Here is a 52,749-nt window from a genome sequence, read left to right as displayed (position 1 = left end):
AAGGTCCTTCTTGAAAAGGAGAAAAAAGACACAAAGAAACTGGAGATGGAGGAGAAAAAGCTCGAGTAAATAAAGAATCAAATGGAGGAGGAGAAAAAAGGACTACAGGAGAAGAATAAAGAACTGGAGCTAGAAAAGAACCAAATGGAGGAGGAGAATAAAGGACTCCAAGAGAAGAACAAAGAACTGGAGCTAGAAAAGAACCAAATGGAGTTGAGCAATGAGAACCTCCAGCATAAGAACAAAGAGCTGAAGCAGCAGAAAGTAGTTTGTGCTGGCCAAATTTCAGGTGTGTACAACGTTACCCCTAGGAGGAGATGGCCAAAAATGAGGGAAAATCGCAAAATTCTGACCGTGTTTTTTTCAAAATAGCGGACTTCCTGTTGGTTTTACTGCTTGGAGCTGATTGACTTTTTTGTGTGTCCTGACCTGCTACATATGCCCAGCGAATTGTGTAGCTGTAGGTGAAACGTCCTTCTGACGGGACTCACTTGAATGCCAGAAACACAGCGAAAATGTGCAAAATGGCCATTCATTGAAATCGCACGCTATTTCTACGCCGTCAGACTATTGCAGAGCATTTTTATAACTTCTAATTAATACATCCTGTACTTTGTGCTGACCAAATTTCAGGTGTGTATGATGTACCCCCTGGGAGGAGATCGATTTTGAAAAGGTCCAAAAGTAGCTGATTTTCGGCCATTTTCCGCCATTTTTTTCAAAATGGCCAACTTCCTGTTGAGATTCAGGTATGTGTTCTGGAGCCCTTTTTGTGCGTCTGGGCATGTTACGTGTGTGCTGAATTTCGTGGCTCTATGTGAAAGTGTGTTCGGGGGCCCTTTTTTCATAATTTCTAGGTGGCGCTGAGCCATTTTTCTACTGAGGTGTGTATTTCCCCCCAATTATAAAATTTTTCGCAGGGTCTGATGTGTGTGCCAAGTGTTGTGTGTGTGGGAGTTCCTCAAGGGCCTCAAAAACGAGTGTCTTTGTTATGAATGATAACAAATAAAAAAACCCCAGCAATTCCCATAGTCTTCACACTCTTGGGTGCTCGGACCCTAATAAACCCAACGGCTACTAAAGGGTCCTTGCAGTGTTAGTGCTCGGACCCCCATAATTGATTGCAGGCACGCCCTCAGCTGGCTGGTCCATGACGTAGGCACAGCGTATGCTGTCAAAAGGGAAAAGATGGCGTCGGTATCAGAAATGTACGATGTGGGATGGGAAGGTAAGACGGAAGATAAAATAATTTCTCCTCAAGTGTCACGAAGGCATGTGTTCATACGTTTTGAAGGCATTCGGCATGTTCCTATGTAAAAGCATGTTGCTGAGTCGTCGCTGTCGCAGACTGAAAACATGGTTTAACAAGTCAGCGTGTGAAGTGGTTAGCTAATGCTAGTTAGCACGGCGTGCTAACTTGTCGGTGTTTCGCATACAGTTGTTAAAACCAACTTAATTGCTCTTAGGCTCGTTTTAGCTGATGATGATGTAAAAGCAGCGGAGGATGTAGAGTAGAAAGTGATGTCTGCTTAAAGACCCGACGTCTGTTAGCATGTTATCCTGTTCTTGTAGCGTTACCCAGGAATGGCTACGGCTAACGACAGATGCTATTGCTGACCTAACGTAGGTATGTGATCCTTTAAAAGATCTCTAACGCTGCAATAATGCAGCCGTACATAATGCAATGCAATGTTAGCGATATCTTTTGCTTTCCTCCGCTTGAGTGCACTTGTGACTATTCTGTTCCTTAGTGGTAACATGCATATTCATATCTTAACTGTAAAATCTAATGAAGCGAAATGCATTCATATGGTCTTACTTTACATGTATGTGATTAGCTTCAGTAGCTCACCTCCCTTCATCTATTGGCTCAAATGTTGGACAAATGGAAAATCATATTGCATATTGGAGTGTAGCTGCACTCTGTCACGACAGTAAAAGTTTTGAAAGTGTTGATTACAAAAGATTACAGTTGTCCTCATGGTTGTGATGTCTTTACCCACAGAGATGAGAGACAAGCTACGCAAATGGAGAGAAGATAACTGCAGAAACAGTGAACAGATAGTGGATGTTGGTGAAGAACTCATCAGTGAGCATGCATCAAAACTGGGAGACGACAGTAAGTGTGACTAGACTGTATGATGCATTGTTTTACATCACTCCAGGGAATATTTTCACAAGTAACAAACCCTGAGGACTTGGCACAAGATCTGGAGCTACATTGTTTCTTATAGAAATGAGACTGGAGGTGAGAAAACCGCTTTATACAGTAGTCTTCAGTTTGTCAACAAATGACTAAAGTAGAAGAGGAAATTGTAATCTTAATATTACTTTGAGTACAGAAAATACAGCTGTTTTGGTAAATGTCATCTTTCACTTGTGGCAAATCTCAGGTTACATTATCAAAGTAAGAGATAAGTGTTGCTTCCACTTAGGTTCACAATTTAAAAGGATTCTTGAAAAAGAAGTTATCTTTTTTGCTCTAGAACAAAAAAAGCCTCTAGATAGTCCTTGGTAAAGGGAATCTGGTTAAAGTTATTGACTTTGGGATCATGTATGCAGCTGTGTGAAATTTGATGGATCTAAGTGGGTGATGTTCTACTAGCTATTTCTTTCCCCTCCTGTCTTCTGTGGTATATATTTTTCTTTTGGATAGATTGCTGAACAGGATCTAGGGTTCCCTCTGATGTGGGGAAAACTCAGACAGACACAGTCATTGCTGAAAAGACAAATCCGTAATGACGGAAGGCTTACATTAAAGAAATACAAGGTGGACATACAGCAAAATACTTGATTAGGGAAAGACAGAATTTGAAGAGGTAAACATTTTATTTATTTTTTTGGTTAGTTGAGTAGACAACATCACAACAAATACATAGGTAGATTAGCAGTAAAAGCAGAAAATAATTAAAGACACTCAGCACTAGACAGTAGCTTTAATGTTTTAAAAGGTGCAATAGTAGGTGTACTCTGTTGACCAGTACAGTGTACAGTATACTGTTGATTTCTTCAGATTTTTTTTTTGAGGTAACAGTTTTACCTACTATTAAAATATCAAAGGTCATGGTTTCCTGTGTAACTTAACTGTCCTGCTGCATTACCCCATAAAACTCTCCTTTTTCCCCCAAGTCATTATGATTCATACAGTCCTTAAAGGAGGCGGGTAAACACTTAACATGCCATGCTTTTATTGAAACCAGCTCTTAAATTGGCTGTGAAACGAGATGGCAATTATCAAAACAAGAGTTGGAATCATTAAAGTCAAGAAAAACTTGGAGCATTTGTTTGTTTTGGCATAACCTGCCAGTTTTTGGGTGGAGCTGTATTTGTTATTCTTTTCAATTAAGAAGGGTGTTCATTTGGCTGAACATGCCCAGTTTGCTTGTCAAAGCTGTCTAACATGTTGTATTGATTCCATTAATTGGCTTCTGTATCCAGGTTATTAGTCAGTTTGTTATAATGTTACAGTTCACTGAAAGAAAAAAAAACATTTTAATAAACATTTCATCATTTTATTGCAAACCACAGAGAGGAATGGCTGTGCTTGTTATGCGCAACAGGCTTTGCTCTGCAAGGATATAAATATCACAGTGCTGACAGTTCCTTGCAGACTTACTTATTTGATATTGATTTTCTTTGTCTAAAACAGACACATTTGGCAATACTAATGTATTCATAAAGTCTCCACATAAAAGGAATCTCAAATAGCAAATTGAAGTTGAAATTGGAAAGAGGTGTCCAATAACCAGCTTTACAACTTTAAAGAATCACTCTATAATGTAGACCTTCATAAATACTTTTATTGGTGGTGAAAAGTGTCAGGATATTTCAAGTGTTTATGAAAGTACATTGCTCCTGCCTTAATTTCACTCACTGATCAAATTAATTTAATATTATGTTTCTGCTGAAACTGATATACACATTTTTAGTTTTAGTGAAAACAGACACATTATGTTGTTAACACAACCATATTTAGCTGTCAAACTTGGTTTGGCATGAGAACTACAGTAACTGTTAACATAGTCGCACTACCCTAAGCAAAAGATTACAAACATCTGAGCATGGCATTCAGAGAAAAAAAATTCAGTGACTGTCATTTTACAAAGCATCAGCAGTGTTTTCAACAATGTTAGCAGTGTTTTATGCTCAGAAAGTAGTTCCACTCTCGTTAAACCACCCACATTGTGACAATTCTCTTCCTTTCCTCTGGTGCCTTATAAAAGATCATCTTTTCCACATTTCATTCATACTAGTAAAGAGTGTGTGTGTGTGTGTGACATCAAATCATGAGGAAAACAAATTGTGGGCAGAGGTTGAGGGCAATTTTCAGATAGTCCAGCTTTAGTCTGAAATTGGGAGGGATTGGAACTTTTTTATGCTTAATAATGGATCATTTATGTTCCTTAAGTGTAACCTGATTACTGAAATTGAATTAGTTTTATTACAAGCTCACTACTGGCAAATCAATAGCATGACTGCCAAACCTTCAACAAGGGTGTTGCGTGTTCCACAAAGTTTTTGTGTTTGTGATTATTATTAATAGTGCAATGCTGTCCAAGTTTCAAATGAATGCATGTTTTTTTTTTTTAAAACTAACAACTTCAATGTATGCCGTACAGAAAATAGTAAATGTAGCATTATGTGCTAAATGGAATGGAACAGTTCTTTGAAAGGACTCTTAAGCTGTTGATTCACATCATGGAAGCTTGTTCATGTGAGTTAAAAACATCATATGCAGCTGTTAGGGACAGACTCTTAAGTGTGTACGTCAAGTGTACAGTTCAATATATCATTTTTTCATGTTACACCACACAGTGGAATGGAAAGGGCGTTAACACTGTCTTCTTTGTCTGTGTGTCTTCTTCCCAGTATGGATTATTTATGAGCAGGTGATGATCGCAGCGCTGGACTGCAGTCGGGATGACTTGGCTCTGGTAAGTTTTTACCGCGCTTCCTCACACACCCAAGAGCTTCAAAAGCAATCGTTCACTTTCCCGCAGCCATTCCTACTTTGCGGCACCCGCACTGCCAAATGTGAAAATCTGATTTTTATTTGGCCAAGTGGTATTGCTCTGTCTGTACTTTGGAAAAACAATTTACTGAGAGTTGGAATTAGAGGGTGTAGCAAATGAGTGGAGAAGCATGTTTCAAGTATTAGCTGAACTTGGCCATCACACATGAAGTTCTTTTTTCTTTCCTGAGGATTTATTTGATGTTGTAAAGCTTCACGTGATGTTTCTGAGTTTGTGTTTAGAAATATTCAAAGCTCTGAAAACGGTGCACAAGACAGAAAAAGACAAAAGATCACAGTAATTGAAATGGTTCTCCTCCAATCAGTATGGATGTGATGACTCCCTTGGCAAAATGAATGAGTCATTGAGTAAAGAGAAGGCAGAACTCAGTCATTAGAATTAGTTGTCTGTTGGCTATCCTTCCAGCCCTGCTGCCAGACTTTTTTTTTTTTTTGTAAAAAGCAGAAGGACCAGACTTGAGCTGATGCATAGTGCAAATGATCCAGGTCACACTGCAGACTTTTCCATCTCATTCTGGATAATGCTGAATGTGATTGTAATTATTCCTCACCCCTTTCTCTACTATGTGATCAAACAAATCCAATCTCTTTGTAGAGAAGAAAGAAAGAAAAAAAGGCAATCTTAACTGTCCTTTATTTTAGTAGTATGCTTGGTTGTCCAAAAGAGTAACAGAGAAGCAGCAGATTGTTTAGGACAGCGAGTCTTTGATAGTCTGTTGTTGTATCAGTAATGTATTTGTTTCGCTGAGACATTGAACAAGTCTGACATTTTCAAGAAAGGTGGTTTATATCACTGAACCAGGGGTATTTGTGTGAGAGCACGAGTGTAACATAAAGTTTAAATACCGCCGTCTATAATTGGTCTCTCTCCTCTGCCCACATCCTTGCAGACCTGTCTACAGGAACTGAGGAAGCAGTTTCCAGATAGCCACAGAGTGAAGCGATTAACGGGCATGAGGCTGGAAGCTTTGGAAAGGTAAGCATCGGGTACCGAAAGCTCTCAGAGAGAGAAGAGGCAAAAAAAAAAAAAAAGCTCAGCCTTACTGTTATGTATGTTACTTTGGGAGGTGTGGGGGCGAGAAAGTTAGCAGATCCTAAGTGGTACACTGGTCTGGGTGTGTGCAAGTACAGTATGTACGTGGGGTATGGTGTGTTTATATTGGATCACCCAGCATTCCTTTTGGAGAAGAGGGGAATGGAGAGAGTAAAGGTTCAGTCCTGGGTAGTCCTGTGGCCCTTTAGCTTGAGTCAGGGATTCCCGGGAAGGAAGTGGTTGGATCCCAGTGTTATTCTGGGGGTCCCTCAGTAGTCTCTGGTTTCTATTCCACTGTTGTTTCCTTATTTTGTTATTCCTAAGCTCTCTCTGTTTTTGTCTCCATTTCCATACTTTACTGTCTTGTTTTGGTCTCTATACTGCAAGTATGTCTTGGCCCTGTAAATATTGTCATGTCACCACAATCAGAATTGCAAGCTTATGGGAGAAAGATAAACAGGGGGGTATTTTAGTCTGCACTGAGCTGAAATAAGGGTAATTCAATCTGTTTACTACCTCGCTCACATTCCCCACCCAGATCACCATTGCTGGTTTATCGGTTATGTCAGAGTTTATGTGATAATTGAGAGTGATTGCTTCGGCACTGTCAGATTAAATAAACGGCACACTGGGATCTAATTGGCAGCAGACAGAGCTACACTTGAATGACACAGCTTCAAACAGTAAGGCCTTTCCTCTCCACACACACACACACACACACACACACACACGCACGCACGGTTCCTAAATAAATAAAGCAAATCAAAGTGGCTCGTGAGTGGTTGCCTGGTGCCATCTGAAATCTCCCGAAGTGTGGCTGAGTAATAAAGTGAATGTGAGGGAAGCATCAGCGCTGGAAGTGGGGCTGCTCATTGCTAATGGGAACCAGAGTTGCTTCTGTCTATTGCAGGCTGTGGGCGGGACAGTTTCTGATCACAGAACCATGCCTTTGGCTGCTAAAATGTTAGCGTTGCAGATTGCCTCTAATAGAAAAAAGTTTAATAGTCATCCTTAAGTGCCTGATCTGACATAACAAGTGAAGTGCACATGCCTCTTAGTGCAAGATTTCTTAACCGAATGATTTCATATTTACAGCTCATAAATTTCTGTCTTAAACAGAGTCCTGTGGGCTCTGCCCAACAGTTTGTGGCACACTGCGTTGGATATCATTGCTTGTCAGGTTTTTATGTGTGTGCCAGTATATAGTATTGGGCCAAGAGACAGATAACTGAACCAACAACTTAGCTGCAAATCTGGACAGATGTAAAAGCAGCAAATTAATTTTGTTTAAAGGTGAATCAAGCTGGATACAATTAATTGAAAACACAATCTTCAAAACAGTATGCTTTGCCTGTATTGATTTCATGAGTCATTGTGCTGTGATATAAGCTGCTCACAATGTCGACTGTGTGACCAGCAACCTAAAGTTAAACAAATGCTTATTCCTTTCTTTAGATCACCACTGATTTTTGTACAGTCTCACTGTAATCGTAGAAACCTGTCATTCTGTGTACAGAAACTCGATTACCTTGAACCCAGTTTGAGTTCCCCACCATCTAATTTCCCTCAACTGGGACTGGGATTGGTTAAACAAAACAAATCTTTTCTCTTTCTGTCTCTGAAGGTACGACGAGGCCAACAAGCACTATGATGCCATTCTTCAAGACGACCCCACCAATACGGTAAGACTGAGAAGCAAGGAAATAAAGGGAAAAGTCCCTCTGCTTAGCGTTCTACTTTGCTTCACTTTGTGGTCTCAGCTTTTTGGAGGGCTTTAAATCTGTCGAGGCACTTTGGTGTTAGCGGTGGGAGTTAGCTAAGTTAAACTCCCCTTGGCCTCTCTGGCCTCAACCACAGTGCTGATCAGCCTATCACCCACACAACTGAAAAGTGTTTCAGGGAGGGGGCTGGGTGCTTGGGGTGTGATTCATGGTCTTAGTCAGTGGCAGACATGTTTGGTGGAAGTAAAGCGTAAATAAGGCTCTGGTCTTTGAAGATGTTGATTTACTGGACCTTTTTAGACCCCCACTCTGACTTAACAGGGCTAAGCTCCTGTCTCAACTACTCCTTTGTTATCTACTGGCTTCAGGTGCAAAGTCTGCAGGGTGCTTAGCTGGTAACGCAGACAAGTTTGGAATAATCTTTACTTCTCTGCTTGCTATCTTCTCTTCTTAATGTCCTATTCATCACTGTGAAATGATTCACAGAAGCAAGTCTAACTCGTATTCTCCCAAAGCTGCATCACCGTCCTCAAACATAATGTACCTGCTGTTAATTGTTTCCATAAGGACATGTGGCCATGCAAGAAAATAAATCTTTTAAAGGGGTTTCAAAAGAAACCATGACCTTATTTATTTTGGCTGTACCCCTCCCCCTCTCCCCCCAAAGATGTTCAACAAGTTTCCTGTGCCATGGTGACATATGGATTGCTTTACATGTATTAAACGTTTTCTCCCAGCTGGCAGTGTGTGAGAGACACATCATAGACATTTGTACTTGGGATGCCATGCGAGGAGTCTTCACATCGTCAGCTACGTGCTTTAAACAAATAGAGGCCTTACTGAAAAAACTAACAATCTTTACTTAGCTCTGTTGCACCCCACCCCGTTTGCTCTTGCTGTTAGATGGAGAAATAGCCTCCCCATCTTTATCTTGCCCTGTGGATAGCCACAGCTGCTGCCTCCCACCATGCTCTGTCTCACTCCCACCTTCACTTTGTCAAGACGATCTCTGTTTACTTTACGCTTTTGTTACTGTTGGAAGTTTGCAAAGTCGGGTTGGCAAGTCGGCATATAAAACAAGGTATAAGACTGTTTTCATAGGCAGGTCCATGTAGTTATATTTCAGTTTAAAAGGGTGTTTGGGTCACAGAGTATGCTCTCTTATAATGCAAGGGAGTAGATAAATGTAACTCACAATGAATTGTGAAAACATTTGTGCTTAACATAAGATCTAAGACGGATGAAGATTGAATCATATTTTGTTATTTAAATTACTCTAAAAAGTCAGAGGTTTCATTTATGCTGTTGCTGCCAAGATCAGATGCTCAGTTTTGGGTTTCAATAGCATTTTAATGACTCCAAATCAAAATTACATTGAAGTTTTTTTCTTTAACCTCCATATGTTAAGCTCTCATTAGTTGCAAGGCCAGCAACTAAAACTATAAGTAACAATGACTCAAAATATTTAGTTTCCATCTGTATGTTGTTGGTGAAAAGTCAGAAATGTTAGTTTTTCTCTGTGGTAGCTACTGAACAAATCATCAAAGCAAGACTTAAACTAACATGTAATTTTCACAGCTTGTAGCTTCAGCCTGAAAATGAGGAGTAGCAGATAGAGAACATGAAATGTTGGTTGTTGTGAAACACTGAAATAACAGCAGAGACATATAGACGTGTATTTAACAAACCAAATGATTCAAATAATAGAGGTCTAACTAAGAGGCTGTTTAGTTCAAAAATGAGTTTGATATATATAAGAAGTTTGATTACACAAGACTATCTGCAGTGATTTAAAAGAGAAGCTAATTATGCCCAATATGTTTGTAGCATTAGTCTTGGCACTACAAACACATACTATGAATTCTGATAATAATAATGAAGAATTTTTAGCATGTGAGCTTAAATAAAGCAGGTGTTCTATCAACCAGGAGCTAGGTCTGCTTTGGACCTGAATATTGGAACTGTGACCCTAAAAAGGCCAGTGAAAAAAAACATCTATCATTTTAATTTCAATCTCATGACGCACAATGGCAGCAATCAATAACATTTTTCTCACAGTCTGCTTTTCTAAATTGCTCTTTAGGCCTGCTACATGCCATGTCCAACAAGGAAATAACATTTGGATAGTCGCAGTGATTATTCTTTGTCCCACTTATCCTGTCCAAGACAAGATTTAAGCTAAAGCCACAAATCATGTTATTTTTCTTGTACCACTGTCATTTTCATATACAAAATGAATACCGTTGCAGCAAATATATGTTTTCCTATTGGCATAATCTGCAGCAAATTGCTTTGCATTCATTTACTCTTCTGACAATGGGAGTTGAAACTTTGCTGAATCCCAGGGCACTCCCCGACATGGCACAGATTTTATGAAGATTGCAGGGACATCCTCGGAAAGGGAATGGTCGGTTTCCTGGTCTCTGCATGGTGGATATTGCCACCCTTGCGAGCATGGGCTGTCAGTCAGACTTACGACTGGGAATGGAACAAGACAGACAAACATGTCCCTAGGATGTTAACCTTAAACCTTTTTCCCACAAGCCTTGTGCTCAGTGGGTGTAGTGATGGAGAGTGGAGCAAAGATATGACATCACCTAGGTCACCTGTCTTGTACTGAAGACAGTCTCCTCCCTACATGTTCTCCAGCATGCTTTTAAGAATTGGGCAAGGGATGGGCCTGAGAAATGGCGGAAAATTGGCGACCACAAGGAAGACTTGCGAGGCATCCCAGCATGCGAAGCAGAGATTGGAAACTGAGCTGTTGTAATTACAGGCTGTGGAATAGATGTGGTACCCATTAACCAAAATTGTTGAATCAACAAAAATTGCTCAAGGTTTTTTTTTTTTTTTTTTTTTTTTTGCCATGCTGCTGTCCAAAAAATGTTTCAAACTCTTAGCCCTTCCATTGCTTGCTATGTTCCAATACCTACAGCAATGAGCTGGCAAAATTCTTGTCTGCGTGCGTAAATGCAATTTTTCCACCTTTTTGTTTCTTCTTTTGACTATTCTAGATTCTGTGGTGCCCACAACATTTGCATACAAGGATGTACCAGTTTAGTATTTGTTTAACATTAAGTGGACTCAATTATTATGTTAATATTACATTCCAGTGCTCTCATTTCCCCCTAATAGTTCAATTTAAAAGGGTAGTATTTCATTAACAAGCCATTGAGGTCACAAGGGGGACTCCTGAGGTTGACCCACAATCATATGCAATTACAGACTCATTGTAGCACAAGTGCATGTTTGTGTGGGACAAGTGATCTGAAATGTAAAAACCTCAATTCAGAATTCATTGACCACATAAATGTCAAGTACATTCTGAAAAATAATAGACTTTGACTTACAGATTAAAAAAAAATAAATCCATGATTCTGTATACAGGCGTAAACAAATCTACAACACCAATCAAAAATTATATCTATCTTTATGTGTTTTCTCTTTTTCTAACCCCTACTTCTTTTCCTGAGTCTGATTTCAAGTTTGTGCAGTGTAGAAGGTGCACCACCCTTGTTGTGATGGTTCTTATTATAAAGGGAGGTTGCTGTAGGTCATAACATATAGCCAGGAGTGATGTAAATAACCCAGTCCTCATTGCTAGAGTGTCCTCAGAGCGCTAATTAAAAAAGAATCACTATAACACAGGGATCAAACCCACTGCCAGTTTTTTCTGGATCATTAGTTAGAGAAAGGAGGAGAGAGAGGAGTGGTTTGGAATTGCTTCTCATTTAATAAAGTGTTGTGTGACTCTTTTGGGCTACCAACTTCCATATGTTCCTTTGAGCTCCAAGTGGTTCTTTATCTGGGGAAGAAAAAAAAAAAGAAGCTGAAGGAGAAGACAAGTGGGTGTGGTGGTGGCACGAGCACACAAGTGCAAAAATCCACATTCAGCACCACTGTAGTGTTTGTTTGATTTTTTTAAATTTTATTTATTTATTATTTTTTGCTTTGTCTTTTTAGTATTGAACAAGGAAAGATCCCACATGCTTATAATTCAGTCTGAAGTGAGTAGAAATTCCTGATTGTCACATAACATCAAATTCTGATGAAAAGGCACTGGAAGTGAAATGGTATGATCTTTGTTTTATAGTAACTAAAGATGAAATAGCTGATTGCCCTTTCACTGTTTCTTGGTGCTTGATAACCTCATATTTTCATAATTTTCTCTCAAGTTGCCTTTTAGAAGACACTTCAAATCTACAGTTACAAATGTGCATAGTGTGTTTGGAAATAAGATGGATTGTGTTATGGGTGGAAACCCTTACAGGTGATGTTAAAATGAAGATGTTGTTCTGTTGCCTGTGTGCTTGCTTCTCTCAGAGGCTAAAATATTGTCAGTTTAGGTTGCAGTGTCCCAGCAGGTCTCTGTCACAGCTTGATGGATAAGTGGATTTCTTGTGATGGCAATGTCAGAGGAGGCCCAAATTTACAGCCCCCTAGACATGACTCATACACAGCCCTCAATGGCTTTGGTTATGAGTAGAAGAGAGGAAGCCCCACTCAATCAAGTGCCAGTCCATAAATAAAATAGGCTGTGGCAGGGCAGTGCACTCTTAATGGAGCAGCAGCCTCACGTTAAGGTTTTTACTTACTATCAAAAGAAGGAGAAGGAGGTGGGCTGGTGGGAGTCGAACATTTGGAAAAGTCAGAGCAGCAGGAGTAATACTTTCTAATTCAGATTGATGAGAATCTAATCCACCTTAAGGTCAGTTCAACATCAAAACGAAGCGGAAAGCAATTTTCAGCTGATGTAAGTCAGGCTGGTGCAGCGTTAGATGCGTGCCGTGCCGGCAGGAAGACAGTCGTTGGGGTTTGGGGAAGTGTGCCATTTTCCCCACTTGGTTAGTGGATGACTCACCACTTTATCTCAGCCACTGAGCTCATTCCAACTCCAAGCATTAACTCATAATGTGTGTCCATCTCCTGTTGGACATGGGCACTAACTATCTCCAATTATGTGATTATAGCCTTATATTAATTCGAGTCCCACAGTGAGAATATAAACAAACTTGACAAAGTTAATTGTATTGTTTAAAATGTATTTTGTCTTTGTCCTTTTTTTTTTTTCTTTTCTTTTTTAAATCTCCATGGCTATTGCAATTCACCAAAGATTTCTCTTACAGGAAATTATTCAGTGTTGTCGTGGAAGTTTTAAAAGGATTGTGGTGCACTGAAAGACACTTCGTCACAACTGTTACACTCAGTCATTTTCTGCACCCCCCTTGGACAAACACTGAGCTGAGTCCCTAATCCTGTTTACTCTCTGCTCTGCAGGCAGCGAGAAAGCGCAAGATCTCCATACTGAAGGCCCAGGGGAAGACCACTGAAGCCATTCGGGAGCTCAATGAGTATCTGGAGCAGTGAGTGTTTCTACAAGAGGAGGAGAGGGTCAGGGACCCCCTCCTCTCCATCCCCCTGGCTTTTATTTTAATTAAAAATGAGTCTGCCTTCAATGGAGCTGGCACAACTTGAGCATTAAATGCCAACAAACTCTTTCCCCTGTCTTGATAGTTATAAGACTGTCATTATTGTTATTGCAATAGGCAATGGCATGCTTACATATTTTACTTTGCTACAAATGCATTACCTGTTTCACTGTGTTTTCAGGAAGACAATTTAATGTCTTCTTGTTTTTACAGATTTGTTGGGGATCAAGAAGCGTGGCACGAGTTATCAGAGCTCTACATCAACGAACATGAGTAAATACATTTTGTAATTTAAGCAACAGTATGATTTTAATGCTTAATTAATTCAGGAACTTCAACATATTTTCAAATCATTGTTGTGCACTTTTACTTTCCTGATGGTGTGGAACACAGTAATTATGAATTTGGCCAGAAAAATCATTCACTACCATGAACAAAAGTAATGAGTTTTTAAGTTGTATTAAAAATGCTGTTAACCAAGCTTTGAATACGTACATTTTGGGGAAAAAAAAAAAGGTTGTCACTTTTTGAATCCATGCCTTCATTTGGGTTTTCTGGTAAATGTTAGAGTAGGGCCAAATTTCCTCCATTATGTACTTTTCTCTCTGTCTATTCAATATACAATTTTGAATAGCTTGCATTCTTTGTGGTTATACTGTGACCCACCTTTTACAATTACAACCCATTTATGCCATCACACAGTTCAAGCAAGACATTATTACCAGCTGTAATGGGTAAAATGAAGCCTCACTTTACATAGTTGCAGCATAAAAGAAGCTCTTTCTCTTATTAGAAGAACTAAAAAGTATCTGGCAGTATTGATTTCAAAACAGAAACTGAGAACAAGCAAAACAAGACATGGTGCCACCATGAGCATCATAGTTTAATAACAGATGAACAGGGGTAAGGCCCAGTGTCCTGTTCAGACATTCTGCGGATAACATTTGATGTATATGCTAATTGTTAAACGTAAACTGTTCCTTCAGTATTCCTTCAATATTTGTCATGAAAAATGCTATATCCATCAGTTTCTCAGAGCTTCACATCAGACTGATGGCTTGATCTCAAGAGGGCCGTTGGATGGCCACAATGGAAGGCGTTGAGATGCCTAACTCAGCCAGGGATCTGAATGGAGCCCTGTCCATGTTTGTCACATAAGAGTAGTTTAATAGGATTTCAGTCTTAAGCCCCCTCTCCTACATATGAGAGCAGAAAGACTCCCTGGCCTCCTACTGATATCTCAGTTGCCAAGGAGAATTGCCAGACAGACAAGAGCATCGTAAGAAAAAAAAAGAAAAATTTGTTTGTGTCACCTTTTATCCGTCCTTAATTGTCTGTGGCTCAGAAGTTAGTGAAGCGGTGTCTGCAGTCGAGCTCTGGTCGTCGTACGTGTATGCGTGTGTGTGGACACGCTTGGCTCTGCGGTTGCGTGGTTGCTCCGGTAGGAAGGCAGTGGCAGAAGGAATGCGTAGCACGGTGAGAAGGCTACTTATTGGATATTTCATGCTTTTGTCTGGGAGGCTTTATTGCTGTAGTAGCCAGAGGAAATCCAAGGGTGAGCGGATTATCTCCCAGCTTATCCCAACACTTCTAATATCACACCATTCACTCCCACAGCCCCTTATCTACAGGCGTGTCAATTTCTTTTCTTTGTTTTCTTTTTTTCTTTTCTTTTTTTTTGGTTCCAAACTCCTGTTTCCCCTCCTCCTCTTCCGGATAGCTGGGCATTATCACCACTCTTTTCCAGAGGAATAGAGCTCAAGACAGAGAGAAAGAACACTTGCTGTGAAATTCCCAGGAGAAGGTGGTGGCACCTTTCCCCCCACCCCAAGCCAGAGAAAACAGAGGTTGATGGAGAAGTGAGCAAGACAAATAAACTCTCCTCCCCTCACTGTGCAACACTCTGGAAGCCAAAAATAAACAAAGCATTGTGTCTCTGCCCTGCTGTAGTTAGGGTTGTAGTAGGCACCGTCATTAACACATTAAGAGCATAATTGATTGCCTTTGAGTTGACGCTATTGTGCCAGTGATGTTTAGACGGCAGATTTTGTCTGTTTGCAAGTATTGCATGGAGCCACTGTTGGAATTTCTTGTTGGCTCTCATTCTGACCCAAATTATGAGACTGTTCAACAAAATTGGACTGGTCATCCAAAATTGCAGGATAAATAGTAATAATTTTTTCAAACATACTTTGCACAGTCTGAATCCATTTTTGTCTTTATACATAGTCAGAATGTGGTATTGCAATGGGGGGAAGCCACTGCTGATGGTTTTACTGACCTCCAAAAGAAACAAATATGATTCTTACAGTCTCGCACATGACGGTGACTACAACCTTGCTCAAGCGTTGTTGGAAAGAGAGAGCTTAGGAGCTGTTATAGAGAGCAGCTTGGTGATGGTGGGGTTGGAGGAAGAGTAGAAGAGGTAAGGTTCTGGCTCTGGTACAAGATTCTGGTTGATGGCTGATGGAGCGGGCTCTGTTGCAGGCCACGGCCACTGCACGAGCACATCTGAAAGTCTTTATGGAGAGGAAGTGGTAATTGTAAGCAGCCCCCAACCTTCCAAGCCCTCTGATCTCCCCCTCTACTCAACCCCTTCCCACTGTTTATTTCTTTCTTTCTGTGTCCCCACCTTCCTTTCCCTCTGATGCTGTTAATCTTTCAGCTAGTTACAATGGCAGACTTCAAGTAGACTGATGAGTTCTTTATGTTGTTGCAGGCAATATTTTGTTTCCTGCAAAAACTCTGCATCTTCGCAGATTCCCTAATTTCTCACAAGTGCTTATAAAAGTCTATAGGGTTGATGCCATCTGGGGCTTTTTAGTTTTTGCTTTGACTGATAATGTTTGTTCAAAAACATGTCAAATCTTACAAAGTATTTTTTGAAATGGGGATATTGCTAGAAAAATTCAAGGTTGGCTACAGAAAACCACTAAGTTATTTGAATGCATGCACAGATGGCCAATGTGGCCCATTTTCTGGTGGTGGGTCTGCTTCTGCCTGGGTTTGCTTGTGCTTGCTGGTATTTTGTTAGGTGTACAGACATTTTATGGATTTGTGCTCAATGATATACTGTATCTTAGCCTGTCTTGGCCTAGTCTTGTGAAGGAAAACTGTGTATTAGAAGTGGAGTGGCAGCAGATTAGTGTGAGGTCAACAGCTCAGCAGTCTGCTGCTGAGAAGTGATCTCATCTGAGTATAGGCACAGTGTGCCAGCTTTTACTGTAGTGCTGACCTCAGGAAGGTAGTTAACTACACATTAAAGGCAGAAAAAACACACAGACTGACAAGATTGATCCTCAGTGTCCCCAAAGGAGGGAGAATCAGCACACTAGATAGACTTTTACCTTTGCCAGCTGTCTGGTCTGAGTACCCTTTACTGTAAGCCTGTAAATAAACTCTATGTCATCTAGTGGATCTTTACACACCTCTGGAATAAGTCTGTCACTGGTAAACTGACCTGTACCCCCATGTAGTTCAATTCAGATTTATACCTGTAAATTTATTGGGCATGGATGTTGTGCTTCACAGTTGAGCAAGCTAAAGGTTGACACATCCACAGCTGTATCAATCGGCTTACTGTTTTCCTTGTCATTTCCACAGCTATGGAAAAGCTGCGTTTTGTCTGGAGGAGCTGATGATGACCAATCCTCACAATCACTTGTACTGTGAGCAGTACGCTGAGGTAGGTACCGGCCTTGACATCAGTCATCAAGCATGAGGACACACTGTAGAATACATGTTAGCCCTCTGTGAATGATGCCTCTTTCTGACACTGAGAGACACTGGCATGCACTTCACGTCATTGGGAATATAGGCTCATGAAAGAAGATGTGTTTTCCCAGGGTAGTCATGTGTTGCTTATTCAGATGTCATGCTGTCATTGCTTGAGCTGCCCTTTAACAGAGCTTATTGGTCATGTTTAATGCCTCCTCACACAGGTGAAGTACACGCAGGGGGGGCTGGAAAACCTGGAGCTGTCCAGAAAGTATTTTGCCCAGGCGCTGAGGCTGAACAACCGAAACATGAGGGCATTGTTTGGTCTGTACATGGTGAGTACTGCTTTGCATGAAGAGAAAGTGGGATAGAAAGTGAAGGAGAAAGAAGAAAGCAAAAACAGTATAACCTTTTTTGTAACCCTGTGGTTTGTCAAGGTTGAGGCTGGCCACAGAGTATGTCAAGTAAGACTGTACTGTGTGTGCATAAGTGTGTTTTTGGGGGAGCGAAGAAGGGGCTCTCAGACAGGTCAGCTCACTGCTGACTCAGACGGTGAACTCCAGCATTGGAAAAGTCTGCCCCTCTGGAGCTCTTCATTTTAGTAATAATACCCCTTTGGTGAGACTTTTTATGTTTAGGACTTAAGTAAATAAAGTAGTCATAGATTAAAAAAAGAGAAAAGTACAAGACAGAACAGTACAACTGCCACAAGGAGTTTGTCACTGGCAAATTATTCAACCAGGTTGTAGTCTCGGCCGAAAAGGCCTTTCAACTGCATATTTGTTTGACCAGGATGTTGTCTGCTGGTGCCTCATATGTAAAGGAGACCTGACATAAAAACACAAACGAAGCGGCGCAGGGAATAAAAGGTGGAGAGGGGAAGCAGGTCTTCCACAGAGCGCCCCAGTGTTTTCCTGTGTTCTGCACTGGGATTCTTTAGGTAGTCCAAACACCTCATAGCCCTCTGAAACCTGCTGCATGTACACGAGGAGCAGGGCAGGGTCAAACCCAAGACATTTGCTCCTGTTAACTCTCAAGTTCGTCTGGAGACAGAGCAGGCCAGATTTTCTGACAAGTCATCTGCTGACACTTGAGTCTTTAATGGATACTTCAGGTGGGAGTTTATTCTTTATCAGTCACAGATCTGTCTTAAGAGTGTGTTTTGCAGATTGTCAACCTAGTCTCGGTGGTCTAAACCTTGACAGGTGCAAAAAGTTCAGTGAAAGGGCAGAAAACTTTCACCATCTCACACAGTCTGAGTCAGTCTGACTGAAGACCTGGTAGCACTGACCACAGTTGGGTTGTGGGTTAGTTACTGACAACACTTGCGTGGGGATTCCCCTCCATAATGGTGCACACTGTTATTCGGGGATAGCCTGTCTGGGTTGACATCATCTAAATTGAGGTTTCTCTCGAGTTGAAAAAATAGAAATAAAGAAAATGCTTACTAAAAAAATACAGAAGCCTAACCATTTCATAGAAAAACAGGTCCAGGTTGATTGGTGTGTAGTTAAAGTTTCAGCGCACTGGTAGGCAGGGCTTTGAAGTGCAGGCAGGGTAAGCCCTCTGGGGTTTGCTGTGTGGAGATGATGGCAGGAACATGGGAAAGACATGGGATTTGTGGTTCGGAGGGGAGCTGTCGGGGCAGGCAGAGACCGTGATTCACACGGCGCTCCTCTCACTGCACGACGGGCTTTTTTTTTAGAAACATACAAGGTCCTTTCATCGCCGGGAATCGATGGTGTTGGAGAAATTAGGCCCCGTTAAGTGACAATTTACGTATGAAGCATTAAAACACTCACTTTTTCCTCCCCATAAATGATTTCCCCTGTGTCATCAGGCCAAGGTCTGTTTTTTCTCTTCATTCTGCCACAATGACTAGTGGAGTGGTAGATGGTAAGAGTGGTTGCACATTCATCTCAATTACGCTTTTATTGCTGTTTCACCAAGTTTTGATATAAGAACACCCCTTCCCCTGTTCTCTCCTTTGCTTCTTCCTCCTGTTTTCTATTTTTCCTCTAGTCTGCAAGTCACATCGCTGCCAGTCCTAAAGTGAGTGCCAAGGTGAAGAAGGACAATATGAAGTATGCTGCTTGGGCTGCCACTCAAATAAATAGAGCCTATAAGGTGAGTCACAAATAGAGTTTAATTAGACTTGATGTAAGTGCACCTCGTTTTACTACATTTTCCTTCCTTTTGGTGTCTCTCTTCCACTGAAAAACCTCTTTTACTTTTTCCCACATTACTCTTCATTCCAGCAGACACTGAAAACCACCAATCATACTCTTCTGTTGTGTTTGAACTTTCTTGGGATATCCAGACCTCCTGAAATCCCCCTCATTTGTTTAGAATGTGAAAAGTATTCACCACCAAGTGACCTCTGAATGCACAGCAGTCCTGAAGGATGCCTTTGACTTACAGTGTTGTAATACCAACCCTAGTGTCTTTCAGTGTATCTGGGTACATTTACTCTTAATGTGTTGACTTAAGGCCACAACGTCTGCTAAGAGTTTATCCCACAAGCCGGCTTCACAGATGAGCTTGTTGCAGAGCCACAAGTTGATTCTCAGGGGACAACAATCACGCTACACTTTAACAGGAACTTGTCTCCTTCAGTCTTCTTACAATGGGATGTTGGGACCCATAGGTGGATTTGAAAAGAGTGTAGGAGGTACCCAACAAATTCTTGACCCTAATTATACATTTTAGTCTCATTTCTTCAGTTGTAGTGTGTTGTGGGTAGCTATTCTTTTAATATTAAATCAACAAGTGTGATCTTCGCAGAGAGGCATCCCTGGAATTGTATGTTTTTGCTGTGGGAGAATAAAACTATTTGTGTCTAGTAGAAGAGAGAAACCCTTCAATTATATATTTTGACTTTAAGCTATTACCATAGAGAATAGTCGGTCAGACGGAGAGAGAAAATGAGCAAACAAGGGAACTCAAGGATGGATGTGTACGTGTACGCATGTGTGTTCGCCTATTAGTTTCCACACGTATGCACATAAAGCAAGAAGGGGAAAAAGTGAGGAGCGAGTCAGATGGTATCACTAATATGGTTTATGCCGTTGCCATGGCAGCTAACGTATTAAAGCATATTTAAAAGAAATCTTTTCTTTTTGCCATACTTGCCATATGTGTTGCTTATTTGGCCATCAACAATTAAACATGTAATAAGTGGTTCCCTGCTCAGCATGTGTGGCTCCTGTTGAGAGAGAGGCTCCCCGCTGAGCCTCTAAAGACCTCGTCTCACCACACTGCACTCTCCTTTCCTTATAGACACATTTCACACAAGTCTTGATGGCTTGGTTGGAAAAAGTGTGCATGTAACATCACAGCGAACGCCCCGGGGCTCTTGCAGAGTTTTTATTCAAGAGCTCTAAGCTTTTACATGTTTCTTCAGATTTCAGCTGAAATGTTGTCAACTGTCATCACTAAAGGGGTGCAGCTCGTTTGGCTTATTTTAGAACTTTTGGCGATACCGATCTTCTTGATAAATAGAAAAATGTGAGGTGGTGTGGTCAACAAAATTAGTCAAATATCTTCACTGTTGTCAAGTTCACACCACTCATCACTTTGATCAGTACGCTTGCTGGAATTACCTCGCTGTCTTAGAAAAGCTTTGATCCCAGCCAAGATGAATATCTCAAAAGTGCTACATTTTAATCATAACTCAGAGGAGAAACCTTGTGTAAAAAAATAAATCATATTTGGAGAAATCTTTGCAGTCTCAACCTCCAATGTCCAAGTTCCTGAATAAAAAGATCACTATGGGATTTCATCTGAAAGTTGTTACAGGAGTCAGACAGTAGTAAAACCAGTAGTGTAGCACGTTTTTGTTTCTTATCTGTTTTATTTATTGCACATTTGGTGTAGGAGAGGATTTACTCGTAGACAGGAAGCACATCTTTAGCGATGTTGGATGTCATGAATCAAGTAGACAGTTATTTGATACTAAACACTGTCTTAAATATGTCTTAAGCTTTTTGATATGCTGTACTTCATCAGTTGAATGGCCACCACTTTCAGTCAAAAATTTTATAAAAAGTAATTGTGACACAAAAGTTCTGATTATGTTAGTCATGTACTAATTAATTCTAAATAATTATTTCTCAGTGAAAGTTAGTTTTTTTTTTCCTACAGCTTTACATACCTTAACAAGATTCAACAGCCAATTGGAAAAAGCAGCCCCTTCGACAGTGAGAGTAATACAGACTCTTTTGACACGTTATGGCATATGAATCATTTGATTGTTTTCTTTTTTTTCTTTTTCTTTTTTTTGCTAAATGCTAAATTTCTTTGGTTTGGAGCATCAGAAACTTCTCAGATTCCTCCTAGGTTCTCTGTAGCCATGTCCGCTACAGCTCTGACAAAGCCATCTTTGCTGTTTAATGTTACATGCATCACCACCAGTGAGCCAGTCTTGAAATGTAGCCACAGAAACCACATCCACATTTAAACTCCGGTTTAGTGTGAAATACAGAAATCCATGAGGCTAATGGGCTTAATCAGCATTGTGTAACCTTTGGATAGGGCTTGAATGTAGTGGACATTCATTTATCCGTAAAAGTCCCGTAATCAAGTACTTAAAGTACTTTAAGTACTAGCTACTCTTTCAAGTCGCTGGACAAGCTTAAAGAAGCTTTACTATATGTGGTTTTGACCCACATGTATGAATGTTTGTATGGGTTTGAATGCTACATATTGAGCATATATGCTTTTTTTTTTTTTTTTTTTTTTAAACTGTTTTTTGTTGTTGCTGTGTGAGAGAAGTTAAATGACAAGGTGTGAGGTTGCCTCCTTTATTTCCTCGCTCCCACCTCCAGTTAAATAACTTCTGAGATCTTTAAAAGGCTCCAGCGGTGTGGGCCTCTGTCAGACAGCTGCAGGCTGCTGCGGGCTTGTGCTGGCTGATTGATGGCCCCTTTAAAGCGTTGCTCGTGTCAGTCGTCCACTTTTATTAGGCTGCAGTACCTGGTGATTGTCATACCTCAGTGCAAGAAAAAGGTGGGCAGGTGAGTGCAAGTGGGAGCAGACGTTGGAGAGAGGTCACGACTGACTGGGGCCCTTTTTGAAAAAAAGAAGAAGTAATTACCTTGGTGGGGTCGGCTGACATGTGAAAGACCTGGAGATGTGTGAGTTGTAGGTGCAGGGGGCTTTAATGCAGTACTACACGGTTTGCCCTCCTGCCCTAACTCTCTAAACAAATTCTGTGATTAGCTCCTCTGTCACGGACCACAGGCTCCCACTGCGTCATGACTCTATTATCAGATGCTCTAAATAGATGTGGAGCTGTCTGGTCTGCTCCTACTGTTGTAGTGCAGGGCAGGAGTTAATGTGGTGGTCTCACCTCAGGCTGAGGAGATAATTGACTACCGGGCCTGGGGTAATGGCGCATTAGGCAGCAAAGCAATGAAATGCACTGATCATTATAGCTACACCACCACACACACACACACACACACACACACACACGCACTAAATCTAGAAGAATGAGTCACCCTTGGAAATTACATAGCCAATTGTACACCTTAGCCAACTGCCCTCTCTAAGTTGAAGTTTGGCGAAAAAGGAAGGAAAAAACTTTTGCCATGGAAATACCGTATAGGCTAGGTTAAGGCCACAGTTAGTTCCTGTTTGTAGTGGCGTGAGCACGACCAAAGGTTGAATGAATGAATAAATGTGTCACAGCCATAAAAGCAGTGCTTCATGTTGGATACAGAATTGACCACTGTCTATTCTGCAGTCTTACTCCACAAACAAAATGTAGATGGACTTTCTGTAGTTTTGGGAAAAAGAGCAAGGTGCCGTCTTTGGTAGCTGTAGGTGTGTTTCAAATATTGATGGTAATACAGTGTGTGGGTGCACACCTGTGTTTTTGTCTAGTCAAGTTGGCAGACCCTCTCAAGGGGCTCATCTCTCACCTTGGAGGACATGCAGAATTTGCTCCGTTGTCCAGAGGCAGCATTGCCATGAGGATGAAATGGTATCCCCTGCCTGTGTTTGACTCAGGTTAATGGGGTTTTCATTATGTTCGACTATGTTACAGATGTAAATGACACATCTGTAGTGATTCTACGTGGATTTTTCTAAGTTCTGTGTGCAGACTGATATTCAGTCAAACCTTTTTCTGTCAATGGCACACTGTCCCATTGCTGCCACTGTGTCTTCTGTGATACATCCACTAGTTGTCACCAAAGTCATAAAATTGGTAAAATCAATAGTGAGTGACTTTTATTTGTCATTTCCGAACACCACTATCAGTTCTCTTGATCATTTCACATTTGAGTGCAGTGTAAATGAACAAATGTTAACATGCTACACTTAGAAGGTAGGCATGGCGGGCATATAGCTGCTAAACATGAGCTTTCTCAAGAGCTTGCTGTTAACATGTAGTTCATAGCAGTCAGGGCCTATCAATAGCCTCACAGAGCCCCCACAGTTTTATTTTATATTTCTCTGTATGGACTATAGCTTGCAGAAAGTGTCATAAACTAACTATAACTGAAAATCAGCATCTAGTGGAAATACAAGGTATTTTGTGTCATATTGTAACTTGCACCAGTTTGATACTACTTTCTGTAAAGTATACTTGTATAATAATAATAACTTGTATAATTGTTTCATAAAGATTTATTTCTGTCTACAAATGTGGGTCACACAAGGTTAATTGGACCCTTTGTTATATTCCTGGTTACATGCCTAAGGTTAAGGAAGTCATCTTTCCCATATTTATTCCTGGACTTTTTGAGGGGATGCCTGTTGCAAAGTTAAATCGGGTAGAAAAAGTGTGTCTGTATGTGTACGCATGAGTAATGTTGTACGTGTTTGTGGATCACAATTTGTGGCACTTTCCTTGAAACCCTGTGGACACAGCAGAAATGAGAGTGGGGTGTTATATACTCCTGTACTCGAGGCCATGGAAGTGGACTAATGTGGACATCCTGTCTCCGAGCACACTCAAAGAGAAAATGGCACTTACGCAAGAGTTGAGGAAAAATCCTCTGATTAGAGGTATTATTTTACTTCACACAACCTATTTACTCATTTTATCTAATGAACACTGTTGTGTCTGATTATTTCTGCTTCTAGCCTTCCAGATTCCTAACAAGGACAAGGATGTTTTTGCTCAGTGTGCGCAGCATGCCACAGGGTGGATGAGGTTATCGTTATCACTGCCTCTCTGAGGCAGTGTTTAAGTGCGTTTGGCTCTCTGTTACTTGAGTTGGCAGAGAGATCTAATGAACTGATGTTCTCTTTTTCCCCTTTTCTCCTCTCTCTTCCTCCTTGCCTCTTACCTTCCCTCTGTGACCTGCAGCTGGCCGGTCGTGGGACCAAGGAGAACAAATGCTCCATAAAGGCAGTGGAGGAGATGCTGGAGTCCATGCAGATTACCATGTCCTAGACGCCTTTGTCCACATTTTTCTTCTTCGCCCCCCTGTTCTCTTGGAGCAACATGGCAGCTCGAATGGCCTTGCAGTGTGACTGGAGCTTTGTCTTTAAAAAATTCTTTTTTTAAAAATCCTTTCTTCTCTAATTGATTTAATTTCACATAAACTGACATTTGTTAACCCTCAAATGCAAATATTCTCCCACCCACCTGGAACCTCCAACAGCAAAATCCACACACTTCATGTTATTTAAAAAACAAGTTCTATGTTGTATTAACCCAGCTGTGCTTCCTCCCAGACTGGACTATACTACCCCTCCCCATCCCAGGTTCTTTTAGATATAGTTTTAGCTGATGTCACTACCACATCAATGATACTACCAGTGTGACCAAGAAAGCTAAAAAGCTGTACAGTAAATGCTATTTATAAAGACATTGTGGCGATCCCACCTGTTTGCACTGACGTCTTCTACTGTCTGTTTCTGTGCTAACTGTAAATGAAACGAATAAACTAGCTTTTTTCTTTTGTCAAATCTGTCACAGTGTCTTTATAAGTCAAATTGCTGAGTTGAATTTTCATCTTGGGCATTTGTATCTTCATGAGAGCATAGTTTATAGGGTTTTTTGGATTTCCACTCTGACAAATTTGAAAGAGCAGTAACTCTCCTGGAGAAGGACGACAGACATTTGTCATAATGATGGCTGCAACAACAACAACAACAACAAAAGGGGCATTAAAAAACAAGAACCTCTTCTTTCCCAGTGATTCCAGATGGGAAATCCTGCATTTCAGTTACCCCTGGACAGCAGCTGAATCAACTACAACACACCTCTGTCATTTCAGTTTAGGTAGCCTCTGAGAATGCCACGAGTGATTAACACGCCACAAGTTGGAGGGAAAATAAGAATCTATTCATGAATCTGTGAGGATTCATAACAGATGGGAAAGAAGGACATCTTAGTGTTGTGAGAGGCAGGCCTGGTTTCCTTCGCTCTTAGAGCAGTACATTCAGTTCACTTGGTTCTGTAATTGTTGAATCTGAATTGATCCAAACGATCATCTTAAGTTGTCGCTCACCCGTGCAGGGTCAGCTGTTACTTCCATTTCTTTTGTTTATTAAGTCATGGCAATTGTCTCATAATTTCACTCTTCGGCTGACGGAAAACTTGAGTGTTGAGTTTATGGTCTTTTTTGGACAGCTTTTAAATTGAGAGAGGTCACTAGCCCAGAGCTGGGAGTGTGGAAAGCCGTTTTGTCAAGTTTTTAATACTCTCTGGCCTTGGTCAGTGGATGAATGTGTCTGCATTTGATTTGCCTCACCAATCTGGTGGAACCAGTGAAAGCCAGGGGACGTTTGAGCGTAAACTGATTTGAGTTATTTTTACAGGAAAAGCGCTGAGGCTAAATGCAGCTCGTTTTGAAGAGTTACAGAGTGAGTTGTTTGATTTGAAGCAGAGTGGTTCTTTTTTTTTTTTTTTGTTGAAAGCTCCCATGTAAATACTGCGGTACTTTCAAAGGTCATTTATGAACTTGTAAGAAAGGAATAAAGGTTGTCAGTCAGTTTGAAGGGAGTCATTATGATCATTATGAGATATCCAGTGCCAGCCATATTGAAGCAATAGTGCCATCTGTAGTCTGGATGAAGAACTCTTGTGAATTTGGTTAAAACATTTGCATGCAGCAGTGAGTGACATTCTGCACCTGGGAGTAAGCTGCAGCTATCATGCACTAAACTTAACCTGCTTGTGATGTTATTTCTAGCCTGTCTGCAACTCTGATTTGCTGAGGTAGAAAAAAAGTGGGTTACGCACCATTTATCACTCATGAATCTGCTAAATCTTTTCCTTGCGTTCAGCTATGCTATCCAAACATATCCTTGTAGAGTCAAGAAAAATAGCATCTTGGCCTCTGCGTTTATTGTAGAGTCAGACTAAACCGTAAAGCATCACTTCTCACCTCACTGTTTAAAACACCTCCTGCTACTGACAGCCTTTTCAACCTTCGTCCCCGAAGTCCCGAGCCCAGGAACGTGTTCTTCATTCATACCTGGACAGCAGTGCCAGACCAACCGACTAAGGAAGGCGAGGAGAGAACCTTGTAACCCCACTAAGCTGCTGGCTCAGCTTAGTGTGTATAGGGGATTCACCATTAGTGCTGCCCATAATCCTGGATTCCCTGGGAGATTAGCCTCTGGAGAGGGTTTGCTTGTCCTTGGCTGCTCTACAGTGGTCAGGTTAGCTGAACAGGATGAGCCCCAGGATGATGAGCTTACACCAGGATAGATCTGTCCCTGATCAGCCTATTCATCAAACGTGGCGCTGATGATGATGACTTACAACTGTCCAAGATTTGCGCTGACTGAAAGCGTCGGTGTTGCAGTTTATGTTTTTATTTGAACATAACAAAAAGACACATGTTCCCTCCCCTTGCCACAGATCACCCATATGTTCAGATTTCTACATAAAGTTTCTTGTTGGACCATGAGATTAAGAGATGATCCTGAAAGATTGAAATATAAAACAGTTTTTACCCAAAACGACTGAACTAGCAATATCAGTTAAATAGTTAACCTCATTAACTCTTCAATGGATTAACATTAAATTTGGTTTGAACATTGATGGTCACTTGGGGATGATTTCTTTGGTTGTCAGTGATTGTCCTTTGTTTTAACTGCTATTAAATTTGTTAACATTGTTTTTATTTTTTAAGTTGTCCCACAGTTTGGTTTATGACCAGCTACCTGCTAAACTAATACCATTCCCAACAGCCTCAACTGTACTTGGTGTTCAGTGCCAATTCACAAATACTAATACACTAAATGATCATGGCCAACATGTCGACCACCTGCTAAATGTCTGAATAGCAGCACTGCAGCTGTCTTGGCATGCTGATATTATTTAACATTACGCATCAGCCATACATCTAAAAGCAAACACAGTTCCCATCATCAGCTTTGCAGAGCATGGGTGGGGGCTAGTGTGTGGAAATGACCGTGCAATTGGCAGAAGAGTTGGGAGGAACAGGGTTTGTGTGAGATCAAAGCCGAGGAGAAGTGGAGATGAGATTTCAGTAGAGGTGAAGGTCAACGGAAGAACAAGAAAGTGGAGGGATGCAAGACGGAGGGTGGACCAAACTGCTCCATGACGCTCAGGACCGGAGCAGGGTAAGTTTCCCAAGGTGAGGGAGTGAATGGAAAGAGGGAGCGGGCTCCAACAAACTCATCCATCTCTGTCTGTTTTAGGAGGAGAGGCTGGGAGTGCTAAAGATGGATGAGGCATGCGGTGCTAAATCCTGCCCTGTCCAGTCACACAACCGGGCCTGGTGATGAGATAGTGTTTTGGCTATGAGCAGGGACAGCCTGACCCACTCCCTTTTCTTTCTGGGAATGGAGATGCAGAGAGTTGGACCAGTGAGGATGGATCAGTCGCATAGCATCTGACATGTAGAGGAGAGTAACTGCTACAGTCGCCATGCGGTTGGCCACCCGAAACTCACTTAACAAAATCGCAATGATTTACTTCCAAGCGTTTTATCAATTTCAATTAGCTTTGAATATTAACATGTGTGCACTGCAATTATGCGCCTTCATTAATTCTGCAGTATTTGCATAGATTTCCTTGGCTTGTCGTGTCAAATGATCGCTGTTTTCCTGACGAAACTCATTTTGTGGAAAATAATGTTTGACAAGCATGCATTCATCAAAGCAGAGTTTTTGTTGCCTTGGACGCAGTGCAAAGAGCTGATTGCATCTCATTCATTCATTCATCCGAAACAGCACAGTCAATGCATCTAAACTGCTTAGCTACATAATGATAAAGGGGTAGAATGGATAAGTGAAAAGGGGGTGAAAGGGGAATACAATAACAAAATGCACAAATTTTATATGAAGCAAGGTCATCTGGCAAAGGGATTTTTTTTTTTCTTACTTATTGCACAATGTCTCTTTGTTGATTCTGTCTTATTTTTTCCTCTACACAATTGCACCAGCATGAATGCAAACTTAATTTTTTCTCCAAGGGCATCGATGCTGGGAAATAATTTCCTCTCAAGGCAAGAGAACATCCCTGAGAAAAGCATGTGAGTGTGAGAGAGAGGCAAAGAGGGAGAGAATGTGTGGTTATGAAAGTGTGATTATGAATGTGCAGACAATGTGCAGGCATGCCTTTGTGTCAGCTTGAGTTTGTGTGCACATGTGAGTAAGACTATGTGGTAATTTTAACAATATGAAGAGCTTTTGCCCGTGGAATTAAAACTATTGGCTTCAGGCGGTACTTGTACTCCTAAGCCTCTTGACCAGGAGGCTCCAGACTGCTGCGATCTTCTTCCAGAGGATATTCTGTGGCCTCCACAGGCCTTTCTGCTCGTTGCTCTGGCTTCTCAGCTCCAGGCTCTCTGGCAGAGGCCTCGACCGTGCACATGTTGAGGCTGCATCCTGTCTGCAAACTCTGTCACAGTGTAGGGCATGTGTCAGATCAGAGAGGGGCAAGTTGCTGGCTCCAGCAGACAGTTGTTCTTTCCAGCCCAGGCTTCCCAAACCGCAAATCCCCTCTCAGAGCGTCTTCTCAGCCAGAATGCACAGGCTTACCCCACACAAGGCCTGGGGCCTAATTACAAAAAGGAGGGAAAACCAGAATTGGCTACTGATTGAGCTTCCTGGGTGAATGTTAATGGCAACCACAAAGGGATATTTTATACCCTGAGTGGGATGCAGCAGAGACTGGGAGTATTTGGAAGTTGGGGAGGCTTGGGATTGTAAAGACAAAGCTTTACATGGGTTTATGAATACAAACAAGCTATAACATGTTGTTTTATTCCATAGTCCTTGTGAGACATCTCATCTGTGTCTGCGCTGAGATAATACCATCGAGGAATGGTAAACACTATTTTACGATGGTGCCGGGGTCAGAGAAGTTCCAAGGCATTGTGCCAAACCTCATTCCAACTGGGAACAATGGGACACATATTCCTCCACATTACAGCTTTGATGGTGTCTGAGCACTTCCTTCTCTCGAGTTTGATTACTCACATATCATGGTGTCAACACTGGAATGTACATTAACTCATGTACTGTATTTGAGTACAGTCTTGAGGTTATACTTTACTTGAATATTTGCCTCCACTTCACTACATTTGATATAAAAATATTGTAATATTTATAGCACCATGTGGATGTGACAGCTACAGAAGGCCTATTTGTGGCTTTTCTTTTACGCTTAGCTTAGCGTAAAGAATGGAAACATGGAATCAGCTACCCTGGCTCTAAAACGGTGCCATGTTGTTTTTATTCCTTCTGTTCTGAAACAGCCACGCAAGCTGTTTCCTCCAGTTTCTTGGTTTTATGCTAGGCTAAGCTAAACTGCTGTTGGCAGTAGCTTCATATTGGATGAACAGATATGAGCTTATCATCCCTTGGAATTTACAAAAAGTAAAATGTGCTAATACATATTATATAATATCCATCCAGCCGCTTATCCATTCATCTATCTACTTTGTGCTGTTTACCCAGAGTAATGTTGTGGTGGCAGCAGGCTACATTTCCAACATCCCTCTTTCCAGCAACATTATCTAGTTCCTCCTGGGGAGTTTAGAGGCATTCCCACACCAGATGAGATATAGAATCCCTCCATCGAGTTCTGGGTTTCCTTCCAGTTGGGGGTGCATGCAAACCTCCAAAGGAAGGCGCCCAGGAGGCATAGTCAGATGCCCGAACCACCTCACATGGCTCCTTCCAATCAAAGGAGCAGCAACCCTATACTGAACCCCTCCTGAAGAACCACCATGTTATCCTCTCGAAGACTTGCCACCTTTTCACGGTCAGTGGCAATAGCCCTTGTTAGGGTCTCCTAAGGCAAATTGGTCCTTGGGAAGAAGCCAGACAAAGAGCAATTCAAAGACCCTTGCAAGTCAGCAAAGACGGAGTTTCTCTATCTCACTTGGAACAGGGAGACCAGGTCCCACATCTGGAGCCAGGCCCAGGCGAAGAGCTTGCCGATGAGATTCTAGCAGCTGAACCGTCATCCATGGGGCTTGGTCAGGCCCAGCCCCAAGAAGTGACATGTAGCCATCACTCAGTGGGTCCATGACCTGCAGAAATAGGCTTAGGGGCTGAGTGTAAGCTTGGTGGCAGGCAAGGGTGGGCACCTAAGCATGTTGACCCTTGCAGGCACAGACTACCTCTATTAAATAATATGACCAATAATTATATAACACTAACAGGAATCATTACGCAACATTGCATTTCACTTTTGATACATGAAGTACATTTACCTTGATGGAGTATGCAGTAAAAGGGTATTTTTAAACTGTGATATTGCTACTTGTATTTTTTGGAAAACTTACAAATGTATCTCTTATTTTCAAACCTATATAAAAGAGCGAAAAGAGTACAGGCGGCTAATGTTATTTCAGTTTTTGTGTGGATATTTGATGGATGACAGGTGATCTGAACAAGAATAGAGAGTGATCTTGAAATTTGTAGTTTCTACTAGCAATTTGCGCATTTTCGAGGTACCAGTAGGTGGATTTCATTCGCGTTCAACAGACCCAGGCTAGCATTGGTGCTGCAGTTTCCAGCATTTGAGCTAACAGCTGGCGCATACTACAGCCTTATATTTACCAGAGGCAACCTATAATAATTTGTAATAATTGAGGAAGTCATCTGATTTTAATCTCATGCAAATCTGTCGTGTCTACAATTTGTAAAGAAACAAATTAACAATGAGGTTCTGTGATAGTAATCGTCCCATGCCAATTTGCATCTTGTGATTTGGGGTCATTTTTAATTTATTTTTTGCAAGGTTTTTTGTTTTCTATGTGCCTTGCTTCTTGTCATTTCATTCTTGGGAAAATGAAAGTTTGGATAGCACTTTAGGTGTAAGTTCAGGAGGCTCATGTAGCTACACAGAGTGGAGACCCATTCACAGAATGAATCCATCAGACGTGCAAAGTCTTGAAAGATGATTAGATGGATGACATGCATGGCAGTCTGCGGTGAGGAACATTTTGCTGTCTTTCAACAGGCTCAACAGTTATTATGTGGCGCAGCCTATTAACGTATCCATGGATAATATCAGTAAATTCAAGTAAAGTTCAGACTTTGCTTATCCCTTACACACTAAACACAGTTGTGGGTGGGGTTATTTTTTAATCACAAGGTCCCAAGATAATACTAGTCCCGTGTGAATATGGCTTAACACTCCATCTTAAAGAAAAGAAGTGTACTTCCCAAAATGTCATATTATTCCTTTTAGCAAATGATGTAAATACTTCAGCTGCTATACTACTCGTGCTGCTAGTGCCTCACTCAGCATTCCTCTAGCGCTCAGCTTAATTCCAAAGCATTTTGTTCTAACTTCAACAGCATGTTTTTAGTTACTGCCAGCAATATTAGTTACATCCATATGCTCATAAGAGCTGCACCCATGTATGGTTTAATTTACCAGTTGGCTGGTTGTTTTATCCTCATGGTAACCATTTGTCTCCGCAGTAGCTGGTCACCGTTAATTTCCTCAAATATGATAACTGGCAAACATGAAGGGGTTTAAAAAAAAACAAAAAACACAAGAATTCCAAGTTTAAAAGAAAGGCCCGACTCAGCCTAACGTTGTTCGGTATGTGTAAATGATGGCATCAGCGAGAGATTCAAGCTTCCATCTGCAGCACACACTGACATGCAATGTGGTCGGCTGACTCGCTTTGACTGCATTATTCACTTCCCGCCGTTCGCCCGCTGTCTCATTTTGCAGCAAAGGTTACATCCTCCTTTCACAAATATACAGTCAAGACCCATCGCTTTCTTTTCCTCTGACATGATCCATGATAGACACAATAACATGTAATGCACTCTCTGTTGTGGAAGATAAAGGAGAATTTTCGAGTAGTTTTCTCGCGATGGATGGGAGTGAACTCTGCTGTGTTGCTGCCACGTACGATTTTATGTGTGGTCACGTACACATATACACCAATGGATACTTGTGTCACACACACACACACATTCTCGTCAGTGTAAACTTGGCAGACTAGCAATGCTACCATCTGCTTGTGGGGAGAGGGATATGGCAGGCGGATGACCACAAACAGCCAAGGTAATAGTGATGGGTTCCACTCAGTCTCTATCTCCCAGACAGCGCTAGACTCCTCATTCCACAGTGTTTGGACTTTGCACAACATGGGCCACGGCACAACGACACAGTGCTTCTCCAGTTCGCTGGCAGCTACTGTAACATTTCTCAGACATTTGCGTAGCTTTGTGTAAACCTGACAGAATCTCTTATGCATGTATTGCTTTCCCATGTAAGTCTTGGAGCCAGTGTCCGGCAATACTTCCAGGTAAGGATTTTTTTTTAATAAATGCTAATTGCGGGGGGGGGGGGGGGGTTCTGCATGTGGAACATAAAGTAAGGAACAGAAACAGGGCAAGAACGCTTGAAACTGTGAGGTATAGCCAACAGACCAATAGAAAAACAGAAAAACAAAATATAAAAGTCAGTTTATGAGTTGGGTCCTCAACCAGAGATCCCTGCCAGAGCATAAAAAAGCTTAGCCTACAAATCCATTACCTATGGCAGCATTTTAATGGACACTTTTTTTTTCATCTGGACTGTGGACAGCAAAAACTTTTAATTATGCATTTCTCTATTTCAGGAACACTAAAGCATCCAGATAGTCAGAGAGCCACTAATGAGACTTGTTAAATCTGGTTTTCAGTGATCACATTAAAGTTATAGGAGTTGGTCCAACCTCATGTTTCTTCAGTCTAATATACAGTAGGTGTAAATTTTCACATATAAATCATTACATTTCCTATATTAAATGACACAGTTGATCGGCTAAATTGCGGTTGCCCCCATGACCTTCCCTTAGTATTAGTATTGGCCGGTGTTTGCAGATTTTTCTCCAGTTTTCGACCGAGCCAAACCATAGTCTATTTTCACCACATATTCTTCTAAGGTCAAAGTGGGATCTTTCACATAAAAACACAGTATGTAGGTGCTTGCATGGAGGATTTCCACTGACTTTTCTTGTTGGACTTAATTGTAACACGTTTGACATTGCAGATTGTATTGCTCTGTGCAAAAAGCATAATGCATTACAATCAATATTGGCAGTGATCCACTTTATCCATTTTTAATTATTCATCAGTTATGCATCAAAAGCAGCAACAGTGAGAAAGAATAATGAAATAAATATGCAAAGGAGCAACAAACAAACATACTTTATAGCTGTTCGTGATTGAAAATGTTTCCACAATCAATGTGTCATACGATGTTGATTTTAAGTACTTCGTGTTCCACTAAATGTATTCACACTGTATTCTTTGCTTGGATATTTCCATTTTATGCCAATTCATATTCATACTCCATTAGATTTTTGTGGAAATGATTGTATATATCACTCTACTACACATTTATCTACTAGTTAACTGTTAAGAATATACATTACAATTAACAACCTTAATGTTATTAAACACAGAAACATGGAACTCCCTTATATAATGTGATTATGTGAGGTTTCGGGTTTTCAGGCCCTCAGTTTTATTGATAATTCCCCGTCTGAGAAATCATGTTTTGTTCATTTTGGCATGACGGACAGGTCTAAATGCTGCACGAACCATGAGCCTCTTGCTGTGGAGAAAATGCAGTCAGAGGCGTGAAACAGAACTCTAGGGATTTCAAAACACTTGGACAGATGATTGAACTGGAAGAGTTTCATACCAGTACAAGTCATAGAAGTTCTCCATGTGTGATTCACATTACATTTGAAATCCAGTCCCACTCCCAGCTCATCACATACTTCCACTTTGTCTGGACCCCTCAGCGTCAAATTTGAATGGCCTGGTTACCTTTTAGCATTAGGTAAAACATACCTAAAGCATTAGGTTACCTTTTAGCATTTGGTGTTTTCAATTTTGAACACTGAGGGTAGTTTGATAGAGCTATAGAAATGTCAAAAATAGACGCCATGACACCATAACCAATTGTTTTCTGACTGGCGTCGTCATTGTTGCTTTGCCCTCTAGCATCTACTTTTATTAACCAAACAGTGAGAAAAAAAAAGGGAAAAAATAAGGGTTTGATACAGGATACAAATTTATTTTCCTATCTAAAAGTCCTTTTACTTCTGAGACACATCCACCCCTCCAACATCCTGATGTAGCAGAAGGATGTTTTAAACTAGAAAAACTATTCAACCATCGACATGGAGTAATGACACATGTGGCACTGATGTTAAAGGATCCATATCTTTGAGATGCTAGCGACCTTCACAAAACAGTTTTTGATTCCCTCAGAATGAGATTGTGCTGACATTATCAAGGATTTTCTATTGAATGGAACTTTTTACATTGTGTTAAAGCTCCTATCAGTTTGCAGCTCTGTATGTCGCGCTATACTCTCGCAAAAGAAGTGGCTCGCACTGTATGACTATGATTAGGATTGATAGCAAAAGTAGTTCTCTTTCAAGTAGCTTTTTGAGGAAAAACGAATTATCACAGCGAAGGACAATACGTCATACAGTTTAAATACTGAGAAAGGACGTGGGAATATGAAAAGTCTAATAATAAAAAATATATAAAAATCTTTTTTTTAAAAGTTCAAATCCAGGCTCTTTTCTCAACCCAACACAGCTGACCAGCTGTTGTGTGAGGTAAGAATGAATGTTAGATTGTTGGTTGACTTCCCCTCTAAACCTGTCAGATGGTTTCATTTAGATTACTGTCTGCTGCCCTGCAGAGGTAGAAGTGTCCAATGATTATGATAAAAAAAATTTTTTTAAAAAACTGCTGAAAAGTTCAAAAATAAGTCCTTTGTTTTGCCTTTTTTCACACCCCTATAACAACTCTAACATTCTCCAGTTTTTCATTACCCAGGTAGCCAGCAAGTATTGGCACAGCTTCTGGCAGCAACTCACCAAAAGTAAGCCAGTTTGGGCCCAGTAATGGTTGCCAGATTTGGCTAGGTTTTGGGTGTGAGGATTTGAGCCAGTTTGGGTTGAGAATCGGCACAGATAGCTGCATTCAGACAAACTATGGATGATGTGTGATGGCCTCAGTTTTAGCAAAATTCAGACCTGGTTCAGTTTCTGCACACAGACCCAGCCAGTGTACTTCTGGGGCATCATTCATACCGGATTTGGGCTTAGTTATTTCTTCTGTCCTGCCAGATTTCGGCAATTATGGGGCCAAACCACTGATGCTTTTGTATTAGTAATCCAGTCATGTGAACTGTAATACAGTAGTGTAGCTATTTATTGCAGAACCAGTGCTTTTACTTTTAATACATTTTGCGGATCATACTCTCATTTTTAACTCGGATTTTGCATGCAGGACTTTTATTTTGAAAGACGCATTTTTATATCACTGTAAAGATACTTTTGTTTTAGCAATGGATCTTCTGTCACCACTGTGTTATTCCACCACTGCATAACACAGCATAAAGAGTCAAAGCCGTCTTTTCAAATAATATTATCACACAGGCTTTAGGTAGAATTACATAAATGACACCATTCTGGAAACTGCAGCTGTGTATCAGCACATCCAGAGGAACATCAACGACACCACAGCAGACAGAAAGAGGAGATCAAGTTTTTCTTTAAGCTATCAAATTCTGCACGATCCAATAAAGTTTACCTTCTCTTGGGCGACAGAGACACTTTAGTCCAGCTCAATAATCTCAATTGCCGATGCCTGCTCACATTAAAACCACCGTATCATGCGGCAACGCAACACTTGTAAAGATCTGGATAAGTAATACATATCACATGCTGAACGATGCATACTCTTGGCAGGGGTAAGATTACCTTTGTGGTGACTGTTTGTCAATAATTGCGCTGTTTATACCTCTGGAAAGTTTCTGCAAGAATTTTCTCCCCCTTTGGAAAATAATCATTGATGCAAATTTGTTTTGTTGTGGAGGCTATGATTCAGTCCAAGATCGAGACCGGTCCGGTTTCCTCACAGCCCAAATTGGGCTATTTTTCCTCTGAGAGGTCTCAGCGAGTGGGATTAAAAAACCAAAACTATTAAGTTTCTTGACTGAGAGCATTACTGTTTTGCCCTCATGCGTCAACACTCTTATGGTTCTTATTTTCTTTTGATACATTGTTGGAGTGTTATCAAGTCCTTAAAGGAGTAGAGTCTGGAAGTGTACCTGAATGCTCTGAGGGTATACTTGAATCAGGAAACACAAAAGGCCTCTTCCTCTCCTCAGTTACAATCAGACCGTATGGCAGCACAGCTGGGATTGTGGTGTATCTTCATTAGAAACGCTGAGTCTGACCCATTGGTTAAAAAAAAAGGAAATCGGTTAAACTTTACTGGTGCAAGAGTAAGAGTAAGAGCAAGGTCCCACAGATGAGCTGAATTCATATAAGGGGTGAATGGATCCATGCTGGTCTCGCAGGGCTCAGGCTACTCCCTGGAGATTAATGAGCCTGGCTCAGTACTACAGACACTAAACCACAGACACCACCATCAGTCAAACTGACAGATCAAGGGTTGGCACATTTTATTAGAATAAATAACTCCCTGTGGTGATGCATTCCATCTCATTACCCATCCTCACTGCTACTACTGACGTCATTGCCACCAGCACTAGCTCCTGCAGCCACAATAAGAGCTACAGGGGTTAAATATTACCTCTTTAGGGTTGGATCGAATGTTCCTTGTCTGTTAACAGTAAAATAAGGAAAGCAACTCGTCCATCATCAAGAGGCAGTGATTTGTTCATGGCTGCCCAGTCCGGCCCTGCACCAAATCATCCGGAACAGATGCCCTGATCCAGCTCTCTGGCATCTCAGCCCTGCACCCTCCTCTCTTCTTGCTGGCCAGCTCTGGTGTCTGGGAATCAGGGATGCTGTCACTCATCATCAGCCAGTCAAGTAGGAAGCCAGAGCTTTATATGGATGCCGAAGCGGAGAGGGTTGGGATGACAACAAGCCAGCGGCTGTGAATCCCCAGCTGCTTTTAGTGTTATTTTTAGAAGTAGCACTGTAGTAGTAGTAGTTGTGCCAGCATTTTCTGACTAATGTTGCTACTTCTAATAATAATCTATTAGCTATGACTGAATTGTTATTTTATTTCTTGTAGTTAATCTTAAAATGAGTTACAACTGTGTCAATCTGTAAAACAGTCATTTTCTCAGTCGTCAATTCAAGTATTAGACTGGTATTCCTGACGTAATGGTTGCATATGGTCTCTATATTTTGGCCTTGAAGACTGGACAGTTATCATTCACTCTGCTTCACAATGTAAATAAAGTCTGTTCATGACAGAGTCATCATGCTGAAAGTGACAGATTTCACACCATATTTGTATTTTTGCACACTGAAATCAAACATAAGCCTAGCAGTATGCACTGCTTGTTGTCACATTTTCAAAGTTTTGCAGTGAATGTTTCAAAGAAACAGCAATTTTTTACAAACTACATTGCACCATTACTTTTTGAAGAGGTTCCACCGTAACAGGATGCAGAAAATTATTCAAAATTCCTTCATTATCTAAACAAAACTACAGTGGATAAATGAACAGCAACAGAAATACTAAGTCAAAGTTAGCAGGAAGACAAACTCCAAAACAGTATACTGAATGCTGGACTAAATCCCTGGAGTACAATAAACTTGTGCACTGAAGAGATGTCGGCTGGGATTGGCTCAGATACAGATACTGAAGTGAAATTTAAATTAGCTGATCAAGTTTGTTTTTTTTTTGTATTTTTGTATTGCTGTTAATATGCATGTCATATATACATAGGTTATAGTAATACTTACTACGTGTCTAATATTTAGTCCCTTCTCAAGAGGTTTCAGAGAGAAAATGCTCTCTTTGATGGGTAAAACAGTGACGTTAGAGGTGTTACAGCTTATTTAATTTTGGCAGTTAGGCTTGTAGTACCTTTCACTGTTTGTCTGCAGCCTTCAAACCTCAGTGTAGTTGTGGGATCTTGTTTTATTCAGAACTATGGATAAAGTTTCATGATTTCACAGTTTTTGCATGTTTCCCACTTGTTCCGGCACTGCAGTTGGCTGTCAACTTTTAACTCACGACAGCAGCACCGAAGACTCTTCTGTCGGCCTAGGGATGGCGTAGAAATAAAAAGCTAGACAGAAGAACTTGTTCAGTTTTCTAACATTGAAAATGAAACCAGTATCACGGAAAGTGAAACTGCATATGTCTGAAGCTAACACATGGCAGAATAGGCAGGTTTGGTCAGCATGAGACAAAGCCGAATATTTTTCTGACCACAAGGAGAAATGGGTTCAAAGGCTGTCAGGGCCATTCAATAAATCTGATGGCTCAATACAGGAAGTGCTGTCTGGTTTTCCTACTGATTTCTACTGTCTCTGCCTACAATTTGAGTCAACACTGCTCCAAACTGAGAATACTGTACTTGTACATTCTCAGAAAAGCATTTCGCGTTTCTGAGAATCTACATGTGGAGTTTTTGACCATATGAGCACAGTGTTTGTTTCTCCTTTTCTTGGAATGCATTACTAAGCACTGATCACTTGACAAAACCATAGTTGGCCATTAATCTCATACACCCTCGGATCTATCCACTCCCATTAGCTTGCTTTGCTCAGTCTTGGCAGTCACGACACCCATTTACTGAACCAAACACGAGCATGATGTTCCTATAAACAAGCTGCCCTTTTACTTAAATATCTGAGCTCAGTAAAGACTGACGTCACAGTTGTGTTGTGACGATGAGTCTAGTTTTTTAAGAGTAACATAATCTAATCACATTTAGGGCAAAGATTATCCATCTGCTATTGGCTGGTACTTAATAGTATTCCAGGGTGACATTAGGTGGCATGAAAGCCAGCCAGTAAATGGGTGAATGGTTCTGTTGACTATACTATGCTTTGCCCCTTAAATAGTGGACATACAGCTGACTCTAATAAAGTTGTGATGTACACATTAAGTCGTGTCATTTACATATGAGACTGAGTCTGTCAGCTTAGGGGCAGCAATGCCAATGCTATCATGCTCAAGCCTAATAATATTTACCATAGTCCATTATCCATCCATTATCTATACACCGCTTAATCCTCACTAGCGTTGCAGGGGGCTGGAGCCTATCCCAGCTGACTCAGGGTTAAGGCAGGGGACCCTCTACACTTAGAGACAGACAACCAAGCACACTCACATTCACACCTACGAACAATTTAGAATCACCAATTAACCTCAATATGGACTGTGGAATGGACTGTGGGAAGAAACCGGAGAACCCACACAGCACAGAGAGGACATGCAAACTCCACGCTGAAAGATCCCGGGCGTCCTAACCGGGGGATCTTCTAGCTGCAAGGCAACGGGGCTAACCACCGAGCCACCTTGCAGTCCACCATGGTCCCTATTAAAGGAGGGGTTAGGGGGTGGCTACTTGGGCTCAAGCCCCTGATGTTTTCTGAAAAGCCCTGAATCTGAATTTTACTTTTGAGGGGGGAAACAAAGCTCTCGGAAGTAACATGCAGTACCGGAGTCCAACAGAGAAGCAGCAGCCGCATATAGTAGCCTTCATACAGCCTGCCTGAGCTGCAGGCAGGGGAAGACTGATGTAAACATGGATATTTGGAAGTTTTTTATACAAAAAGTACTGCGACAGAATGACAGCAACACTAGCTGTGATGAAACGGGTGATAATTCAGGTTTGTGAATCTTCTTTGAAAAGTGTTCGGTGTTACTCTGCTGGTATGCTAAAAAAGCAACAATTTTGCACATGCTAAAAAAATCAGTTACTCATGTAGGCTAAGCCCCGGATCTTCCTCAATCCTAAATCCGCACCTGGTCCCTATCTTAATTTAAACCGAAGTACTTTGGAGGTTTTTGCACGTATGCGATGATTAGCCAAAGAAGTGGCCAAATTAAAGGCTGACACGATGATTGCCCTAGATGTTAAATAAGTTAAAGTATACCCAAGAATTTCTGTATCAAATTTAATCTAACTTCTTGAGACGTTTTTAATTTGAAACCACAATCATCTGTTTTATCTGGGACCCCTACCTGTATGTCCAGTTTATCCAATAGGCTTAGACGTATGTCAGTCACTAAGCAAAAACTTTGACCTGCTGGTGGCAAAAGAAGAAAAATCTGCTGATCTCCAAAGTCAGTCGGCATCATCCTCTGGGGACCATGACTGCACAAATTTAACGACAATCCATTCAATAGTAGCCAAGCAATGCTGACAGTATGGCTATAAATTGAAGTGTTTTTTGTGTCTTTGCACAATCCTGTTTTTTAATTTCCATTTCTTGTTAAGAGCCAATGGGGCAAACCTGTCACCACAAACTTTCATTCCTATACAGCAAAATTGCTTTTTCAATTACATTTTTGAAGAAAATGTATTATCTGCTGGATTACATTTGTTTGTGAGATACAAATGAGAAAAATCAACATGTCTTTGTCATTTATTGTTTTGCTTTACTGTTGCTCCTTTTTTCAGCCAACTGAGTGTATATTAGATGGGGTGGGACTCATCACCCTGGTAACCCAACAAATGAAACAGAAGTTTCAAACATGTTGTAAAATTTTCATATTTTAACCCAAACCATGATATTTTCCGAAACCTAATCAAGTAATTTTGGTGCCTAAACCTACCCAAGCTTCAAACCATGTACTTATTGTTGTAAAAGTGTCAACCAAATCATCATGTTTTCCTAAAGCTAACCACATATTTTAATGGCTAAGCCTAGACAAAGAGCCAATACACTTACGTCTATGAGTAATGGTCCTACATGGGCTGCAAAGTCCAGTCTCTAGAGTGAAAATCTGATCGCTGGTCTATAGCTCCATCCTCTCCTCTGGCCTTCTTACTTGGAGTTTGTGACTTTTTCAAACTGGAAGACTTTCCACAGTTGAGAAAATACATTTGTTTTGAAGCGAAATTATGTGTCTATCAAAACATAAATGAGAATGCTGTTTAGTTGTACAGGAATTTAATTTAAAGGTAGTGTTGGATGGGGGAACTGCTGAGGGACATCTTTCCTTGTCACCTGGTGTGCTGAGTGTCCCCCGCTGTTAAAGACCTCCTATGCAGCCTTCTTGGGGACACAATGCAACCTGAAATTCTTACATAACAATTAGGTAGCTGGTCAATAAATTGCCTGTGGTGGAGAGAGATGTTGATGACATTTGACCTGCTTGAGTTGTGGAATCTGTGAGAATGTGCTCTGGGTCTCCATGTCAAATTTAACTCCTGGAGAGTGCTTGGCTCTGAGTTACTAAATAGAGCCATTAGTGTTGGGTAGACTAGTGGTCTGGCGGCCTCGCTGAGCGGCGGGGGTCCTGTGGTAGGAAGTCGTGGTCTGTACAAGGCAGACAAGGGGCTTGGGAAGCGTAAGCCCAATACACACGGCCTGCTGGCTGGACTGGATTACGAAAGAGATAGGGTGTCTGGGAAAATACGTGGATATTTTGGATTCATCACATTTGGAGACCACAGAGGACACTGAATCACACTATCTATCTTCCTCCAACGGTCTTCTGACAAGCATTACCAGTGAACTGCTTTAGTATAGTATGCAAAGGTTTTTTTTATATTCTTTACTTTTTGCTTCTGAGTGTTTTCCATTGAGGAGAAAAATGGAAATGGTAGATTTATACTGAGGGCATTATATGTGCTATATGTCATCCAGCAGGTTATGTGAGTATTAGTATGTCACTCACTGAGTCGATTCATAAACAGTCACGTACAGTCTTGGCACAGAACAAAGCAGGTCAGGCTACCTTCATTTCCTGCTGATCTGGATGTTAGAGAACATTGTAGCCTCCCCTGGAAGTGGCTTGGCTGTTTTTGAATGTCAGTACAAAAATTTATTTCATCATTGTTTCCATTCACAGATTTATGACCATTGACTTTGGCCGAACATTGCGGAAAAAGGAGGCAAAATCATTTTTGGAAGTACGATATTTTTCAGTGTCAGATCCAAGCCACTTCCAGTTGTTACTGTCACAGCGGTGTGGGAATTGAAAGTCGTTTGGGAATTAAACAATTGGTAATTGGTTTTTATAAATATTATGTGTAATGTTTACTGAACAGTATGTGATACAATCCAATGAAAATTGTATTTTTGTGGTAGTTTAATGTCTCAGCTCTAAACTTTCACTGTTTTCCCCCTAAAAATTGACAGCTAACAATTTCAATTTAAGATATGTGGTCCATTCATCAAGATAATACTTACTTGAAAGATTTACTTCCACTTTTCAGAGATGTGAGTCATGCAAGACAAGCCAGAAACCTATGAACAGTCTCATCTTAAAATTTCTCGTCCTCCTAGGACAAGTTAGCCTACGGGTCATTGTTGGGTTGGATCTTATGAAAAGCTTAACAAACAGCAACAGTACCAACCAACAGTATAACTTTCACATGAGCAGAAACATACTTTGTTGTAGCTGAGTATATAGAGTATAGAGTGGCACATTCGCACTCCCAATAACACAAGGCCCTATGCAGTCTATATTGAAAAAGTTGCATTATCAATGTGTGGGTCTCTGTTAAAATGAGCAGCCCTTTCTCTCATATATGTTTGAGCTGTTGGTCTGGACAGAGTCTGTACTTATTTTGGAGAAGCTTGGCGGTTATCACTTCAAATACACACCACATTTTTCCACATCCAGGAGGGTTTTTACCTGTGGTTGCGTGTACTTCCAGCTTTAATGAAACCCCACAAACCTTAGGGCAACATAAAAAGTCAACTGTTAACTTGTTTATTTTCAACAGCTACACTGCCTCCTATGTGATCTCTGTTTGAGGAGCTTCTGGCACCTGCTGGGGGGGTTTTCTTTGAGGTAAGGGCGAGCCAGGCTGTCCTCATTTCAGCCACACTGGACCGAACAAGGGGAAAAGAGAACTCACATTGTGGTTATGTATAATTCCTGTTGCACTGAAACAGTGATATCTTTGGAAAAATGGCTGTGGTGAGCAGCGAGATGGTGCCATGTATCAAATCCTGATTGATTTTATCATTACATCAGTCTTCCTGATTGCCTATTGTCATCTCAACTGTCTCACTCATACTCCTGACACACACAGACAACCTTTGATAATATTTCAAACTTGCTGAGTGAATAATACAGTGCAGAAGTGTATCTCTACCTTAGACAAATCAAATCAGTGGCATTAATTCAGGAAGCAGTGGATAAAATGAAACATCCAGGGCCTTCGGGAGATGACTGATTTTCCTGGCTTCTTTTTTTTTCGCCCCCTCCTGCTTTGCCCTGCTGTCCCCAAGGAAGAGGAGGGACATCTGAAGATGATCAGAGAGGGCATATTCATAACTCGTCTTGCAGGGCCCCAACCGATGCAGCTACAGCACAGTGGAGAGGGTCATCATATCTGTGGGGTCTTGGCAGGATGACTCATGCTGGGTTATATATTGGTCACAGCAGGGCTTCCGTTCTGGAGTTCACCACACTTCTCAGAGGATCATCTTTCCGACCACCATAGGGCTAAATTCCATACGTGCGTGTTAACTTCTGTTACTTTTACCTAAAGTGGGGGGTAAAGTGAAGATGAACCAGCAGGTGTTATCTGTTTCCCTCACAACATGAGGCAGATGAATGGTTTAGGGCAAAAAAGACTGGATTTACCAGGACATAAGTTTGAGAACAAACATATTTGAGTTGGTACATATGCAGAGGTGGAGAGGATGATTTCATACAGATGCACGCTCCACTGTGAACTTTAATATAACCCCAAGGATGTTTTCTGCAGTTATTATGTTTACTCTGGTGCTTCCATATCAAGCCAAATCCTCCTCGTACACATAATGATAACCATAAGTGAAGAACATCCTCGTGGGTATACTTTTGACCTGACGTCAGAACATCCACTTTGAGCTGGCTTTTGATCAGCTTCAAACTGCCATTGGATCACTGGTAGTATACAAGACATTAGTGTAATTTATGTCCTCTCAAGGGGAAGCACTTGTTTAAATCACATCAAATCAGATGATGCACCACTTACGAATGTAATACACAGAGTTGTTTTGGTTAGCCAGCTTTGCTGTCAGATGAGGCTGCAGCTGATCAGATGAGTCACCCCTCAATAAAATCGATGAAATCTTCATTTTCATACTGGCATCAGCTGTAATTTGTTCCGCCCATGCAAAATATAAAATGTATTTGTTGTCCTGGATGTTATAAGACATACTATGACCGCAGCACCAAGGACATCCACTCAGCACACTGAAATAATAGCAAACATATCATATACATGCATTTTTGAGCAAAGTCAAATGTGAATAAAATGTATAATTTGAAGTTTTTGTGCAAAAAAAATGGTGATACTGCAGTTGTTGTGCAAATTTCCTAAACTTCATGCGACTGTGAATTCCTGATACAGTCTCTCTCGTCCACACCCACCCATTACTTTGGTCCTGACTCTTGCTCCACTCAGCAGCTCGTTAGTTGGCTTCTTGAAGTGGAACCACTGAGTTTCAGGTTGCTGCAGCCTCTGAAAGAATATGAAACAAAATGTAATTTTATCGATACAAAACTAATAATGTTGATAATAAATGCACATCAAACTCAGATTCACTGATCGGTGGTAACTTATGGCCTTAACGGTATTGAACTGAGGTGAGCAGCACAGCCTGCTGGTTATACCACCTGTCAAATAGCTTTTTGCAGTTACTGTTTTCAAAATAGAGTGAAGCTCTGGTTCCACAGCTTTGGATGTAAGTGCTTAGTGATGGAGTATACAACAGTATGCCAATACATTCATGTTGGCAACATTTATCCTTGCAGTAATTTCACTCTTGTGGTTCATCACACAGGGACATTTTTCCTTGCTTAGCTTCTGTCATGAATAATTCCTCACCTGCTATTCTTCCAGACACTTCTTTGCAGAAGAAAAAATATTCCAGCATTTCTCTCCATGGATGGTGAACTACAGGTAATCCATTGGTTACATCTGTTATAGCAGTTATAAATCATTTTATTTACCCTTTCACATGGTGTCATGAAGACCACTCAATAAGAACCACTGTTTTTCATTTTCTGTGATTCAAATTGTGACACAGTTTACAGACTTCTAGAGAAATGTTCTCAGTGCTGAATTTACTGATGTCCTAAGCAGTGGATAACAACAATGGCAGATGTTTGCCAGGTGTGTGCAGTACACGAAAAAAACAACAACCAAAAAACATCTTTATGGTAGATACACTTAGTACAAGATAAAGAGTAACAGAATACACAGTGTTTCTTAAATAATCTTTATGTAGTTCACTTGGTTAACTACAAATAAGTCAATTGTTGAGATCAGTGTGCATAACTAAAGTGGCTGAGGGGAATTCCAGGCAGAGATTTTGTCTTGAACAGGTTCTTACTGCTATCCAGCACTCTATATCCTCTCAAAGTCATTATCATTCACCACTCATTGATCTTTACTGGCTTTTTATACTGCCTGTATAACACCAGAAGTACTATAGTTTAGTTTTCCAGCATGTGGAGAACACTCCTCTGAAACTCTGCAGTTCTATACATTTTGTCATTCTTGTAGCTTCAACTTTATTGTCTGCCTTCAACACTTTAGGATTTATGGAGGAGTCATTTGAACATCCACAAGAGGTTTATGAACCCCAGTAAAATGTTATTTTGTTCCGTCTCCTAAATGGTCAGACCACAAACCATCCAATCGTGGCATTAACAGTCAGTATTGACCTGTTTTTCTGCTGCGGCCTGCTCCCATGGCATCCAGTCAAGACTCTGAAGACAGGCCTCCAGCCCAAACCTTTGCTCAGATGGAGAGAGCAAACTGAGCCAAGCACTTCTTATTCTACAAGAGTCCAGAAAATTTGGAAACCTTCCACAGCCTTTTATTGGTTCAGACCCTCTGGGCTCTCGCCTTGATCACAGCATCAGATTTTTTCTGGGATGTCTTTGTGTGAACCAAGGATCACGCAAGGTCAGGTATTTCAGTACATTTCGTGTGGTGTTTGCAATTTGTGTTTGTCTGTGATCAAATCTCTGTTTGATACGCTTGTGCTGAAGGCATGTTTATTCTAACTGAGGTAAATATGCATATCGACAGCCATCTTGGCAAACAAGCTGAGTTTTATGATTTTAACAATGAACAGAAGATTGAACTCTATAAAGTTCTCAGAATATTATATTTCAATAAGTAATAACTTCTGTATTGCCTATCATTATTTCATTTAAATGCAACGTTCTATCAGATCGGACAATGAAAATAATATAGTTAACTTGTCAATTTGAAGTCCTGTATGAGTTTTATAGCTTTTGTCCATTATTTCCTGCCTTATTTCTACACAAGATGATGCTTACTTTAAAACCACACAGAATAATATCTTTGCATAGTTCTGACTCTTCCTTTTGATTGAATATGACATTAATGGAGACAAACTAGCACAGTGTCTCCATTCGCGTCAATTCATATTACATGGAGGAGAATGTATTTACATTCGATTCCATGTATTTATTGACAAAGACAAACCACACATTCCTCTCCTTCAGATGATCGACAAGTAAACATCTCCTATACTATATCTACCGTTGAGTGAATAAATGTTACATAATATATTCAGCCTCACTGTTGTTATGTCTTGGGAAAATCCCAAAATCTATTTTCGTCCCTTCCAGATGCCGTCGAGAACGTCAAATGCACTTATCCATTATATATTCGTTATCATTTCCAATGAGCAATAAATTTTGCAACAGTCCTCGGAGCGCTAAAATTTGGTGGAAAGAGCACATCTTAAACTGTACAAGGGAGAAATGCATTTTCCCACCAGAAAAGGATTACACGAAGGAGACATGACTCGAAACAGGCAGTGGTTTGACATAGAAACAGCACAGTGAGGCTGTTGTGGTCAGGGCAGCGGAGGGCTATGTACTTTCGCCTTTAACTGCATTGACCCAGGTTGAATTCACAACACAACAAAAGGGTTTCTACCATGAGTGGTTTTGATTGTAATTTTCCATATATTTTTTTTTTACGATAAGAAAACAGTTTTTTGCTTTTGTAAAAACACTCCCCTAACTCATTTTAGCTGCTTAATCCTTAGCAAATCATTGAATGTCTACCCTTGATGTAGCCCAAATCTGACTTTAAAGCTGCTATTATCAGTATTTCATATTAATGGAGCAAATGACAGAAGTACAATGTGAGTTGAGTCTCCTGCAAATAATTAGGTTATCGCATGATTTTGTGGCTTCCCTCTGTTCCATAGAGCTCTTTTTTTTGTTCCATCTTGTTTCGATTTAAGAGCAAGTTTTTTTTGTTTCAGTTCAGATTCATCACTCTTAAATAGCTGTTACTGGTTTTCTAACTACCTACTGTACGCTACCTGCTGAGCAAAAAACAGAAGATAGATAAAGTTAGCAACTAGGTTTTGAACATAGACGAGCATTTAGCAAATAACGAAAAAAAGCTTTTTCTTTGTCAGGAGTTGGTGGAGACCAAAACTGAGCTAAAAGGAGAGTGACTATTCTGCTTACATTCATCAGGTGGACACAAGTATGACCAAATACATCTCTGCTCAATGTTTATACAAGCCACTGTTTGCTAACCAATCAGCCATATTCACTTATTAAATTTATATTATGCTTATGCTGTGTTTATGGCTAAATATTCTGACCCCATGTGGCCAAACACAATAAATGCAAGCTTAACAGTAGCAAGAGGTTTGTTGGCATGGCACGACGGAGCTGTTAGCAGGGTTCGTTTGTTAAAGAGTCAGTGTTACGAATAAAACCACCTATTGTAAAACAAGTCTCAGCCCTCCTCTATGTCGACTCTAATGTGGCTTCTCGCTGATGAGAATGAATGAGGAGCAGCTTCAAGCCCTTCTTCATTGTTTATACATTTAACTGATGCTCTAATTCAGGGATTTCCATTTTATCTGATTCTGATTAGACCACCAGATAGGATAAATAAACTCATTCCAGCACAGTTAATGGCAATATAATGTGCTGTCAGTTAACTAAATCAACTTTTCTCTGATCATCAAAGTGTCCAGAAGTGGTCTGTGAGGTAGTTATCTGTCTGTACAACTGTGATGCTACAACGCAGGTGACTATATGTAACTACAAGCTGCCCAGCAAACATGACTGCTGTCAGAATGATTCCCTGTTGAAATAAATCACATTTTACTAAATGTTTTGGGTTAACCTTCTTGACATGTCCATATGTTGTTTTTGTATGCTGGAATTAAATAGCAAAATTAGCCACCATGACATTTAAACCTTGGAGCTGCAGTGTGCCGATGACAGTCTCAAAAACACAGATTCAGATTCACAGGGTTCTATATGTTACAGACCTAGAGGAAGCAATGCTGTCACCTTGAGGGGTGGTGCCTTCCATATAGTAATTCTTCTTCAGAATTGGTTTCTGATTCGAACATATATGACTAAATCACTCTAATATTACTACTTGCCATTATTTCGTGCAGAGTAAGCGAACTGTTGAGCTTCACCTGCAGCAAACAGTAGAGTGCATGCTACAGGAGGCAACAGTGTAGGGTTACATCTAAACCACTTTAAGGCGAAAAACTTCAAAATATGCATTTGCATTATTTGCATATGCAGATGAGTTTTTAGGGGATAAATCAATGACCAGAGAGGAAGCAAAATACAAACTGAAAACTGTATGACCTGTGCTCCTGATAGCACACAGCACCTCTTACATCTCCTGTTTCCCAACCAAGACACACATCTGGCACCGTATGAGTGCAGTTCGTCTGTGGAAACTTTTGCTGCCATGGTCACAAACACTGTGACAGGTATATTTCCATATGTCCTCTCCTCAAGGCAATGAATCAATCAAGCTTACATGCAATAAAAGCAAAAAGGGGGTGTGATTATTATTGCACTAAATGTGATGTTGTCAGAGTGCCATTTTTTTCTTTGCACTGCTGCTTCTTTTACTGTTGGCCATAGATGAGTGTTTTACGGCCCTCCCCCGGCCCCGAGCGCATGGTCTTGATTCGGTAATGGGGCCCTCATATTCCCATAAGGCTGCTTTTTAAACAGACTGACGTTGTAATTATGGCTGGCAAAGGGCTGTGACGCAACAGCAAAAAATAAAAAAAATAAAACGGTGCAGCTATCTTCATGCATCCTGTGTAGAAAAAAAAAAAACGTCCTCTGGAAATTTGGGGCCACATGGCTGCATAAAAGACCTCTGCACTGCAGCTCACACGACCCTCACTGATGGCTCAGCCTGTGGAAACCATCCTGCATGGTTCTTTTTTTTTTTTTTTTTTAGATTCTGAAATAACAACACAGAACAATGGAGGCGCCAGGCCACAACCCACGCTAATCTGGACACACCTAGTGCAGTGTTCAACTGACACTCAGCACCCCACTCTGTATTACTGCAACTATGTGCTGCTCGTATCCTAAAAGAGCAAGGAGGACAAATGAAAAGAGTGTTAGCGAGTTATGGGGTGGCTTATTGGACCCTGGTTGGAGACCCTGGCCTGAGCAGAGGTCCGAGCTGTGAGGTCACCCACGCAGAGGGTGGGATTTTACATGCTCGCGGCTGGTCGCTCCGTGGGTGGTGCACAGCCAGGACAGGGGCCAACTTATTAGCTGTCATACTTGTACCCACATATTAGATTTCTGTGAAATAATATTTAGGTTCCTGGTGACTCCTCCTGCTCCGCATTTAGTTCAGACTGTTCGCTTGGCCTCAAAGCCCAGGAGAAGCATGTGAAAATATCAAAGATAGCGCCTCAAAACCAATGAGAATGTGTAACAATACCCAGAGGCCAAACTTGTGTTTCCTTCCATTTTATCCACCACGTTCCTCCTGCAGCCTGACAGAGTTTGATTTATCTGTAATTTATTCTGAAACGTCAGTTGGACAAGAATTTATTGTGTTTTCTAAGTGAAATAAACCATGTCAGGATGATGTGAAAATTATAAATGACTTTCATAAGACATTACTTGACAATAATATATGTCTGACTGCAGGGCTACTACTATTGCAAGGCTGCTTTCTACCTTTAAGGGTTGTTTATGAGGTGAATAAAGCGTAAGCAAGGCACTAAAGGTGATCTATGAGGAGACATATAGGTGCTGTGCTGCAGGTCTGTTATAGAAGTGAACGGGCAACTTTGAGTGTTCACATCTTCCAGCTTTTTAACGTTCGTTGGATAGTGTAAGGGCATAGTGTCTGACGAAAAGGCCTCTTTTGCCTTCATAATTCCCTGGAACTACACCCCATGGTCACCTATCAGTCAATTATAATTGCATCAGCTGTAGAGACTAGGAGGAGGGCCTCAAAAACTAAGATAATTTGTAATTTCCCATACACCAATCTTGTGGCTTGTTCATACAAGCACACACATTTTCTTCCAAATGTAGGTTCAGACAGAAAACAAGGTATGTTTTAGATGTGACTCGTTCACATATAAAGTCAGTAGAAAGGTGTGAGCGGGCATGACTACATGCAACGGACACGGAGACTGAATTTTTTGCTGATTTCTTGATGCCACAAAAACACACACGACACCCACAGTATAACGTACGTAGAGTATGTTGCTCGCTAGCTTACAGCTACAGCACAGTCAGTATATTGGCTGTTTGGGACGAATAAACACAGACTATCTGACTATGTTTATGTCTGAACACATTTTTATAAGACTAATAAAAACAGGTGCCACAACAACCAAGAAAGTTGATATTATTGCAGGCTTGATCAGCACTTTTACAACTTCAGATGTTGGACCAATGAAAAATGGCTTTGCACCAAGAAAGACAGATGGAGCTTTAGAATGTCTTTGGCTGAGCGAGAAGGAGAGATTAAAATGTGGCTTTAGACCTTTGTTTCCTCTCCTTGAATTATAACACATTGTGTGTGTGTTGTTTTTTTTTAACACACAAAGATACACAGATATTTTGACCTGTCACAGGAGGAAAGTTAGGTGTGAATGTTAAAACTGATGATGGCTGAATTCCATTTAGCTTCTTCGTTTTCAGGGTCCTGGAGTTGTTGGCAATATAAGTCTTGCAGAATTTGAATACCAGACTCAGAAATGGCGCCCAGTTATGTGAATGAAAAGTGTTTACTCAGCATATAATGTAAAAACGTTTTCATGGCTTTATTGTTAGTTTCAATGTTGTGCAGCTATCTGCACATGTGCATTACTGTCTCACCCTCTAACCTTTTTAGACCATCAGAAAAATAAGGTTGTCATAAAGGTTTGTAGTAACACCTGCGCTTCTGCTACAATGAGTTAAATTTCAATTGTGTGAACGTCCCATGATCGCAGTTTGCCAGTGGTAGAGTGGCACTGTAGACAGAACAGTGGGACTAAGCTATATAATTAAAACATTTTTACATTGTTGTCATTATAAACTACTAAAGCTTGTATTCGACCCAGTCTTTCATTTGTAAAGTCAGTCTAAATAAACGTGTTCCTCATCAATTTAAACCCCTGAATGCACTTAAAACTTAATATTTCACTCTCTATTTAGGAGAAACTGCTATTTTGAAGAAAGAACTACAACTTCCAGTAGCGTTACAATACAACATGATTGGACACACCATGAAATATGTAGTTTGTATTGGGGTTTACAACTTGTGTTTTTGTATTAATACACTAAAATAAACGGATTGAAGCCCTGACAAATGTGCTCCTGTTAAAGTATAATACGTGAAGTATAAAATAAGTGTAAAAGAGTACATCGTATTGTGTTATTTTTTGTGTTTTTATTATGGGGGAAATTTGTGCTTGTTGCTAAGGCAACCCTGTTAGCGTCGCTAATGTCTAAGTTTTTGGGACTATTTTATGAAAATAACGCATGCCAGTTAGCCATAGAATTCTCGCTGACCATGGTATAAATGTTTATGTCGTTGCTTTTGCTGTTCTTCTTGTTTGCTCTCCTCCTCTTCCCATTCTTCAAATGTTTTGTTTCGACCAAATATATTAAAAATAACCTCGCAATCCACGTTTTATCGCGTTTCTCTCATTCACATGTCAGGTGATTTGTGCGTTGCTATGGTGACGCCCAGAGCGGCGTGATATAATACTGATTTAACTCGCCAAACTACGTGTGCGTATACACAAAATAATGCACGCCAGTTAGCCATAGAATTCTCTCTAACCATGGTATAAAGAATGTTAACGTTCGTCAGTGTGTGCGCACACATCTGTATAGTGATCTCTGTAGTTATTAGTGTGGACGGGCCATAACGGTAAAATTGTTAATGCTGACTGTTGGAAGAAATGAACAACAAAAACATCACAGTATATGCGCTGTCTGATAGGGGAAAAATGTGTCCCAGACACGAAAGATAATTCCAATTGAAATGTATTGGTTTGAAATTCGTGCTGGGGAACACGAAAAAGTTGGGCAAATCGTGTCCCAGGACACGAAACAGTAGTTTCAATTTCGTGACTATTTCACAAATTGCTGTGAGACTGGCTTGCATTACAGGAATTCTAAAAAAAAAAAAAAAAA

General features: G+C 40.7%; 1 protein-coding gene across 1 annotated transcript; it reads left to right on the top strand.

Moving 5' to 3' along the window:
* The first annotated feature begins 1,148 nt into the window (after positions 1-1,148).
* emc2 (ER membrane protein complex subunit 2) lies at positions 1,149-24,855 on the top strand. Its single transcript, XM_008285041.1, has 11 exons — positions 1,149-1,228; positions 2,006-2,119; positions 4,870-4,934; positions 5,923-6,008; positions 7,690-7,747; positions 13,064-13,149; positions 13,429-13,488; positions 16,819-16,900; positions 17,157-17,267; positions 18,955-19,059; positions 24,251-24,855. Exons 1-11 carry the CDS (start codon positions 1,189-1,191, stop codon positions 24,335-24,337), a joined length of 894 nt encoding a protein of 297 aa, XP_008283263.1. The 5' UTR covers positions 1,149-1,188; the 3' UTR covers positions 24,338-24,855.
* Positions 24,856-52,749: the final 27,894 nt, after the last annotated feature.

This window comes from Stegastes partitus, unplaced genomic scaffold (genome assembly GCF_000690725.1).
Source record: "Stegastes partitus isolate 25-593 unplaced genomic scaffold, Stegastes_partitus-1.0.2 Scaffold384, whole genome shotgun sequence".
NCBI classification, from domain to species: domain Eukaryota; kingdom Metazoa; phylum Chordata; class Actinopteri; family Pomacentridae; genus Stegastes; species Stegastes partitus.
This window is presented reverse-complemented; position numbering and strand designations above follow the sequence as displayed.

Excerpts from the sequence above, each read along its gene's own strand:
- emc2 (XM_008285041.1), top strand. The coding sequence starts at position 1,189 with ATGGCGTCGGTATCAGAAATGTACGATGTGGGATGGGAAG. Across the intron at positions 6,009-7,689 it reads AGGCTGGAAGCTTTGGAAAG|GTACGACGAGGCCAACAAGC; the intron begins GTAAGCATCGGG and ends CTGTCTCTGAAG. Across the intron at positions 17,268-18,954 it reads CATTGTTTGGTCTGTACATG|TCTGCAAGTCACATCGCTGC; the intron begins GTGAGTACTGCT and ends TTTTTCCTCTAG.